At 33.7% G+C, this 72089-nt stretch overlaps 1 long non-coding RNA gene across 1 annotated transcript; it reads right to left on the reverse strand.

Annotated features, from left to right (window-relative positions):
* Positions 1-12707: 12707 nt before the first annotated feature.
* On the reverse strand, positions 12708-40584 carry LOC309835355. The gene is made up of 3 exons (XR_014297986.1): positions 40490-40584; positions 13971-14095; positions 12708-12796 (listed from the first exon to the last, which is right to left on the reverse strand). It is a non-coding gene; the product is annotated as an uncharacterized lncRNA (long non-coding RNA).
* Between the last annotated feature and the right edge of the window lie 31505 nt (positions 40585-72089).

A 72089-nucleotide genomic window follows, 5' to 3' on the forward strand; every position in this document is an offset into this window, starting at 1 on the left:
TAGTTAAAAGTCACCTGAATAAATTTGCCTATGCAACAAAATACAAATTTTATTGCCATGATCTAGCATGAGAAAGTTAAAGAGTAATTATTGTTCAGGATATTAACTTAAGTGCATAAAAAGTCATTAGCAGAATAACTAAAATTATGCAAAGTGTTTTAGTATGTAACATTACATCAGTGCATGCAACAATGCTGTTTAGGTTTGGCATACTAGATATTTTAAAATTAACAATGTGGAAACATTACAACTTTAATTTTAAAACATCTCAAATTCCTGGCCATCTTGAATTTAAAGTCAGATTATACAAGACATATAGTGCATTTACTAACACATCTTTCAGGATGATTTTGAAATAGATGTTCAGACTATAGTGCTTATATATGTTGAATTTCTAGTTCTCTTGACGGAGAAATTACAAGTTTACAATTCTTGGTGCATGACAATTTTTCAGCATGTGAAGTTTCTATTTTTACTTTTAAAAGAATATAAAGTGTAACTCTTGAACACTTTAACTACAGATATAGTTTTTATTTTCAATTTATCAAACTAAATTTCTTTTAACATTGGAAGAATACTAGCACATAGAAGAGAGACCATCAGTGCATAATAATTCATTCTCTATTGCCAATATCATACCAAATACTGAAAACAAAGCAAGTAAAATCACATGAAACCAAACTTAAGAACCCATAATTTAGTGCCTACCACTACAGGATAGGTTTATATAGTTGCAAAATTAAGCCTAAGTATAATTTTCATAGTCAATGTAGGAATTCTTTCTGTGAAAGTGGCAAAAGTTTGAGACAAGGGCCTCTGTATGAAAACTGATGTGATATAACTCAAATTCCTCATGACATCATGTTACTGATCCAGTGAGCATAAGAGTCCAAATCTCCATTTTAAAGGCTGAAGAAAAATATATTTGATTTTTTTCTTTAAAGGCAAATTGAATAAAAATACTATGAATAATTTATACCCATTTTAAACCTGTTTTGCCTTTCTTTCAATAGTCTAAATGAATAAAAAGATCATAAGCACTTTGCCCAAGAAAATATAAATCCATACAAAATTATTTGAATGATTTCAATCAAATATATTGTTTATTTTAATCACAATGCTATCATTATGATTAAAGTAGAAAAATATTAACAAAATTAATATTATATGGTGCTACCATAAATAAGTTCTTTTATAAATAAAGATATTTCCAGCCGGAGGGGAAAAAATGATTTTTTTATTTTCCTGAACTTATTTGTGCTTTGTTAAGACAAAAGCCTGTCAATATAAAATGATTTAATCACATACTAAGAGCAAAATTGGATAATGAGTCTGAAGTCTATGAAGTAAACACTGAGAGAAATATATAGAGACAAATTGATAAACACTAATTTCCTGAATTCTAAGACACATTGTTAATTAAAAATTTGTTCAGGAAAAACAAATAAGTAAAAAAGTGCTATAATTGTATATATATATATATAAATGATAGTAAGGTTCAAAAATATTAATATGTTGAAAAATATTCATCTTTGAATTGTGGAAATACTGTATATCTTTATATGTTTACCTGGGCCTCTGCTTTTTAGAAGCTCCTTGTATATAATGCTGTAGATTTGCATAGGTAAGTAGACTACCCTTCTTTTCTGGTGTGGACAGTGTATTTTATGATTTATTATTATTATACTGAAGTATAACCAAGAGATATGAGCTCTAATTCCATCTGAGTGAATGACCTCACTTGGTAGATCTCTTGCCTCTTCTGAGTTACAGTGTGTAGTCTGCACTGAAGGAGCTATAAAATTCTAGCCTTACCTTCAGATCAGGGAAAGAGTGGTGGTGACAGAATTTAAGGCTAGATTTGCTCCTTTGGGAAATAAATCAATGTAATTTTTTGAGGGAGTCATGGCAGGCAAAGCACTCTGTCAGGTAATAAAGGAGCTCCTGGTCGAGGTAAGCAGTGAGCAATGAGAGCTGAAGGCTAGGCTGTCAGAGCAAGGAAATTAAGCACAGAGAAGGAGTTCACAGTAGAAGAGGGCAGAAGGGAAGGCGTGTACACTCTAAGCCAAGCAAACTTTCACCTGGCATAAGGGATGGGTGAATAATAGCAGGATCTAAGCCACAATTTGTTTACTGCTACTGGAAAGAGAATAGAAAGTGTAATAGTATAGCCAGAACCCTTGTAGGGGCCAAAAGCAACCTCTAACTCTAAAATACATTCTCAAAAAAAATAAAAATAAAATAAAATAAAATACATTCTCTGTACAATGGCAAATAAAATTGTCAGAAATCCAATCATTTAATTTTCTAATGTAACTCCTAGGATATAAAAAAATTAAATATGTAATTTGTGATTTGATTTCAAGTGAACAAAGCAAAAACTAGATATGTTGCCTTTTGGGGAGAGAGTATAACAGTGTTTGGGTGAAAGATTTGAATTTACCCTGCCCTAAACCTACAGTATAATATTGCTGTGCAGAGTAAACAAGATTATATAATTAAATCATTTAACACAGTGATCAACACATACTAAATACTTTTTAAATATTTTAAATATTGACCTCCAAAATAATAATTTAAACTCAAAATATGACTTTATTTCAAAAATAAAGTTCAAGAAGCTGGACTAGCTACAGTGGGAATCAAAGATGACCACGTCTCTGCCACCCAGGAGTTGACAACTTTTTGGTTGAGATTTTGCAACTGAAGTTTTGCTGTGGAATCAATCTATTATGTAGTCTCTATGGAATCAAGAGCTAGGAGAGAGTTCCAGCATTCCAAAAAATCAAAAGGGAAACTTATGTAAATTCTGATCTTATTAAGGAGCGTTAACTATCAAGCAACTTGTTTGCAGCTAGTAATAACTTTCTTCTCTAAACTGTTATTTTATTTTCTAATCAAAATGAAATAATTGGTGAATCCCACTACCAGCAATGATAGGATAGCTTCTTTTGTACCAACCATCTAGTAAAAACAACTAGAAAACTTAGATTTAAAAAAAATAAAGGTATGTGTGAAGTTATTTGAGAACTACATAGACAGCAAAGACTTGAGGAACTAAGATTCAAGACAGAAGAATATCACAGAAAGGTGAGCTCAACATTTGGTACCAAAGAATTCAAAGAAGCAGAAGAATAAAACTTATGATGAGGAGAAAAATCAGTACATTGAAACTGAATCTGAACTGACACAGATATTAGCCTTTGCAGACAAGGATGTTAAAAGTTACTACCATGTCCCCCATGATCCAAAAATTAAGTAGAGGCATGTAGAGTGTTAAAAAATTTAAAAATTAAATCAAGCCTCTAGAAATGAAAACTGGAGTGTCTCAGAGGAAAAATACACTAAATACATGTATTAAATCACTATTTTAATAAATACCCTAAAAACCTGTATTAAATCATTTACTTCAGCTTCTACTTTAAGAAACTAAAAAAAGAATAGCAAATGTAACTGTGGTAATCAGAAGTGGGGTGATAATAAAATCACAAAATATATCACTGAAATAAAAAGCCTAATAAGAGAGAAAAATCATTAAAACCAAAATATAGCCTTTTGAGATTAGTAACATTGACAAACCTCTGGCTAGACCAATAAAAACAAAAAGAGAGAAGACATAAGTTACCAATATTGTGAATGAAAAAAGTGGCATCTATACAGATTATGTGGTTATTAAAAGAAAAATAAGTAACTATCATTTAAAAACTTTATGTCAAAAAATGAAAAACATAGATGAAAGGGAATATTTGCTGACAGATACTTGTGTAGTCTTATGTCTATTAAATTCAATTATTTGTTAAAACATTTGTCAAACAATCAATTCAACAAAAGCAACTTCAGGTCCAGGCCATTTTCCTAATGAAACACACCTAAAAATCAAGGATGAAATAATCCCAATTCTACAAAAACTCTTCCAGAAAAACTGAAGAGAAGGAAATGCTTCCTAATTTATTCTATGAGGCCAGAATCACCCTTATACCAAAGCCAAAGACATCACAAATAAAGAAAACTACAGACAGCTATCCTCCATGAAGAATGATGCAAAAATTCTTAAGTTTTTGCAAAGTAAATGTTTAAAATTATTGTATCAATACTTCAACACAAAGGGGGGTTTATTATAGGAATACAAGTTTTTTTAACATTCAAAAATAAATTTATATAACTCACTGTATTAACCAGCTTAAGAGTAAAAAGCTAATGAACATCTCAATAGATATAGAAAAACCACTTGACAAAAGGTAACATCCATTTCTTTTAGAAACAGTGAAGTAGGAATTGAAATAAGCTTCCTCAAGCTAGTTTAAAATCATTTAAAAACATACAGCTAACTTCATGTTTAATAGTAAAAGATAGAATGCTTTTCAAGATTAGGAAGAAGGCTAAGATATCTATTCTCACAATTTCTCTTCAACATTGCACTAGAGGTCTTTGAGAGTACAGTAAGCAGGGAAAAAATTATATTCACAGTTGTGAAAATTAACAAAGAGAAACCTCACTAAAATGGAGATGGATACCAGAATTGGGAGATCTCATGAAGTACAATCCAGTGTCTAATTATAGGAATAATTGTCAATTATAGACCCTAACAGAAGAACCATCAATAGGAAAGAATCATCAGTTATAGGCCCCAATAGGAGAAGATGTACATTGCATCTCCTACAAGGAATCCGATACCCCAGTAACTCAGTCAATGAGAAACTGTCATCACCCTGAACACTCACTTTTCTCTGATGGAATTTTGTTCCAAACAACCCCTCCCAACTTCTTCTTTTTCTCTATAAATTAATGTTTTTCTCCATTCTTTGTTGGACTTGCCTATGACTTTTGCTATGGCTTGCCTGTTCTGAATTGCCATTCCTCTGTTATTCCTGAATAAATTCATTTTTGCTGGTAAAATAACTGACTGTTTTATTTTTTAAGGTCAACAAAGTTTGAAAGAGAAGAAACAAAACTCTCTGTTTAAGGACAATATGGTCATCTATGTAGATGAAATGTACAAAAAAAAAAAAAACCCTTCCAGAATGTATAAGAAAATTTATCAAGTATATAAGACCAATATTTATAAAAGCAAGTGTACTTTTATATATTAGCAACAATCAAAATTGAGATTTAAAAAAAATACTAATTACAGTGCTACAAAAATATTAAATAGATACTTAGAAATAAATCTAATGAAGATTAACACAATTCAAGAAAAAATTATAAAGAATTTCTTGGTTGATATTAACAAGTTGTTTCTAAAATATATAGGGGGACTCCAAAGATGTTAAGATAGTTAAAACAATTTTGAAAAAGAAGAATGAAGTTAGAGAGCTAGAAATATCCTATGTCAAGAATTATTATAGGGCTTCCTTGGTGGCGCAGTGGTTGAGAGTCTGCCTGCCGATGCAGGGGACACGGGTTCATGCCCCGGTCCGGGAAGGTCCCACATGCCACACAGCGGCTAGGCTCATGAGCCATGGCCGCTGAGCCTGTGCGTCCGGAGCCTGTGCTCCACAACGGGAGAGACCACAACAGTGAGAGTCCCGTGTACCGCAAAAAATGAATTATTATAAAGCCTCAGTAGTCAAGACTTTGTGATATTGGCATAAAGACATTTTAATAGACGTATGAAAACACACACACATTATCAAATGTTTGACAAGGCTACAAAGGCAATTCAGTGAAGAAAGGACCATCTTTTTCAAAACAAGTTGCTAGAGCAAGTGGTTCTTCATTAGGAAACAAAAATAAACTATGTCAAAAATTGATTAAAAGAGGGCTTCCCTGGTGGCACAGTGGTTGAGAGTCCGCCTGCCGATGCAGGGGACACGGGTTCGTGCCCCGGTCCGGGAAGATCCCACATGCCGCGGAGCGGCTAGGCCCGTGAGCCATGGCCACTGAGCCTGCGCGTCCAGAGCCTGTGCTCCGCAACGGGAGAGGCTACAGCAATGAGAGGCCCACGTACTGCAAAAAAAAAAAAATAAATAAAAAGGAAAATAAAAGTGAGGGAAGAGAGCAAATAAAATTGTATTTCATGAAAAGTGTTCTGACAGAAATTAACACATATTGATTTAATACATTATATAACTAAGAAAAAGTGATCTGCAAAGACCAACACCCAAAATTCTAGCAAAATTACTATAATTTAGAGAAAAAGAAAATATCCTTTTGACATTTATGAAAAACAGCATATGTTTTATAAGACAAAAAAAATAGGTTAACATCAATACTTTTGTCAACTTCTTAAGTCAGAAGAAAATGGAAGAACATATTTAAGGCACACAAGGAATTAAAATGTGAACTAAAGACTTTCTAAGTAAACAGATTTTCAAATACGAAAAGAATAGGCTTATCAACAAACAAGAATGTAAGATATATTCTTGATATGTCTTTCCTGAAGATTCATCTACTAGAGAGTAAACTTCAAGCATTCAAAATTGTTAAAGAGACATGAAATTGAATACAAATTGTGAGTGTTAAATATATAATTAATTGTATAATTAAGATTAAATCAAGGTTAAAGATGAGAAGATTTTATATAATAGTTATATGCTCTGACAACATAGATATAGTGCACCTATAAAAAATAGGAGAAAGTGTACAGCACATGAAAATAATAAATTCAGTAATTTTATTGTTAGTCTTAGACTGTTGCCTGTGTAAAACAAATAACTAATAATAGAATACTCTGATGCTATTATTCTCTCTACCTATAAAGCCAAGATTCACAGTGTGGAAGGAAAAGATATTGATAATAGAGGATGTTATGTAATCTTTTTAGTCTTGAATTGGAGGTATCTGTATGAATCCATGATGATTATATACACACGCACATATTTATGTATATATATATAATATAAATATCTTTTTATACCTAAATATAATTATATCTAATATTATTTATATCTACATATAATTTATTTCTGTTATTTATATACGTATATTCGCTCCATCTAGAAACAGTATGCAACTGAGTAGCAATGATCATTCTCTGTACCTAGAGTGTTCTCTTAAAATATCATTGTTCACATACACACACATGCAAAAACAGAGTTCCTTGGGGAAATGTCTGATTGTAGGATATGTCAAAATGAGAGTATAACATCTGGTTACACCAAAGAGCAAGAAAGAAATTACTACCAGAATCATTTCACAATGAATCCAGCTATGAAGAGAGAGAAACCAATGAGCTTCAAAAAAGGTAATAATTGCATAGGTTGAAAGCCATCAAATAACTTAAATCCACAAATTCATAATATTATGATACAAACACTGGTGGATAAACTCACCTGAAGGGTTATTTAACCCTATGTCTTTTTTTCTGAGCTGGGAAGGATCAAAGACTAAGATTACCAATAACAGCACATGTGGTATCTTCAAGTTCTTGACCTCCACACAGCATTGTGGTCACAGACTAGTCAGATTTCTTACATGACAAACATCATACTGTATAAATTGGTATAGTTTGAAAATCAATTGTCTCGCTGGTAAATCCTCTTAGATAGATCATTAGTTCATTAGGTACATTTTCTATGTGTCATACTGCTACAGGTAACAGTTGCTACATCGTCCACAGTCAAATAACAAAAGTCTTTTTTTATCTGCTGTTCTTCTAGTCATCTTGATGTTGTTTTTGTTTTTTCAGTTTCAGCTCATTGCCCAACCTCAAAGCCAATACCAAATGTTTCAGGATTTTGTTATGGCAGCCCTTCATTTCCAGGTATTAAATAACTGTTTTTCTCTCAGTTTAGAGACATAAAATAATAACTATTTTATTATACAACTTTGGTGGGACAGAATCTTAGGAAAGGCATGGAAGGTGGAGGCTTTGCTCTGTTTCATGATGATCAGAGTTTCAGTTTTGAAAGACTTGAAGACTATAGGTGACTTGACATCTTGGGATTGGAATCATGTGAAGGTTCATTTACTCATATGTCTGGTGCCTTGGTGGGGAAGACAGATTAGAATTGCTGACCAGAGCACCTGAAATGGCCTCTCTATGTGGTCTCACTTCTGACAGCATAGTGACTTCAAGGTAGTTAGACTTCTTAGTGGGTGGTGGCTTAGTGCTCTAAAACTAAGTGTTCCAGTGAGCAGGGCAAAAGTGCATGCACTTTCTATCTTAACTTTGTAAGTCATACAGTATCATTTCCACAACATACTTTTGGTTATAAGGAAATCGCAAGTCCACCATGTTCAAGGGAAAAAGACATAAACCCCACTTCTTATTGATAAAAATCTGATGGTCACATTGTAAATGAACATGTAGGATGAGGGTTACTGTGTGGCCAATCTTTGGAAAATACAACCTGTCACAGAAGCACACAGACATCATTTGTGTCCTGAGGAGAGAGGCACCATCACATAATAGTGCATGCACTGTATTTACCAAAACTGATCAAAATCTGTCTTGTTAAACATATCTCTTCACATTTCAATAGGCTGAAAATGTACAGACTATCTGACCATAACAAAATCAAATTAGAAATCAATAATAGAAAAACAAAAATTTTCCAAATATTTGTAAATTTAAAACATGCGACTAACTTATCAAGATTAGACATTACTTGAAATGAACAGTAGTGAAGATATGTCGTACCAAAGATATCAAAGACAATTCTTAGAAAGAAATATGTAATGTATACTAGAAAATCCTGTAGATTTTTCTAGATATTGGCAAACAAATTCCAAAATGTACATGGAAATGCAAAGGACCTAGAATCTAGAATAGGAAAATTCAAAACTGGAAGACTTACTAGCCATAAAACTTATTTTCAAACTACAGCAATTTATACAGTATGCTGTTTGTACAAAGATAAATATTTTAATGGCAGGGAATACAGTTTCCAGAAACAGACCCACACATACATGGTAACCTGATTTATGACAAAGTCACCTCCACAATTCAGTGGGGGAAATGATTTTCTTTTCAATAAATGATGGTGGGTCAACTGAATATTCATATGGAAATAAAATGGACCCTGACCCTACACAAACCATACACAAAAATTAATTTCAGATGGATTGTAGAAATAAATGTAAAATCTAAAATAGTAAAGATTAAAGAAGAAAACAGAGGAGAACATTTTCATGAACTTAGAGTTAATATTAAATGGTTATAATATAACATCACTAACAATAAAACAAATAATTGTAAAAATGTAATTCATGAACATTTAGAACTTATTTTCATCAAATACACAATAAGAGGGGAAGGTCAAGCCACAGAGTTAGTAGAGATATTTGCAATGCATCATTCAACAAATGATTCATTCCAGACTATGTAATAGGTCTTACAAATCAAAACCAAAAAGACAAAGAAGAGAACAAAATGATGGGTAAGAGTCATGAAAATACACTTTATGAAAGATATCCAAATGGTAATAATCACATGAAAAGGTACTTTATAATATTAGTTATCAGTGAAATAGAAGCACAACCATAATGTGATATCCCAAGGATCCTATGAGAATCGCAACCAGAATTTCAAGTATTGTGGAGGACGTGGAGCAACTGAAACTCTCAGCAATTTCGGGTAAGAATGTATATTGGTAATCCACATTGATAAAAAATGTGGAGAGTATCTACTATAGCTAAAAATGTATTACCCTGTGATCTAGCAATTTCAGTCCTAGGAAAAACCTGAACATAAATGAGCACATGTGTTCATTCCATGAAAGTTGTATTCTTAATAATAAGAAACTGGAACTAATTCAAATACACGTCAGGTGTACAATGGATAAATAAGTCATGGATAATTCATACAGTAGATACTCAAGAGCAATGGGTGGGGAGGAAGAACTGAAGCTACATGCAGGATATAGATGAATCTTATAAACCTAGTATTTAGGAAAAGAGGTTAGACATGAAAGAGTGCACTGATGTACATGAAGTTACAAAGCATGAATATAGAGTAATAGAACTCAGAACTGTGTTTCTGGAACGGGAGGGAATAATGGCTTTCTGGGATATTGGAACCCTTCTGTAACTTGATTTTGGTGGTGGTTACAGAGGTGTATACATATGTGAAAATCAATGAGCTGTACCCTTAGTATTCGCTCACTTTATTCCATATAATAGGTATATATCTTAGAAAAAATTTGTATGTGTTCATTAGGAAAAATATACTAGAATGTTCAAAGCAGCCTTAAATGTTTATCAAGAAAATAACTAAATTGTCACATTTTTTACATGAGCCATAAATATACAAATAAAGAAATGAGAGTTATGCATAACTAAAATTAGAAATTGTGGACTTCAAAGTTGCAGGTTTGAGGGTTGCAGAAGGATACTTACTTGTCCTATGATACACTTGTGGTACCACTTACTTTATACAAATTAGAACCATGCAACAGAGAATTACATATTCATGTAGTAAAATTATAAAGCAATAAATAGTGAGTAACAAGATCAGACCAATATTTTGGAAGGCTATTTTGTAGCAATTTAGATTATGGATTGGATATGAGATATTACTAAAAGAGAATGGGGGAAGAGGTATTGATTAAGTGGGTAAAAAGTTGATGAGAAGAAGATTAATAAGAATATATTCAATGGGAATGGAAAAAGAGGAGAGACTCATAAAATATTTCAGCAGGAGATCAATAGAATCTGTTAATCCATTTGAAATTGGAGGCAAGAAAAGAGGTAATGGATATTTATGAAATATATACGCTTTATATGCCCAGCCTCTATGCCAGGTGTTTTACATATGCTATGCCATTTAATCCTGATAATAGCCTTGTGTGATACACATATTTATTTTTATTTTACAAATGAAAAAAAAAATGATTCTCTTGCAGGTTATTTAATTTGTCCAAGGTCAAATGACAAGGAAATGGTGATGCCTTATTCAAAGCCAGGTGTGTTTGATTCAAAGATCATGCTCTTTTCACTTCAATATGAATCCTAATACATCTCATAGCATTTGAACATTGCTGCCTTGGCAAATGCTGATGCCATTAATTGAAATAGGGAATTCAGAATATTAGCTTGTTCTATAATATATAGAAGGGGAAGCTGATTGTTAGACATGTTTTAATTCTGCAAGCTGAATGTCCTCTAAGTTAAAAGTAAAGGTCTAGAGCTGTGCTATCCAATAGAGTGGTCTCTGGTCACATGTGGATATTTAAATTTACATTAATTAAAACCAAGTAAAATTAAAAATTTCAGCTCCTCCTTCACAATAGTCACATTGCAAGCACTTTGAAAGTCACGTGTAGATAATGGCTGCCATACTGGACACCAGAATTGTTCAACATTTTCATGGAAAAGTGTATTGGATCATGCTGTGATCTAAAGTGATCATAGAGCTTGTATCCAGCAGTCATCTCTATGTTAGACTAGAATATATAACTATGAACACAATTATTATAATAATATCTCCCATTTATTAAAGTTCTTGGCATGTGTCAATAATTTTGGACCGATTATCTTATTTATCCTTACTGAAACTTTCTGAAGTCAACACACATATCATTACATGTGAAGAATGTGAAAGAGACAAAAAGTTACACAAACTTTCAAGAAAAAATTTAGAAAGAAGAGCCTATATGATAAATTTAAATAAATAGCTAAAAGAGAATATCATAAATGAAGCTGAAGGAAAAGTTCTTTTTCAAAAAGGGGTGGTCCTCAAAGTCAAACGTTGTAAAGATATTAAGTATTCAAGCTGGTTCTAGATAAAGAAAGAGCTGTTGGATTTAGTATTGAGGGATCTCTAATGATCTTAGAGAGGGTCTTTCAGTAGAAGCTTGAGCAAGCTAGTGGGAGTAGATTACATCTTCCAGAAGTTTTCCTATGAGTACAAAAGAGGTAGTGGCTAAAGTAAAGGGGACGTTGGAAGACAGGTTGCTTGTTTGTTTGTTTAGTGCACAGACATCATTGAAAATAGTTGTAGTTGGAAGGTTAAAAAGTTAGTGGAAGATGAATTAACTATTCAACAAGGAATTGATAATTAATGGTACAAGGTCTTGGGGGAAGTAAAAGTTGCAACAAGGGACCAGCTGGGTTTAGAACAGAATAGATCCATCTTCCCATAAGAAAGAAAGGGAAATGATAGATGAAAGTATGGGTACTTTGAGAAGAAGGGCTTGCTTTTTTATGAGTGTATTTTCACAAAAACTGTCTTTATTGGAGTCTAGGAATTGTCTCTACCTTATATAATCTTCTCTGAGAAATCTTCCCTGTTGTCTCCCCAAACGAGGTTCACACTCCTGGTTATTTCTAGGGCACTCAAATGCCTCCAGTTGTACGGAGAGCACCCCAGTGACTCTCACTATGCCCAGCAATAAGTCTTATTTTAATGAAGGGATGAATGAGCCCTCGTGGGGATGGAATGAACTTTATTATTGTTGTCACCACCATGAGGGTAAAGCAGAGTTAGAGATTAATAATTAATAACTTAGATCTATTTAACCTTCCTAGATGTTGCTGTTCAAAGTTGAAGTGAAAGTGAGGAAATATGGATTATGTATTGGAAATTTTCAAAGGATGAAATTCACTTCTATCTCACTTGGTCTTTCAGGATGTACATTTGTATGATTTTGTGCTTTGGCATACACATGCACTCGTATGCATGCACACACACTGTGTCATTACCAAATGCGATTTGGTGTTTGAATTCATAACACTGAGTCAATTTTCTAGTGGATAAACAATAACAAGGGATAGTGGGTATATGCAATTAACATATGAAAACCTTACCTTAATGACGTAGAGCTCCATAATATCTCAGAGATAAAATGTTTAGAAATTACCTAGTTATATAATTTTATTCCATAAGTGAGGCATAAGATTTAGAGAAGTACATAACCTGTTGAAAAATCATAGAGATAGTGGTTAATTTTTAAGCGTGAGTCACTGTGTGACATATTTAAGCAGAGTTCCATCCTAACATAAGGACAAGTAGTGAGTGATAGCTGTGTTCTAGAAAAGGAATTTTCTGAACTATTTATTCTGTGATGGTTGATAATATATATCATATTTTATTCTTCTAATGTGGTCAAAAATCTGCACTAACAAAAGAAGGAATAATCTTTTTTTTCTCAGAATATTTCCTGATTTAATTGAAATTCATTTTTTCCATTCAAAAGCATGAGATATTTAGTATAATACTCAAGCTTTCTCCCAAATAATCTTTGTATACTAATCATTGCACCTATATTTTTAAATTAAGAAAAAGTCATTAGTTTTTACCTTGAAGTACTTTAAAAGCATTTCTGGTATACTTTACACTTATATAGGAATTATAAACAAAAGAAAACAATGTAAAATACTTCTCTAATTTAATATCCATCTGTGTTAGAGAAAGGTATTGCCATAACTTTGTGTTTCCATCGTATTCAGACACTCTTCAATCACAGCAAAGAATGTATGACTTTCTAAATTATGTCCAGAATGTAGCTTACAGGTATTTTAGAAAATTTTCAGTAATTTTAAAGATTTATAGAAAAGACACTATGAAGAAATTATTCTGTTGATACTTAGAGATTGTTTTTAATTCTACATTAAAATAAATTAAAATTTGTTAATAAAAAGTTATTAAAATTTTTAATAAATAAAAGTGTGTAAATGATAATTTCTCCATAAAGTTTTTGGTACTTCCTTCCTAAGTATCGACAGTGATAAACCAATGTCGTTGCAAATCATCTAAAATATGCCATCTTAAGCCTGATAACATGCCTTATTCAAAACAACTTCAATTTTTTGCACTTGTTTTCATGAATATTTGAAAATTTGTCTCACCATCTCATCTCTTCAATGACAATAAAATCCAAGAAATAACTTTAATTAATAAAGTTTCTGATATTTATACAATTATATTACACAATTTAACAAGAGCTACATCTTTCCATCAATGTTTCATCTTTTATTAATGAGTGTTTTGAGGAGACACTGATCTGATTTATAATATTCTGAAACATGTTGGTATTTACTATTCCAAAATTTGAAATTGCAAAGACATGGGAATCAACTCATAAACTCACAAATTAATATCATCTTTATCCTTCCTTTTTGGACTGAATTGTGGAAAGGTTTGTTGACTAGCGGTTCAAACATCAATGACTTTCCCTGTAGGCAAGGAAGGAAGAATCCAAGTTGAAGGCTTCTGCTGGTGGAGATAGAGAAAATAGCAAAAGCTTTTGTCTGTTTCACAATGGAAAAAACAAAACAAAACAAAACCTGCAGTACTTGAAGAATTCCAAGTTAATAGCTTGATTCTCCATCAAAAGAGTTGCCCAAATTCTGAAACTATGTGGAATGGAAGATTAAAAATCTAACCTAAAGCCTCTGAAAAGCAAAGCAGATTATCAGACATTCTCAAAATGCTGAGAAATGATCATTAAAATTCAAGTTATACTGGTAGAGGGACTATAGTGAAAACAATACGCTCTCATCTGAAATCCCTGGAGATCTATGCCTCAAAAATGAGGCAAACCAAAGGTAAACGGAGTCATACCAAAACTGTGGTCCAGTTTAGAATCAACATAATCCCTGATTTGATTAAACTTACAGCGCCCACATCTATCTGCCACTAGAGGAAAGGATAGATCCTCTTTGGAGGAAGTTAACATTATTTGGAGTGATACTTTTTTTTTTTTGGTAAATAAAATATATGCCATTCAGTGAAAATTACAAGTCATTTACAAGTTCTTATCATTGACAGGAAATTAGACCAAATGACCAAAGACCAAGAGAAATAACAAGAGATGAAAATATTGTTGTTATCCAAAAGAATTTTATAATAATGATTTGTATATTCAAAAATAGAGGTAATGAGACAAAAACAATTTTTTTTAATGGATAATTTCACCAAATATTCAGAATCTATAAAAATAATCAAAGGGAATTCTAGGATAGAAAATCAGATTAATGAACTTGATTCTAGGACTGAAAATCAAATAAATGAACTTGAAGCCTCAATATATGGTTTTAACAATTTTGTAGTGAATAAACAATAACAAGGGAGTGTGAGTATATGCAATTAACATATAAAAAACCTTACCTTAATGACACAGAGCTCAATAATATCTCAGAGATAAAATAAAATGTTTAGAAATTAACTAATTATGTCACTTTAGTCCATAAATGAGGAATAAGATTTAGAGAAGTATGTAACCTATTAAAAAATCATACAGATAGTGGTTATATATGGGTTTAGCAACTAAGGTAAAATAAAAGTCAAGATTGTTAGATTTGAAAATGGGTCAATAAAAAATTTGTAAACTGAAAACAGCAGGAAAAAAATGAAAAATAGAGGTGAGAGCATAATACCTATAAATGACTCAGTCAATTTTTCTAGCTTGAATGTTGATGATGTCTCAGAAATACAGAAAGAGACAAAATCAACCTTTGAAAAGTTGATCAAAGATTTTTCAAAATGAAAGATGTATACCCATAGATGATAAGCAGGATAAATACAAAAAGCATCATGCCTACCATAGTCAAATTACTGAAACATAAAGACAAGAAAGAGATAAAGCCAAAGAAAAATGAGAAATAATAAGACTGAGAGTTGACCTCTCACCAAAAACAATGGAAGTTGAGGAAAAATTATATATTTAAAATACTGAATCCAACAACCACCAACATAGCATTATGCAGTTGGAGAAAATAGTTTAAAAATTAGGGCAAAATAAAGACACGTTCAGACAAATCACAGCTAAGAGAAATCACTAGTAGCTCTTCTTTACAAGAAATATTAAAAGAACTCCCTTACGCCAAAGAACAATGATCCCCGAGAGAAACAGTGCAGTGTGAGACATAATAAATATTGACTGTACAAAACAATAATCATACTATCTCCTAGAGTTTAAAACATATGAGAAAACAAAACAAAAAAAAAACCCGAAACAAAACAAACAAACAAAAAACCCAAAACCCTGATCTCAGTAATGCAAAACATAGAAAGGAAGTAAGCAGAGTTAAAGTATTCTGAGGTATGAGCATTATTGGCAAAGTAGTAAAAATAATAATATTTCAAAACCTTAATGAGTTACAAATGCATGGTTTAATATTTGGGATAAACATTAAAATAATAATAAAAAGAATGTAATTAACATGTTAGTAGAGGAAAAGCAAAAATGTTATAATACCTTGTGTTATACAAAGGAAATCAAGGAACCAGACAAGAAAGTGGGTAAAATAGATGTGAAAAACGGAAAACAAATAGTAGGATGACTAATATAAATGCAAACACATTAATGATTATTGGTAAATGGATTGAATACTCCAAATAAAAGACAAACATTGTCATAATAGATAAAATAAAAACCCAAGGATTTAATGCTTATAAAAGACATGTTAATTATAAAGATAGAGATTGAGTGAGTGACAAGATGGGAAAAAAATAGCAAACACTGGTAGCAGAACATTTAGAGTAATTTCAGAAAAAGAAAACTTAAAGGAAGGCAACATGGAGATAAAAAGGGACATTTCATAATGACTTGTAAAGCACCATGAAGAGATCAAAATTTTAAATTTGTTCACATCCAATAACATGTACACGATCACTCCAAGCTAAGTTCAAAACCTGGCATACGAGAATTATGCAATAAATGACACCTGATTTTGAAATTCATTGATAAAAGAGAAATAACCATTATTACTCTGTTAGCCCACATTTCATTTTATTTATCTATTCACTCACTTATTTATTCACAAGATAGCAATTGAATGTATACTATCTTCCAAGTACTGTGCACTGAGTGGACAAACAGATCTGTATTTTGCATTCACAGAATTTACTGTCAGAGCAGGAGATGGATATTTAAAATGCACAGTTAAATTCATATAGAATTATTCTGTGAGGTATGATTTATAGACAAATATTATAAGAGGAAATAATGGCAAATAGCTGTTAACCCTATTATGTGAAGTCTCATCATAGGGCCTGGTGTGTTGCAGTTGGTCAATGATAATTATTGTGAAATTTAAAAGTTATTAACACGTTTTAACATTCAATAAGCAGCATTATTTTTCACAATTTGTTTTTTCTTGTTTACATACTGATCATAAATACACCACAAATCTCCCATTAAATTCCACCTGTATAAAATATGGGAGCATGGAAATATTCTCCAGTGGAACTTCCACAGAGTATGTTTACATTTAATTAATGACTTTGACAATAATTTAAAATTCAGAACTCTGAAGTTTTTCTAATTTGAGTTATGGTAGAATTCATAAATTTAAATATTTACATGATTATTTTTATTTTTTTGTATGAATTTGATCAGCCTATAAGAAAATAGGTACGAATCAAAAGTTTCACATTTCTTTTTCTACAGAACAAAAAAGGAAGGATTGAAAAGTCATATTTATAATTTCTAAGCTGTGATATTATGTGGTTGTTTTTTTAATATCTAAAAATTTGTCAAAGATGTGAGACAGTAAACCCCAAACAATCCCCACACAAAAACAAAATGTGTGCTCTAGCAGTGCACAAAATACCACCGGAAGTTACACAACATTTCTTGGCTTGCAAACCAAACCATTATTGAATTTTTTTTTAATTTAAAGAGACTCTATGCTTCATGTTTAAACTATTTTTACATACTCTCTTATTGCAAATGTATGTTTCCCTTGCAAAACTCATCAGAAGTGGAAATTGATCATTTTATTTTGTGCTGTCTCTTCAGTTTGATCTAAGTTCCATCAGGAAAGGAATTGTTTTGTCTGTTTGGTTTCCTGTCATAACTCTCTAGGGTCTTAAGAGGTACCTGGCACATTGCAAGTGACAATACATATTTGTTGGGTAAGCAAAATGAATGAATGAATAAATTACATTTACATAATAATTTTATTTGGATATATCACATAAATATGAATATATATATTTGAAAATTATGGAACAAAATCGTAGTACGAATGAAAAGCAACCTATGAGGAAAGTAACAGATTCAGAAATATTTGTGGTTCTAAGTGAATGGTACTACTCTGACTGGTTTCTTAAAAATAGAGTGCACAGTTCATATAAGGAAATATAAACAAAAGACACTACATAACCATGGAGATACTATTTTAAAGAGCCTACCTGTTGCCAGTGTATATATTTCTAGTCTTTATTTGAATAAGGTGTTATGGTTTCTTTGATGGATGTCATCAACTCTGCATATGCATATATATGTGTGTGTACATATATATTTTCAGATAAACAGATACAACAGTATATGGGTAACACCTATGAGAAGAAAATATTGTGAATAAGCTACTTTTAAGAATATATATCATTTCTCTGAATTTATAGAAAAAAAATACAATCTCCACATACCACCAGTAAGATTTTCCACTGCTGCTCAAACAAAATGGAATTCATTTGCACCTAGCAGTTCATGCATGAACTGAATTCTTTTCTAATTATCAGAAGCTATGATATTTTCAAGTAAATGTTAGACTAACCTGTATTAAAAGCTTCTTAGGGATTTATTACTATTAATCTAAAGTAATATTGTAGAGGATTTATATCATGAGTATATTTTGTAAAAGTAAAGATTACCTTGTCAACTGTAGTGCTTCGATTTTTCTCTGTAAAAGTTATTGTGAGTTTTAACTTTCTAATTTTGTAGACTTCAGTACAAAGGATACCACATTATATAGAATAGTATAGTACAAAGAATAAACATTCTTGATTATTCATCATGCTGCTACAAACTTTACTGTAGCTTTATTAATACTTTCTTAATTTAATCTCGAACTGTAAAGAAAGAAAGAACAATATTGTAATGTGATCATAGGAAAATTTTCATGGCTAGTGTCAGTTTCTCTTAGGGGAAGTCCAATATATTCTGTCAAAGAATTTCCTGGTGTGATAGTTAAAAAGAAAGCAATAAACCTAACACACTAAAATAAAACAGAAAGAGAAAATCTTGTAATAGATTGAATGAGAATTTCTATTTCTGGGAAAATTAGACATGTTCTGTGGGTACAACAATCTGAGTTTGGCATATATTTGGTTTAAAGTATGATCTTTGTCTCAGTCAACACTTATTGGATGCCTACTCATGCAGAAGAACACTGTACTAGTTGCTGAGAATATACAGAGGGAGAGAAGACCTGGTCCCTACCCTTGGACGAGCTTACTAAATAAATGGATCATTGGTTTTACCCACAGGGCAGAGGGAAGACCAAGACTAATGAATAAAACACAATTTTTCCAAAATTCTATTAAATCTTATAGTATTTTAAGAGTCAAATATAGTATAACTGAATAAATTTGGCCTTGAAGTTAGAAGTCCTAGATTTGAAATTCTAACCTTCAGCTTATCAGCTATGTGACCTTAACAAAGTTAAAACCACCTCTCTGAATGCTTCTGTTCACTTGTAAAATGATGACATTGAGATTATATTTCTGATGTATGGAAGTTTCCAATAACATTCTTATAGGACATGTTAGGTACTTATTTGAATAAATGTTCAGTGTTTGCATGTTTAGTATATTACCAATGATTCTAGAAGTATAATAGATTAGATCAATATTCAGAAGAGAGAACTTGACAACATGAGTTTGAACAATTTTGCCTTCTGTAATATTTAGGTTGATGGTTCTGTTATGAGGTAGGATTTGTCTCTCATACTAAACTTTGCAGTAAGGTTTTTCTATGCTAAGCAGAAGAAGTAATCAGGTAAGTTCCTAATTAAAGATTTGATGTCTAGAGAGAAAAAAACAGAAGATCAATACTTCAGCCCTGTATAACAAGCTCAAATATACAGATGCTTCCGAAAGTTCAATCTCTCAAAACTTTCCAACTCCAAAATATGATGGAATATTATTAAATTTGGTACCACCATTTTCTAGGGAATGAGATGACTTTGCAACAAAACTTTAATCGATGAAGTTAACCTGGAGAAAAGGGGATCTTACTTTGTATTTAGCTTCTACATATGTAATATTTGCTTCAACTTGCATCTCATTAATTATAGTGTTTCATGGACACATTCAATTACTACTCACAGTGATATTTTAGTAGTTAAACTTAATAGAGCCTGAATTTGAAACCTGAATTCTTCAAAATATCTGTCTATACATCTGGAAAATATTCTAACTATATATCCCAATACCCAATGAAAGAAGCAAAGTAAGTTTGAAGCCAAAGAAAATGCTTAAATCATTCAGCCACTTATTATTAGATGACAAATATCACACATCATATGGAGACAATAATTCTGACCTATCTCAAGAAATTGTGAGGACAAGCCTAAAGCACAGAACTGCATGCTTACAAAATATGAAGCAGCTATACTGGTTACACACACACACACACACACACACACACACACACACACACACACACACACACACACACACAGTACTATGTATCTGTGCAGCCTTCAATGTCCAAGTCTTCTCTTCCTGGAATCTTCTATGATTGGCCTAAAATGTAGGCTCAGACTCAGAAAATAATAGAGCAGTGTAGGGTAGCACAATTAGATTGTAAAAGTAGAACCATGTTCAGAATAGGAAGCAGATACATCCTCTGAGAAAAACAAAAAGAATGTGAACTCTTGTCAGCAGCAAATTAATCAATCTCTTTCTTCTTAAAAGGGTTATGTTAAAACTATATCTATCATAGTTAGTAAAATACTAAATTTGAATAGATTGCAAGTTTAAAGGGAATACTTCTAGACTATTCTAAGAGAACCAGATTTTTCTTTTCTCTAAATAGATTAATAGTATTGCAAACATGCTGCTGCTGCTAGGCTTTGGGGAAAAGCCTTTGTTTTCTTGAGCTGATAGCAGTCAATAACCCATGTGCGGTTGAAAAATCATCCAAAAAATCTTCACTTGGGGGTTGCCAGAGACTACTTTATATCCATTATTAACACATAAATAAGGGTAATATCCTCTAAACACATTAATCTGTTTAATCTTGTATCCCTCATGGCCCAATGCAAAGGTTAATGGTGGAGTTTTGTTATTAGAAAACTTGTAACATCTTGTACCTGATGAATAAGAACCTTTATTTCTAGTTTGATAATGTCTACCAATAATTGAGAATCACGACTGTGTCAGGCAGAGTGCATGCCCTCTACAAAATTGTCTGTTTTCTCATAACCTCCCTATGAAGAAGATATTATTATCTCCATATTACAGATGAAAATACTGAGTCTTAGAAGTAAAGTAATTGGTTCAAAGGGGTGATATCTTAAAAGGATTCAAGCTCAGGTGTATCTGACTCCACTGTCCATTATGAGATGCTGCCCTATTATTCGAGGTCTCTATTGTTTTTAAAGAAATACAAGTAATTCTTTCAATACATTAATTTGAAATATTTTTTATAAACCAAACTGAATTTTGTGTGGATTTAACCATACATGTTGTTTACAATTATATCCAGTATAAATCCTAGAAGAATCACCCCTGTATTACTACTGAAAAGACTGTAAGTGTTCATCTTTTGTCTTCTTTCTCTATGAGCAGTCGAGGGCTCTGCTCCTTTATCTGTAGCAGCCAAATCCACCTAAGAACATTTGAGCCTAGACCTCTAAAAGCTTCTCTAGTGTAAAGCAACATTTCTCTTGAGCCCAGTCAAGCTCAGCTTTGAGCATTACTGTGTAATTTATATAATCTATTATTTTAAAGCTGATGGGGTGGGGTAGGTTGGGCGGTGGGAGTGGAGAAGGACTGTGTGATACAGTTTAGCTGAAGAGGTTTCATTTAAGAAAAAAAAACAAATATTTCTTTGGATAAATGTATCTCCATTAACAAGTGCTTTATCGTACTACTCAGTGATTTTGATACCTCAAGGCCACTTATTAATTATAAGAAGGAAAATAATACACTACATTTTACCTAGTGGAACTTATGTCTTGCATGAGCAAAAATTTACTTTAACCTCAAGCACAGAATATCATATTTGAAATATTCACCGAAGGGTAAGAATTGTTTTGCACTTCACATTTTTACTGCTTATCTACTGAACCTCAACTCTCAGACTCAAACTAAACCACATGAACCGGAAATACAGACAATACAGTCCTTTGGTAAAGACATTGTTATAAAGCTCGGATTTCATTTAATGGAACTCCTAATTAGAAGATTATTGATGTTTGTCAGAAAATCAGTGTTCTAGTCTCAGATCCACCACTAGACTGGGGGTAGTTCACAGACTTTCTCTATTTTTATTTCTTCATAATTAAAAAAGTAGATGGAATGTCCTACAAATCTCAATACTTGATATATGTATTAATTTTCTACTAAGATAATATAAATTAAAATTCCAGTGTATAGATAAGGCTAAAATGCACTACAAATTCAAGTTGGCATCTTTCTTTCATTTTTTTAACCTTGTTCTTTCTTCTTTTTGTGACTGTATATTTCTTAAATGCTAGTTTAGGTTCTCTTTAACTATGGGCATGGCACTGTGGCACCTTTGCTTGTCTAGGTACACAACTGAATTTAAAAGCAGAGGTAAAGGGAACTCTACTCAGTACTCTGTAATGATCCATAGCGGAAAGGAATCTAAAAAAAGTGACTGTATGTATATGTATAAGTGATTCACTTTGCTGTACACCTGAAACTAACACAGCATTCTAAATGCTATACGCCAAAAAAATTTTTTTTTTAAAAAGTAGATTTAGACTTACAGATTCATCAGGGAAAATAATAAAAGCTGGTCCATAGAAAATAGTGCTCTCCCAAAGTGTCTTCTCTTTGTCATAGAAGCTAGTTTACGTGCTCATTCAGCGTGATGCATCCTGAAGGTCAGAGAGCAGGGGAGGGTCCTAAATAGTGACTAATCCATTCATTCCAACAGGGGCATTTCACAAACTCCTTTTTGTTTCTCAAAAAAAAAAATGTTGTTTATAATAAAACATTAGACCAGAAAGCCTGATTAATTTGTTAGGAGGAAAATAAATCTAAGCAAAGCAGTGTATATTTATTCAAGTGCATAACTTGAATTTTCCTGAAAAGGTTTTTACACAAGCAAGAAAACCCAGCCTTCTCAGGTCATAAAGGTAGCAGAGCTCTATCTGGACTTCAAGAAAATAAAGCCCTGCCTACTTGTTTTCTCTAAAATAATGAAAGTTGATGATTTGACACCATTATTCTGCACTTTTAAAATTTGTCTCTAGTCTCTTTTTGCCAGTGGAGTTACTAAACTTTCCCCAAACAGGTTGCATTCCCACTGCAACCTCAAAAGTGGCAGCTATGGCCAGCATGGTGGGACAGGGTGAGTCTCCCTTTTTTTCTTAGAGTCCTTTCCATCTCAGTATTCCAGGTTTGCTCTGAATATCTTCTCTCAAGTAAAATTCCAGCATCAGATATACTAGATTTTAAGCCAAGTATTACTTTGTTCATGTCATAGGCACAAATGCACAGATTTTCATAGCTAGATACCTCCTATAATCATTGTACTGTTGCCTTGTATTTTTTGTTGTGTTGTCATTTATTTCTATTGAAAAAAAAAAAAAGAAGAGTGTTTTAATTTCAAGTCTTCCCAAATTCTTTTTGGACTTAACAAACAAATGCATTAATATATATTTTACAGTTTGAAAATATATTTGTGAACATAATTTCACCACTTAAGAAAATTAGAGATACTTTGGAAGGTGAATACTCAGAATTTTTCTTGAAGTATCATAGAGTCTTAGCTCTGTTAAGTGTCTACTAAGTATATATAGAACTCCATTTCCACTGTCAAGGTAAAATTCATATTCCTGAGTTTCTACAATAACATTAAGATAGTGACTCAAATTACATTATTGTGGTTGTATGTGGTGTGTGCCTGTAATAATAGTTATTGTTTGAAATATCTCAAGCAAGTTGAACTACTCCATCACTATGTTTCAAAACATCTCAAAATGTATCATATTCTGAGTCATTGTCCAAGACTGGTTAATCTGTTGTTAAGGCTTTTGTCTAGAATATTATATTTCTAGAATATTTTAATATACATAAGATAATTTTCTATTTATGTTTAAAGTTTATTTTTATAGTTTTTCCACTGTTTATTTCTCATCACATTTATAATTGTAGCAATATTGTCTGCTTATTGGTATAATCCACAGAGGCAAAAATGAACTCTCTGACTCCATAAACTGCTATGTAAATAGGTACTCTACATCTTCTCCAACTATCAACTACATTTTTCTTCATTGCATATTTGTATTCTTTTTCTTTTTTAACTTTTTTATTGCAGTATAATTGTTTTACAATGGTGTGTTAGTTTCTGCTTTATAACACAGTAAATCAGTTATACATATACATATATCCCCAGATCTCTTCTCTCTTGCGTCTCCCTCCATCCCACCCATCTGGCTGATCACAAAGTGCTGAGCTGATTTCCTTGTGCTATGCGACTGCTTCCCACTAGCTATCTATTTTACATTTGGTAGTGTATATATATCCATATATACACTACCACTCTCTCACTTTGTCCCACCTTACTTTTCCACCTCCCCATGTCCTCAAGTCCATTTTCTAGGAGGTCTGCGTATTTATTCCTGTCTTGCCTCTAGTTTCAAGACCATTTCTTTTTTTTTTTAGATTCCATATATATATATATATGTGTTAGCATACAGTATTTGTCTTTCTCTTTCTGTCTTCCTTCACTCTGTATGACAGACTCTAGGTCCATCCACCTCACTACAAATAACTCAATTTTGTTCCTTTTTATGGCTGAGTAATATTCCACTGTATATATGTGCCACATCTTCTTTATCCATTCATCTGTCAATGGACACTTAGGTTGCTTCCATGTCCTGGCTATTGTAAATAGAGCTGCAATGAACATTGTGGTACATGACTCTTTTTGAATTATGGTTTACTCAGGGTATATGCCCAGTAGTGGGATTACTGGGGTCATATAGTAGTTCTATTTTAGTTTTTTAAGGAACCCCCATACTGTTATCCATAGTGGCTGTATCAATTCACATTCCCACCAAGAGTGTATGAGGGTTCCCTTTTCTCCACACCCTCTCCAGGATTTATTGTTTGTAGATTTTTTAATGATGGCCATTCTAACTGGTGTGAGATGATATTGTATTATAGTTTTGATTTGAATTTCCTAAAGATTAATGATTGAGCATTCTTTCATGTGTTTGTGGCAATTTGTATATCTTCTTTGGAGAAATGTCTATTTAGGACTTCTGCTCATTTTTGGATTGTGTTCTTTGTTTCTTTGATATTGAGCTGCATGAGCTCCTTGTAAATTTTGGAGATTAATCCTTTGTCAGTTGCTTCATTTGCAAATATTTTCTCCCATTCTGAGGGTTGTATTTTGGTCTTGTTTATGTTTTCCTATGCTGTGCAAAAGCTTTGAAGTTTCATTAGGTCCCATTTGTTTATTTTTGTTTTCATTTCCACTTCTTTAGGAGGTGGGTCAAAAAGGATCTTGCTGTGATTTATGTCATAGAGTGTTCTGCCTATGTTTTCCTCTAAGAGTTTTATAGTGTCTGGCCTTACATTTAGGTCTTTGATCCATTTTGAGTTTATTTTTGTGCATGGTGTTAGGGAGTGTTCTAATTTCATTCTTTTACATGTAGCTGTCCAGTTTTCCCAGCACAACTTATTAAAGAGGCTGTCTTTTCTGAATTGTGTACTCTTGCCTCCTTTATCAAAGATAAGGTGACCATATGTGCATGGGTTTACCTGTGGGCTTTCTATCCTGTTCCATTGATCTATATTTCTGTTTTTGTGCCAGTACCATACTGTCTTGATTACTGTAGCTATGTAGTATAGTCTGAAGTCCAGGAGCCTGATTCCTCCAGCTCTGTTTTTCTTTCTCAAGGTTGCTTTGGCTATTTGGGGTCTTTTGTGTTTCCATACAAATTGTGAAATTTTTTGTAATATTTCTGTGAAAAATGCCAGTGGTAGTTTGATAGGGATTGCATTGAATCTATACATTGCTTTGGGTAGTAGAGTCATTTTCACAATGTTGATTCTTCCAATGCAAGAACCTGGTATATCTCTCCATCTATTTGTGTCATCTTTAATTTATTTCATCAGTGTCTTACAATTTTCTGCATACAGGTCTTTTATCTCCTTAGGTAGGTTTATTCCTAGGTATTTTATTCTTTTTTGTTGCAGTGGTAAATGGCAGTGTTTTCTTAATTTCACTTTCAGATATTTCATCATTAGAGTATAGGAATGCCAGAGATTTCTGTGCATTAATTTTGTATCCTGCTACTTTACCAAATTCATTGATTAGCTCTAGTAGTTTTCTGGTAGCATCTTTAGGATTCTCTATGTATAGTAAGTATCATGTCATCTGCAAGCAGTGGCAGCTTTACTTCTTCTTTTCCGATATGCATTCCTTTTATTTCTTTTTCTTCTCTGATTGCTGTGACTAAAACTACCAAACAATGTTGAATAAGAGTCGTGAGAGTGGGCAACCTTGTCTTGTTCCTGATCTTAGTGGAAATGGTTTCAGTTTTTCACCACTGAGGGTGATGCTGGCTGTGGGTTTGTCATATATGGTCTTTATTATGTTGAGAAAAGTTCCCTCTATGCCTACTTTCTGGAGGGTTTCTATCATATATGGGTGTTGAATTTTGTCAAAAGTTTTCTCTGCATCTATTGAGATGATCATATGTTTTTTCTCCTTCAATTTGTTAATATGGTGTATCACATTGATTGATTTCCATATGTAGAAGAATCCTTACATTCCTGTGAGAAACCCCACTTGATCATGGTGTATGATCCTTTTAATGTGTTGTTGGATTCTGTTTGCTAGTATTTTGTTGAGGATTTTTGCATCTATGTCTATCAGTGATATTGGTCTGTAGTTTTTTTTGTGACATCTTTGTCTGGTTTTGGTATCAGGGTGATGGTGACCTCGTAGAATGAGTTTGGGAGTATTCCTCCCTCTGCTATATTTTGGAAGAGTTTGAGAAGGATAGGTGTTAGCTCTTCTCTAAATGTTTGATAGAATTCACCTGTGTAGCCAACTGGTCCTGGGATTTTGTTTGTTGAAAGATTTTAAATCAGAGTTTCAATTTCAGTGCTTGTGATTGGTCTGTTCATATTTTCTATTTCTTCCTGGTTCAGTCTTCGAAGGTTGTGCATTTCTAAGAATTTGTCCATTTTTTCCAGGTTGTCCATTTTATTGGCATATAGTTTCTTGTAATAGTCTCTTATGATCCTTTGAATTTCTGCAGTGTCCATCATACTTGTATTCTTAAACTTATATAGCTTATTAAATGGTCGAAAATGTGAATGCTAGGTTTAATTTCACAGGACATTAAATAACACGTGTGGATATACCGGCAAATTCTTTAATCTCTACAGTCCTCAGTTTCCTTATCTGAAAATGATAGCAATAATATTAATTTTAATCAGTTGATGTTAGGACTAAATGAAACAATGAAAGTCAAACAATCAGTACACAGCACATACTCAATGAAATAAATGTCAAGTATTCTCTGTAATTACCATGCTGTTTTCAATTCTCTCTTAATGTTTTGAATAATTTTACCTTAGTTCAGACTTAGATTAAATATAGCTTCACCTAATAATTGTGGGTACTTGATTATCCAAGAGTTGTTGTATTTCTTCTTTCCACACTAAGATTTGCTGTTGGACACCACAAGAATTTCTCCTCATTACATTTCACCTTTTCAAGTTTACATGGCAGTAACAGTGGACATTTTGCTCACTCGTTCTTGTAGATTCCATCCTCGATTTTGTAGAAAGAAGTCATTTCTGATGCTCTGGATGAAGGTCTTCAGTTACATATAAATTTGACCTTCACTTACATTTGAAATGTTGTTGGTGGGAATGTAACTTGATACAGCCATTATGGAGAAAAGTATGGAGGTTCTTTAAAAAACTAAAAATAGAACTACCATATGAACCAGCAATCCCACTACTGGGCATATACCCAGAGAAAACTATAACTCAAAAAACACATGCACTCCAGTGTTCATTGCAGTACTATTTACAGTAGCCAGGACATGGAAGCAACCTAAATGTCCATCAACAGATGAATGGATAAAGAAGATGTGGTACATATATACAGTGGAATATTACTCAGCCATAAAGAGGAACGAAATTGGGTCATTTGTAGAGACCTGGATGGACCTAGAGACTGTCATACAGAGTGAAGTGAGTCAGAAAGAGAAAAAAATATATTGTATATTAATGCATATATGTGGAATCTGAAAAAAAATTGGTATAGATGATCTTATTTACAAAGCAGAAATGCAGACACAGGCATAGAGAACAAACGTATGGATACCAAGTGGGAATGGGGCATGGTGGGATGAACTGGGAGATTGGGATTGACATATATACACTATTTATACTATGTATAAAATAGATAACTAATGAGAACCTACTGTATAGCTCAGGGAAGTCTACTCAGTGCTTTTTGGTAACTTAAATGGGAATGTAATCTAAAAAAGAGGAGATATATGTATATGTACAGCTGATTCACTTTGCTGTACAGTAGACACTAACACAATATTGTAATGTTACTATACTCCAATAAAAATTTTTAAAAAGTATATTTTAAGAGTTACAGGGTTATGAGACTTCCCACTTGGCTTGGGAGGGAATCAGATAGTCTTCAATTAAGAGAGTTATCGAATGCAATTAGGAAAGTTTCTAGAGTCATAAAAAAGTATATATCAGTCTCTAGAGAGAGGGGGAAAAGAAGCAAACACAGAAAAAACAAACAAAAACACATTTCTTCCTGTCAGCAATAGGTATATTAGCAACTTAAAGTATGGCTTCAATTAGATGGGTAGGTTAGGCATGATGTCATAGAAACATTTTCTGTTGACTCTGATAGGAAAATCCAAACCCTTTCTAAGGTCTATATTTATCACTGTTTTATTTGTTGACAATTTTTATTTAAAATATTAAATTAATTGGTTTCTGAGTGGATTCTTCTGAGCTCCCTTGAGATGTCTAGTTAGGCTTGGCTTATCTGTTGTCTTAATTCAAATCAAGAATAATCCAGATACAGAGCAGTCACCACTAGTTTGAATCTATCTTTGGTTAAGTCTTTTATGAACAGACTATGAGGAAGATGGCTCAGGCCTCAAGGAAAGTAGAGAGATTCAGTGCCAACAATGATAAATAATAGAATAATTTTAACATGCAAATTAAATTAACTTTACCAGGATCAGAAAAAACATGGGAATGAGGGGATCCTTGATACTTCTGTGTGATAGCCCAGAGCTCTAACACTTTGGATTCATCTCTGTAGGTGAAGCCATGAGATCGACAGTAAAGAGAAGAGCCAAAAGAAGAAAAAACTGAGACAGATTTTAGAATTGCATCAAAATTAAAAGAAGAGAAAAAAAAATACAAGATGTCTCTAAATAAATGTGATTTGGGTATGTACTGTAATACTTTGTCAGTCATTGTCATAAAGTTTTCATGGCTTTTATTATAAATAAGCATTAAAATGTTCCATTTTCTAGTCTTCAGAAGGAAGGTAAATCATAAAACCCAAAGGACTGGATTCCTGGGGAAAAAAATATTCCCAGAACTGGAGGAAGCTATGCCATTCAAGTACTTTTGCATCCATAATAACAAAAGCTTTTTTTAATATAAGAAAATTATGCAACAAGGACTTACTGTATAGCACAGGAAACTATACTCAATACTGTGTAATAACCTATAATGGAAAATAATCTAAAAAAGTATATATATATATATATATCTGAATCACTTTGCTGTACACCTGAAACTAACACAACTATATTTCAGTAAAAGTTTTTTAAAAAAGAAAGACCAAAAAAAGAGAAAATTACAAAATCTATGAAAGATACAATTTATACTGTATAATTTTGTCAAACATTTTGTTTTCTTTTTTTTTTATCTGACTCCCCACTAGAATATAACCTCTTTGAGGGCAGGAATTTAGTGGCTTTGTTCACTGTTTATACTTAGGATCAGTGTCAGGTGCAAAGCAGGACCTAAGGGAAACAGTTGGTGAATGAACTAACTTGTACTTTCAAATTCACTTTAACCCAGTAATCCTTGCCCCTTACACTCTCAGTATCTTGTGAGTCTAATTTTCCTTACGCACACATTAGTATATGCTGTCTTCACATTTTCCACTCAATGGTCAATGATTTTATTCCTTCTTGACAGTCCTGTTCACAGTCCTCTAAACCCCTGCTATACTCATTCTGTCAGATGATTTTATTTCAAAAACTATTCTAATTTTCCTGACATGTTCTTGAATTTTCCTGACATTTGTACACATCATCCACCCATATCTTTTCTCAGATGTAAAGGACACCCCTGTAAGTGTCTATCTTTACACTTCATAAACGTCTGCTGTATCTTCTGATTCCTTGCCTTATCAGTGACCCACTTTCAATCTTATATCCTCCTTGTCCACTTTCTCCTTATCTTTTGTCTATTGTCACGTTCAAGTCTATATTGCATGAGGACTTAGTCCTTCCTCACTCCTTTTAATCAGTTACATTACTTTCTCTTTTCTTTCTTTCTCCCCAACTGTCTTAGTGTGTTCAGGCTACTGTAACAAAACACCAACCACTTGGTGGTTTATAAAGGGCAGAAATTTATTTCTCAGAGTTCTAGAAGCTAGGAAATCAAAGAAGAAGGCACTGGCAGATTTCATGTCTAGTGAAAGCCTGCTTCTTGCTTCATACACGACTGACTTTTTTCTGTGTCCTCACAGGATAGAAGGGGTAAGGGGGTTTTCTCAGGCCTCTTTTATAACGGCACAAATTCTATTTATGTAGGCTCTACCCCCATGACATAATCACCCAAATCCTCCACTTATTAATACCATCACATATATACAGATCATAGTGTCACCAAATATTTAAAGCAATAATGTGGGTACCTCTTGCTTACTACACACTTACTTATTATTTTTTTTGCAAACTAGCATCTCCTTCAACACCCATCTACGCCAATAAAGCTTCCATTTTCCAAACCCATTTCTCTCAGCCTTGAATAGTTTGTCTGACCCCACATAATCCAGGGGTTAAAGATTGGTACAACACTTTGATAAAAATCAAGTTTTCCTTTGATATTTTCAACATATGTAGAAGTCAGTCCAGCTATTCGGCATGTTTCATTAGGTGATGGATGATATATTGCACCAGGCACATAGCTAAGTCCATTCCTCCATCCACTACTAATTTAACCAAAATTTGTTAAAAGGTGGCAGTGCCTACAGTAGTCCAGGATGATAGTAATGAACACAGAGCTATCCAGTGGGGAAAATGGGCCTTTACTATTACAACAAAGGGTAAAATAAGGTGAGATGCTCACTATAGTAGCATAGGCATTGGGTGCCATGGAGGCATGGAGTATGTAACATAATTCCGTCTGGAACGAGTTAGGAGGCAGCCACAGGCAGGAGGTGGCCTAACACACCAGTGTTTAAGGATGAGTAAGAATTAGCCAGGTGAAATGTTAAGAGAAGTGGGTGAGAGATTCAGACATTAGTGTGATCATATGCCCTTGACTATTCATAACTCTTCATAAACTCCCCATTACTCCTAAGAAAATTGTAAATTCCCCAAACTGGCATAGGGAGTACCCACAATGTGCTTTCCACTTGCCTTTCTGCACATCCAAATGTTCTCTGCAAAATAAATCATTTACAATTTTCTAGACCAAAAATATGCTTTCTCATTGTGTTTTTGCTTCTCAGTCGTTTTGCCCATGTAAAGCACCCCGTCAAATACTTACACATTTTGAAAAGATAGTTACCAGTTAGTGCCCCTTTAATTACCCGTTCTGAGGTAGTTATTTCAATACTATGATATTTTTCCTTTCAATTTAATAGACAAATCACACATTACCTAGTTTTGTGAATGTCTGTTTTCATGAATTTTCTCCCAATTAGCTTATGAGCACTTCATGGTAAAGAACCCTACCTTAGCTATTTTTTGTGTCCCTCACAACCTAAAGAAACAATGCCTTTAAAACATTAGCTTTTCAATAAATTGTGGACCAACATATAGCTTGATCGATAAATTTTCCTAAGAAATACAGTTCTGGTAATTTTGTTTTAGTTAAGAAAGTAGTTCAAAATTTTTGCCCTAGACCTCTGTGATTTTATAAAATTCTTGGTTCGCTACTTCATTATTAATCTAACACAGCATTACCCTGAAAACAAACTGGAAATGTTAGATTCACTACAAAAGCCAAGGACTTGCAATGAATCTCAGTATAATTACCTCATATAATTTTTGCAACAGGATACAAAATGTGCCATGGTGGAAAATATTGCTTATCACCCTGGAAAGGCAAAGTGCCATATTACTCAAGATAAAAACTGCTTTTTCTTAAAGGGGCCCCAAATATTTAAAGGGAAGAAGCAAAGCACAAAATGTTTACTCAGTTTACATTTTACTAGGTACATTAAGGAATAGATTCTTATGGTAATAGCTAAGAAAAATTATATTAAAAGTTTTGGAAAGGGAGGTAATATATTTTCAGTCCTAGCCATTAATTTTAGACAATATTTAATCTATAAAATGTAGAGAAGAAGCCTGTATTTGTACTCAGGTTTGCTGTAGGCCTCTGCTCCTTTAGTAAAACCTAGAACTTCCAATAATACGAATGGATTTTGATACTGTACTTTAGTTTTAGATTTTATAGGGGCATCAAATTACCTCTCTTTGATTTGGCTTTCCCCTAAATGCTGAGTCTATGCCTAAGTGTCCACCAGAGGCCAGGCAGTGGGTTTCTCTTAAAATGCGACATGTCTAAAAGATGATAGCTGACTTAATAAAAATTTCAAGTTAGAAATGTCATAATAAGCATGTGTTTCCATTCATAAAGTATGTCTTGAACACACACAAACTATCTTTTGTCATCTGGTTCTGCCCTTTTCGAAATTATTCTCTGCTGTTAATTAGAAGTGACTACACTTTGATTAATCTCAAACATGTGTCACATATAAATGATGTGGAGAGCTGAATTCAATATTTTTCCACTTGGAGTATTCATAGTATTCATAGAAAGGAGACAAATATATTTTTAAACCTATTGGCAATCTGATATTATCAAACTAACAGGACGTTATCAATGTAACATATTCTAGTTTATTTGAAGTATTAAATTCACAGAAGAACCTAATTATAAGCATATTTTAGATTGAAAATGTAAAACTGAAGAGGACTTCTCTCTCATGTTGTTATGCTTCAGAAACTCTTATTCCTGGAATCTGTTTTTTCACCTTGAGAATTCACCTGATCTTGGTCCCTGTTTGGTTTTTTATTTAAATCTTCTTTTGACAACAGCTTCCCAATACCTGCAGACTCACAGTAGACAAATACACATGGATTTTGCTTAGAGAAAGTAAAGGTTCAATTAACAAGGGAAAAATGTCTCTTTGACTTAATTTGAATTATCATTATTATTATAGGATATATACTAAAACACTCATTTTTCAAAGTGCTAATTAAATTTCCATAAATATACTAAGCCTTTAACCACATTATAAGAGAAAAATTATATGATAAAGTAGTTGTGATTTAAGAAACAATGATTCCAGTTAGGTTTTTCTGTTCAACTTTCTAACCAAAAATGGTTTTCTTTCTTATCACACAGGCTGCAGTAATAAGTGAAATATAATCCTAATTAATTTTTCCTACAGCTGTATATAAATCAATAGCTGCAACATCCCAAAGGAAACACACACTGCAGTCCTCCGGTTTTCTAATGAATGCAAATAGAATGACCTTTTTCTGACAACTATGAATATTGTTCCACAATTTTACCATTAAAATTGCTGCTATCAGCAATTCATACAGCAAACATGGAGACTACAATAGTTGTAAATAGTTATTCATTATGGTAAGAAAGGAATGGAAAAAAACTAAGCCTAAGTTATTCAACTTTTAAGCCTCAGCCTGATTTTTATATTTCATTTTTTTGTTTGTTTGTTTTCCACATATGATCATAGCATTTATTTGTACTTCTTGCTCATTGTAGATTTTTTTAGTTTTTTAACTTATTTTAAATTTAATTTTTATTTTATATCGGAATATAGTTGATTTACAATGTTGTATTAGTTTCAGGTGTACAACAAAGTGATTCAGTGACACATATATATATGTCCTTTCTTTTTCAGATTCCTTTCCCATGTAGGTTATTACAGAATATTGAGTAGAGTTCCCTGTGTTATGCAGTAGGTCCTTGTTGATTATCTATTTTATATACAGTAATGTGTATATGTTAATCATTTTGATATGGAAATTCTGTCTTACATGTAACCAGTCATCACTTAAATTCTTTCTTCTCTATTCCAGAAGAAAATAAATTAATTCAATGTTTTATATCATTTAACTGAGAGGTTCAATATTGAAATATTTTTGCAAATGAAGTAAAATCTCTCAATAAATAATATTATAAGGCTCTAATTACTATATTCAGATTATTAGGAGACTGTGATTATATTCCACCAGAAATACCTCTGTGGAAAATCGTATTGGTGTCCTTACCCTATCAAGACATAATACTATTCATGTAACGAGCATGAGATGAATTTAGAAGCTATGAAAACAGATAATGACGTAAGGATGACACCTATGGGAACCTGAGAAAAGGTAAGGAGTAATTCAATGGCGTTTTTGTCCATTTTGACTGAAGAACCACTTTATTTCAAAATGCAATAAAATTGCATGTACTTATGCTAATGCATATTCAGTTTCCCATGAAACTTCATTATAGCCATGAAGATGTCTCATTAAGTAGAAGTTAAACTCAAATCTTATAAGAAAAGTAGTTAAGTGTGTTAAACCTAATTCTGCTGATAATAGATCTATATACTGGAAACTCCTGTTGTTCACGAGAGTCAAGAATACAATTTGCCAATAGAATTCAAATACTCATGAAAAATAAGACTCCTCAATTTGCAACAAGTTTCAAACAGGAACTCACAACAAGAGTACTCCATTTCCACAAAATTCCAAAAATATTTCTTCCATCCCCTATTCTATGATTAATTTATATATCTCTGTACAAGACTGGAAACCACTATCACATAATTATTTGATATCCCAAATATGTATTAGTTTATGTAGACTATATTTATAGAGAAATATTAATTGTCTTTGGTAAGTAGTTGTACCACTATTTTCATATAAAGCCAACTTACTATACTTTTAAGTCGAGAGCTGTTTTAAACCCCATTCAATTTCTTGAAACTGTTAAGAGAGCTTTTCTGTGAGTGTGGTTTGGCAATATCGGGCATAGATGGCATTTTTTAACTGTATTAAACTATCTCCACTTGATGACATCTGAAGATGTCTATACTCTCACACCTGTAATGCTTTCATGTTCAAAATGAATCCCTGCTACATCTCACTCAATATTGATCTTTAAGGCATTTCTCCCAATCCTTTTCCCAGTGTGGTCACTGAACAGTATCAGAGTTCAATAGGAAGATCAGCTGCTCATCCACTTTTTGCTAAAGCAATTTGTATTATGGATTTATTTTAGCAGTCTACAGTGGCAGTTGTTGTTTTTACTATTTAAATGCTTTGATTATCTGACCTTGCTTACTTTATCTTTCTAAGTGCTATGCATGGGCTTTAAAATTGATCAATAAGTGGGGATTCCTCTACAGGATTATGCTGAAATCAATCTCAATTCAGACTTTTTGTATTTTATGTTTATTACTAGATCCGTCTTAATTGAACTCATTTTGGTAAATAATTTTAAAACCTGTACTTGATTACAGAGGTTAAGCATCTTCCAAGACCCACACACATTATAAAAATAACCTGTATTCTTTATACATTATTTTATTCATTCTTTTAATGTGAAGCAGGAAAGAATTAATTCCTAGATATTTTATTCAAATACCTTTGCATTATAAATAAAATATCTATTCCATTAGAAGAAAAAATATAATTACATATATATGTGAATAACTGAAAAATCTTGAAATACATTAATGTGCTATATTAATTGTGATAACTGTGGAACTTCAACAAGCACTGTCTGTATGCATATTTTGCACATAAAAGTGTTTATAAGACTTTTCACAGAAAATATTAACACTCCCTGGAAGAAAAATCAAAGGAAATTCTCAATATTTGTACCTTTGAAAGTCAATGGGAAACAAGTTATAAGATTGTTGAATATCAAAAAAAATAATATTCAGTGTAACGAGAAAAATTTTTCAGTTTCACATTCTCACTACTAAGATGGGATGCTTTACTCATTTTTTTGGATTAAAAGAGAAGTAAATTAAAACCTTAAAATGCTTTGAATACTTCTTAACTCAATCTATGAATTTTATAAATTCCATATTAATTATTAATGATTTTGAATATAGATAAGATTCCTAAAATTAACTATGTAAGACATAAACATTAAAGAATATGAACTATATTGCATAACTATTAAAACTTGTGCTAAATTTTTGGTCTAATTTAATTATATTTCGTGCCTCTGGGTGTAGTCACATGAAGCTCCTGAATTTTATCTTTGGATCAATTTATTCTAACATTAGATTTTTCAAAGTCATAAATAAAAGAAATGCAGATGGGAGTTAAAAAAAAGGAATTGATGTCATCTTTTTTTAATCCCATTTCCAAAGTCAGTCTAATGTCTAAATATCTCTGTCATCAACTCTTACATAAAATTACAGTGAAATACTTTCTACGTATGTAAATGACAGTATAAAATCTGCAATTTTTTCCAGCGACCAAAAATGCAAGCAGTAAAGAACTCGAGGTAAATAAACATATGATTATATACAGAAAATGTGCAATATTTTCACCTGTGCAAATACATGTTTTGCTTAAATAATTTAAAAAACTTTCACAGGACTAGAGAAATATCAAATATATCCAATAGGTATATATTCACATTTTCAGACTTTGAAATTATTGGCCAAAATGATTTAATATTTAACAGCTTTCATTTCAGACTGAATTATAGCCTATTATTACAATATCTTCTGCTGCTCACATTAAATAAGATGTAAATTATAAGTGAATAAAAACAAAGCCCTCACAAGATAATTCATCTTAAGAGTTACATGTATGAAGTTAGGGTAGGAAAATTAAGATTCCTAAGCACAAAGAGAATGAGGAAGATAAATAAGTTTAATTACCAAATAGTTGCCATAATGATATTTCCATAAACTGTTACAACCAGTTTTGTTCCTTTCTACTGTTTGTGGTAGAATAACACTTGAGAGAAATCATTTTCCAGAAAGTTTTGCAAATCTGTAGATCACAACCTTGGCAAGACATATCCATACTTTCATACTTTTTTCCTCAAGTGGGTAAATGTTAAGAGAGAAGAATCCAAGTTTCATGATGCAGCAACACAAAGCTGGGAAGTGAAAATTATGTTACAGTGGAGTCTTGAAAATATGACTGTAAAAGTTAATCAATAAAATGTCTATTCCTGTCTATTCACCGGAGGCCCCAGCTGCATAGCTTCACTCAATCGATACTACAAATTATTACGATTTCCAGGTTCCCACTGGACATTCAGAACAAATCTTTCAAGTGTAACAGGCTTGTACTGAGTATAAGGTGTGTGTTCTCTTCATTTAGTTCAAAAAGAGGAGGGGAAAAATAAAATCTAAATCCTAGGTGTTTTTTAAAACTTCAGCTTTATGGAACCAGTAACTTACAGGTCACCTTTTAATGTTAAAAAATCTTCCTTTTGATTGCCAATTTTTTTGTATGCTTCTTTTTTAACTGTTTCATATTTAGTTAAGAAATGACTTAACCTAGTAATAGATTTTGGTGATATAGGAAACTGGTTAATTCTGAATGATTATCCCAAAATAAATGAATGAAAAATAATTTTGAGTTAAATACTTATCAAAAAGTCACTTGGATACATTATCACTATTAGAGAGAGAAATGTACGGGACCCTGATTGACAAATATTTCAAATTGTAGCAGATCCCTTAGAATATACATTCAAGTTATTGTTTTCATGACTTATTCCAATGCATTTTAAAATCATGTTTGAGGTGTTCCATTTTTTCTATTTTTGTAAAATAAAATCATAATTTCAGAAATGAGTTTCTCTTCATCTTAATAAAAGTTTCAGATTCTTTTTTCTAGTGAGATTCTCTGCTCTTTGCAGGAATATTCTACTGTGATTGCAAATTCTAGAAACTACTCAAGACCTTAAATTTATGCTCCATACATTTTGTTCCTGAATCTTCTAGTCAAAATCCAAAGACTTTTCCAAATAAAGGGATAACTGGTTAAGGGAACTAACTATAATGCTTGCATGCCTTATGACTTATGACACCTAACGTGGCCTTTCTTTCTTCTGACTGGGGAGCACTATGGTGTCTGGCACTGCCCCAAACCAGATCAATTGGTAAATTTGATCAATTCATGCCACCTGTCGATTGAGTGGGAAAAAAATCAAAATAAATAAACAGAATTTTTTGTTTGCTAGGCCAAAAAGGCTTTGATTTTTATTTGACATTTAAACAATAGTATATTTTTTCACATATCATAGAAAATATATAGACACGTGTATCTAGCATGTAGGCACATCCTATGACAATGTATGTTGAGGCTATATTTGAAAAGAAAGATAAACCTGTTTCTCCTAAGAAACCATTACTGCTTTGATTATGATATTTATCAGTATCTTTAAAATTTAACATCTTCTTATGTCAATAATATTTCTGATTTATGACTTTTAAAATATTTAATTGCTAAAAACCATTTCAAATAGACTTCAAAAAAATACTGTTACAATTATAAATACTCTCTGAGATGATATTTGTATACCTTGACAGCAGTTTCACATTAAGAGTGAAATATCATACTTAATTTCATGATCAGGCTGTGTTGTAAAATAAAATAGATAAATATAGATCAAGCATATAGAACTTAAGTTTGATTTTTATTGTAATTTAACTGAATGAATCAGTGTCTGGTGTATTTACTTATAAAATTCAAGATTGAAAGCAGATCTTTGCATGCCAGTTTTCATATCAAAAATGACATTTTTTGTGGGTCAGAATAACGTGCCTTTATAGTAATGTTTAACTGTAGAAAAAATGTTGGCATTATTTTAATAACAATAAGAACATCAAAAACTGTCATTAGTTTTATATGTGTTCACAACCATTGTTATATATTTCATATTCTCTAAATATATCTTAAGCATATTATTGCCCTAATATAAGTTTGCTTTTTAAAAGACCATAATATTTATAACAATAGTACATTACTGTAGCCATTCCCAAAGAAACTTTGCCCAATATGCTTTTAATCCTTGGTACCAATTTCTACCCTTTAATATTTGTTAAATGTGGCTTTTTTGTTGTCTGTGTTCTGGCATCTGACTAAAGTTACATTAATGGCAAACAGCATTTATCATAGTGTTTAATTTTATTTAGAAACACATAAAATGTCATCCTAGATTTTATAATTATTTTTAGGGTTTTGTCATATTAAATCATTGGATTAAAACAGAAATAAATTGCTCATGAATAAATTTCAAAAATTTTACTTTTACGTTTTAATATGCTTTAGAAACTATAAATCAAAAAAGAATTTTAATGTTTATCATATGTAAGATTTTGAAATCCTCTTGATAGATATATCAAGATAAGCAGTAAGTAGTATAAGTTTAGACTTTGACTTCCAAAGATCGGTTAATATCAAATGCACATTTTTAGTTTTGGCCTCAGGACTGTGTTCAAAGGTATGAGTGATGAGGGAATAAAAAATATTAGATGTGTATGCTTTATCTAACTGCAATTACTCAATTTAACCAAAGTTCAGTGAGTAAAGTGTAATTCTTGACAAATAGAGACAGAGAGAGGGACAGAGAGAGATTCATCTGGGCTATGTTACTTTCACAATTATTTTTAAAAACAGATTAAGAAAATGAAGCAAAAGGCAGAGAAGATAGAATACTTAATTACCAGAACACTCAAAAAAAGAAACTAACGTTTATTTGAATAGTAGATGACAAAATCTGAGAACATTGCAGAGATATAAGAATTACATAAAGATTTAAATGATAAAAACAGAAATTAAATACTAGGTGTTTCACTAAGAACAATTTTCATGAATGTTTCAAAACAACATAGATCTTTATTACTTTTCATCATAGTTCCTTACATGCCTCAATGGTCTGACCAAACATTTTCTACTCTAAATGTCTCTCAATTTAATACTGTCTTGCTTAGAGCTGCTACTTTAACAAAAAGAAAGGCAACAAGAGCCATATGTAACCTTTGGACTCCAAAAGGAGAAAGATGAGAATGCCATTGGCAGATAGGTGCTACAGAAACACAGTGTATTCTTTGCCTTGAATCCTACCTTGAACATTTCTTGATAGTTAACAAGAAAGTTGACTGCCACGTCATTACTCAGAATCTGGAATAGGACAGTTACCGTTTTCAATATGTGCCATTTCATTTAAGAGATTTTGGAAATTTAAAGTTTATCTATTTTGGAACGAACAATTTATTGAACAAGCTAGTATATTTACACATAACCTTTTGCAAGACAGAGAGAATTAAATATTTAGCAGCTAAAGTCAAAAGGACTGACTTGATTTCAGTTTGTAAAGTAAAACTTTTTGAAATACTAAAAAACAACTCACTTGTAATCATTTTTTTCTTCTTCAGAAGCAATAATCCCTTCTGTCACTGTCTTCAGCTCTGCCTTGGGTTTTCTACTGTTCTGTTCTTGGCGAACTGTTTCTGCTATTTGCTCAGTTAGCTGCTCTTGAGTAGCTTTCAAGCTGGATTCCATTAGAAGAAGTTTTTCATCTTGACTGGCAAGTTCTTGGGCTGAAAGATAAAACAAGAACATTGCCTTTTAAAAAACTAAGCTAATGTGTTTTTTTTTCTTTTGTTTTTGGTTTAAATTTTATGCAATGCAACTTTGAGGAAGATTTAAACAGATCCTTCTTGTCCAAATACAAGCTCATGCATTCAAATGTTCAGATTCCTTTATTTAAAACACAAGTAAACAAACGTATGTATGAAGAGATACAAGATGCGTGTCAGTAATCTCGAGTTTATAAAACATTTGAATTCAAAAATTAGATGTTTTAATCAGACAACAATTCCCTGAGCTTATTTTTGAGACTTCTGCTGCTACATAAGTGTATTATAAAAGAAGAACATTAATGTATACTTTTCTTGTTCTTTCTTTAGCATAGGCCTCGGGTATATGTATATATGTTCATATAGACAAAGACTGATACGTTATAAATTATGCCAAAATGATGGCTCTCCACTGATTTATTTTCATGTATAATACTTATGAAATTTAAACACTTTTTCAAGGTCATCCAATAGATGGCAGTCTTTCATTAGACCAAAGCAGACTTAGGCAGTATGCTTCAAGCTCTCAAAAAATAAGTGATTTAAAGACAAAGACATTTTTCCTTTGTTCTTTGTTGACCGTATTCCTAGAGATATATATCTGTATATTTTATTCGCGTATTTCCCGTTTATAAAGTATTTATCTGTTTTTTTCTTTTCAAATTTCCTCAAAAACATATTATCAATTTTAAATGTTTTCAGGTTTTTTAATTTTATTTTTAATCACATGTTTGGGTATATATTTATATACATTGCTAAATAGTGTCTTTTTAGAGGTATTCTTAAATATAACTGGATATATAATTCATTGCATTAAAGATCATGATATTTTATGAAAATTAGTAATTTCAATCTTGCAGTTCAAATGAAGAAAAAAAAAAAGAAATACTTTTAGTATCTCCAGATCAATATAAATAGAAATGGAGAAGGTCATATTTTTTCAAGAAAAGCATCTTCCTTTTTAATGATTCTCATTTTATGTCTAAAAAATGGTGTTTATATTAAGCTTCAATAAAGTTGGAAACCAAGGTATTACAGTCTTACATCAGAGGTATCTTTTACAGCCAACCTCATAAAGAAGAAACTCTATATAAATATTCTGCATTTATCAGTCATCTTTGAAGTTGAATGATGTCTCCCTTATAAATTAGATCTAAGAATATCTGATTCTCAGTTTCTTATTTATAGATTTTGAGCAACTGAGTGCTTATATTTTAATAAATATGTGCATACATGTTTGCTTTGTTTACTTGCAAGTATTCAAAATGACCAGTTTTGCCCCAGAAGAAATTACAGCATCTACTATTTTTATAGCTTAAACCTGCTATATATTAACAGTTTAAATTTGTGCCTCAGGAAACCACAGAGCTAACGCAAACAGCTAAATATTTAACAAGGAAGAATGCATCATCTAGAGCTCATCTTTATTAAATTTCAAATACATTGAAATCTCTCTGAACAAATGAGTAAAATGTTTAATAATTTCAACACATGTTCAAGTATGGGGAAAAATCCAATAAAGATTACAACAAGTTCAATTTCAAACTTTTTTTAAAAACCCTTCAAGGTTAAAAATATATAAAGGCACTTTAGCTTTCCCTGCTCTTGACCAATAAGAAAATGTAATCAAGTAAAAACAATCAATATTTTCATAGTGATATGTTTTTAGCATTGTTAATGTAGTTGCATAAGTAAAGTGCAATGTTTCATTTTATATGCCTTTTCACCTTCCACAGTATACATATTTCTTATAAAAAAAAAAAACCTTACGCCAAAACTTTTTAAATAAGGAGAATTTTCAGACAGTGAAATTGAGAGGTTAACGGTCATTAAGTTAAAAGGACTTTGAGCAATCAGACTATATACAAACGATTATGGATATAGGTATGTTTCAGGAAGTTTCTTGTTTGAAGAACCTACCTGTACCAATAGACTGACTTCAAGACTACTTGAGTAAACTTGTGGCACATATACAAAAAAGACCTTTTATCAACTATGTATGATGTGAATTTTCTACGAAGTTTGCCACTTCAAACTGACTAAGAGATTTATGTCCCACAGTTCTCCTAAGAGTCTACTCTAATTCATTATATGCTGGTTAAAAAGGGGTAAATTATTTTAAGTTTACCTATGCCTTGGACTTGAGCCGGAGTTGATCCCAAGCCAGAGGCGCTCGCAGCTGCATGCTTTATTTACAATCCCTTTGTCAGACTTACAACTGCCCCAGGCTATAACATAGTGTACCTAATGTTCAAACTGGCAGGTAATCTTATGTCAAACATACTTCTTTGATTTAAAGTGATCAATAGATTCTTGTAAAGAGGTAATTTCTCTGATGTTTCCACCTTGCCTTTTTTACAGGTGATTCACACAAAAGCCTGCTTATATGATGTACGAACAATAAACAGAAAGCTATAATCATGTTTTTTCAGATGTTTCCGGTGCACAACGATTTTGGATCGATACACTGTGTAATACAATTATCTGCAATGATCTGGTTGTATTGAAAAAGAATTTACAGGAGACCTCTAGGGGGTTTTATCCAGAAACACGTATCTGGCAACGTTGTGAATAGTGGAAGGAAAAATTAAGGGGTTGACGATAGCTGTCTATTATGTACCCAGTGACTTCATTCAGATATTATTTCATAAAAGTATTACACCACAAACTTTAGTCAAACAATAGCTCACATGTAATAAAGATAATAATGCTCATAGCTTCATACTATTTATTTACGTGAAAAAAAAACTTAGCAAACATATAGACTTCTAACTATAGAGATTCAATGTTGTGTGAATATTATGCATCACAGATTATAAGCACAATTGATTACTTATTTATGCTATGAAATAATAAATTATATTATTTCTATCTTATCTAAGTTATGTAAATACTAGCGTCTGTGAAATACTTTGATATCTCTCCAACTACATTTTTTTTTACTAGAATGTTAAGATTCTAGGCAGAATATCAATTTGAACTGTTTAAGAGCACTATAAAATATGCCCTTTATTTCAAGCTTCTTTTTTCCCAAATGAAGATTTGCAAAATCAGGGAAAAAGCTAAGATAGAAGAAAGTCTGTATCCAAAAGACATTACACAGTTTCTGCAAAGATCTCTGTGTGTGTAAACAACTCAGTTTTGTTTTTATGGTTCTTTGGAAGATGTTGACTCTTAGCAGCACCTTCCTCAAAGCCTGAAAAGATCCACATTTTCTATTTTGAGCCTCTAATCATATACATGGAACATGAAATTCTCTTTTGTCAGGCTGAACAGATTTCCGTACTGGTGAAGCTCACAGTTTGGGGTACACTGGTTTCTCTCACAAAGCCCTGCTCTATGCAGATTCGGCAGGTCCCCACGTGGCTGCTGGAGACCTGCTCTGACGACTAGGAAGATTGCTCTTCGCAAAGCTTCCCTCCCTGTAGATCCTGGGATTTTCTTTCAGTCTCCTGACCGCACTGTCTAGGCGCCTCCCCCTTATCCACTTTGACTTTGATGGCTTCCTGTGCCTGCAGGAGACCAGCTTCTGACTTTCTTAGAAAGTCCTATTTTTTTGCGTATTGCCTGTGAAGACAAAAAGCATTCCAATAGCGCCTTTTATGATGGACTTTTTATATTGCATCCTGCTATTTTGAGCTATAGGATACTGGAGATTATACAACTCCTCATTAGCAACTGGGTCAAGTATCCACATCTTTTCTAGGATCAAAACCTTAAAGGGACTTTCATTAAAAAAAAAAAAAAGTCAGTTGGAAGATTCACCCACCATTAGCCTAAATGAAGTGTTAATCAATACATAAAGGTTTCAAGACTAAAGAATACTATATCCCATGATTCTTAGGGAATTAAAAAGGAGACTTGTTAGATCAAAATGAATACTTTCTCTTTAAACTGTAAAGAAGAATTTAATGAATACAAAAAGTGTATTTAATCTCTTAGAGTTAACACCTATATGGCTCTTTCATTCAGCTCTAAAGCAAACTACACTAATGTGACACACAGGGAAATCCCTTCACCATAAAGATAATTATGATACCCTCCTAATGACTTCTCCACAACACTTGAACTAATTAGCTTTAGAAGAACACAATGTTTGTCACTTTCTTTTTCAATTGTATTGCCTTTCTAACAGCACCAGGTCTCAGCTTTAAATTTGAGTGAGGAAAGAAATAAAAAATAATCGAAGGTTAAAATGATAAACTAATGTGCTTCCTTAAAAGAAAATTCACCAAACTTTACCGGTGCTGTTTTCATATCCATCAATATGGTATTCCTGGCTGTTTTTTTTTATTGGCTCCCTGCCACACCTTGACACTCTATCATGCTCCATCATGCTTCTTTAATTTGAATATTTAGTGTTCTTTCATGTCTTAATTACAGCAAATTGCGGCAGTGTTGGCACCATTTCTTGAAATTAATCCCAGAGTACTTTGTTTCTGTCAAGCAGTCAAAGCCTTGGAGAATAATAGTAAATGTTATTGCAGATCTAAATTTAAATGACTGTCTATGTATTTAACTTAAGCCTTTAATTATTCGTGCCAAACTGTTTTTGGTTCAAATGTTAAACATTATTCATTGAGAATGTAGAATTAGATTAGACAGTTAAAACCTGCAGACATGTTTGGCTATAATTTTAGCACAACAATTATCTATATTAACATATTTTCTCAGGTGTACAAAACTTAGTAAATGGCATGTGATATCTTCTTATGAATATGTATTTCAATGTTCCATTACTTCTGTCATTATTAATAAAAGGTATGGATTTAGGTCCATTTGATTCTAAATGGCTTTTCCCTAACCAATTGTTAAATTGTAAGCCCAACCCAAGAATGGTTTGGTATTACTATTGCTAATAGTCTTTAAACAATTCAACATAATGAAGCACTTCAAAAGTTCTTACAAACGTAAGAGTTATATTGTTTTGTTTGTTTTCTATGGAAAATTTAAAAGTCCTAGAACTCTCAATGACCAATTTTTCCATGCCCTTATTCTGAGCAGGCTGTACAAATATCCAGAGTCAAAAAAACAAAAAACAAAACAAAACAAAACAAAAAAAACCCCTACGTTATAAAAGTCATAGAGCTTCCCTGGTGGCGCAGTGGTTGAGAGTCCGCCTGCGGATGCAGGGGACACGTGTTCGTGCCCCGGTCCGGGAAGATCCCACGTGCTGCAGAGAGGCTGGGCCCGTGAGCCATGGCCGCTGAGCCTGCGCTTCCGGAGCCTGTGCTTCGCAACGGGAGAGGCCACAACAGTGAGAGGCCCGCGTACCACACACACACACAGACACACACACACACACACAAATTTATAAAATAATGTTAGCTTTAAAAGTACTAGGAAATAGAATTCATTATTCATCTTTTATGTATATATGTTTAAAGATTTAGAAATTGGAAAATTCTGGGATGTAGAGACTACCTATTTGTTGATTAGATTTCAGATAATTGATTTTCACCCTAAATTTTGAAAAAGGAAAACTATTCTTAAGAATAATAAAAATTGCATACATTGTAAAGTGAATATATTTTTTAGTGAACATAGTAGGAGACTGTGTATTACAGTGGTACACTTAATGAACCCCCATCAAGAAATGAGCTCCAGGTAGATCAGGACTTTGCCCTATTATCTACCTGTGTGTTGCCAGCTTCTAGCCCAGAGTCCTATATTTAGCTCTCTATACAATAAGAGCTTAGTCAATTGAATTGGATAGATGGTGTTAATTTCACCTGTCAGACATGTGTCATTTTCCCCACTAGGAAAAATGTGTCGTTTGCTTTGCCTCTGAAATACAAAGTGAATAGGGAAGGATTTACACTTACAGTTTTGGCAGATTTATCTTCAAGCCATCTACAGGCGTAAGTTAATAAATACTGCTTTTTTATTTAGCTTTAATATCTATCTAAATGAAGCTAGATGGCATTTCTATTACCAACACTTGAGGTATATATTGAATTTAGAGACAAACGAGAGAAAGATGGATTCACAAAATTTATGGTAAAATAGATATTTCTCAATAATTCAGAAAAAATGTACAAAGCAGTGTTTCCAGTTCTGTCTCCTTATCAATAGCAATGCAATTTTTAAACAGATATCTGTTTCCCCCATGTCTCAGAATCTCAAGGGTGTAGCTGATCTTTCTAACTACAAAGTTTCCTGGCAGCTGTAAAGTCGCTTTCAAGCTGTGTTATCTGCTGTTCTAGCTGAGCAAGTTCCACTTTGTGTTTCTGTTGGGTAGCTATTACATCCAAATGCAGTGACTGCAAGGTCTTTTCTAGCTTTCAAATGACAAGCAGCTTTCTCCCCCCCCCCATATTGGGCAAGTATATTAGCTGTTTCAGCTTTTTCTTCCTCTGTGATCTACTCACATTCTTAAACTTTCATAGATGTTTGCATTGCATTTAAAAACCATGGTTAAAATGAGAAATTAATGTGCATGATACCAGATATATTCCGTTCATTATATTCTCTAAACATTATTATAGACCTACTTAGAAAAAAATAAACAAACATGTCTTTCTGTTAGTACAGCTAATGCAAATGTAGAAACTGGGGAATATAAAAGTGAAACCAATTATCTCAGCCCTGGGGTAGTTTCACCTATACTGTTTTGACATCTTAGGGAGTCAAGCAGCTCTCATATTTTTACAAGAAGTCTAAAAGCAGGACTTCTATACATTTGTTTTATATAATTGAGGTGGTTCTCTCCTAAGAATTGTTCCAATATGCTTAGTCAATATGATGTCTTATTTTTACAATTAATTACCAGATACTTATCTAAATTAAAACTTTTTTTGCATTTTATAAAAGCATTTTATATGAGTTTTCTTGTTTTGTCCTTATTGTAAGTTTGTAAAGTACCATCACTCCATTTTAGAAAGAAACTAAACTTCAAATTCTTTCGTCTTTCTACTATACTATACTATTATTTTTCCCGAGAGATTGGGTTTCATGATACCAATAATGGGTTAATAAACTGATTTTTAAATAAAAACGTGTTTCTATTGCAATAATCATAATATAACATTGAGAGTGATAACATTGTACTCAATGTAAACCTCAAATCAGTGCAAACCACGTATCTAAACGAAGTCATTTCTAAAATTTTGACATAATTTGAACTCTTTACCATCCACTTATTTTGTGTGATAACTACAATTCCCACTTAGCAATAGAAAATAAATCTCTCTCTTCCTTGTTTTTTTTTTTTTTTTTTTGCGGTACGCGGGTCTCTCACTGTCGTGGCCTCTCCCGTTGCGGAGCACAGGCTACGCGCAGGCTCAGCGGCCATGGCTCACGGGCCCAGCCGCTCCACGGCATGTGGGATCTTCCTGGACCGGGGCACGAACCTGTGTCCCCTGCATCGGCAGGCGGACTCTCAACCACTGCGCCACCAGGGAAGCCCATCTTCCTTGTTTTTTAATGGGGCTGGATTTTTCCCACTTGCATCGAGAGACGGCAATTTTGCATAGTGGAGGATTTCTTTGGAACCAGAAATGCAATTATTTTCAAAAGCCAGATAACACTGTTAGCTATTAATATTTAGTTTGACCATATTGTGGTTGGGATGTTGGTCAGAAGATAAGTAAAGATGGAAACGTGCCTAATAACAGAGAATAATTCGAAGAGTCCTGAAGAATTGGGGATACTACCCTGAATTCAGTCAACCCTGTGTTTCATAGAGTAGAATCAGGGAAACTAGTCTATAGGCAGTTAGTAAAAAGATTGTAAGGTAGAATACTAGAAGACACCAAAGATTATAAGTTAGAATCAAGAAATATTAGACTGTAGGCAGTGAGTACCCAGTGTTGTCGTAAGTATAGAGCAAAGTTAGTGTTTCCTCTAAATCTCATTTTACAAAGGGCCCTAACTGGAACCTACTGCTGTTTAATGTGTAATAAAATCAGAAAATTAGAATTTTGGCCAGTCTCATTATTAGGAGCTTAACTGATCATTTTAGATTGGGATTAAAAAATGAAATTCTGTAATTGCTACTCTATACAATATACTAGAATTAGGCCATTATTTTATTGAGGGCAGGGATTATATTATTAGTTTTTCATTCAGCAGCTCTTGCTCTGCACTGACACATAGGAGTTGCTCACGAAGACCTGCTGGATTGAACTGAAGTCTTCAGCAGCAACAGTAAATATGAAAGTGTGACATGTTAAATACACACCCAGTTCTTACTTTGGGAGGACAATATCCCTAAAGAGACCGTATTATAAAAACTGATAAATTCACTAATTTGGAATTTTTTGTAATAAAAATGTGGCAATAAATGACTATTAGTTTCCAAAATTTGGAAAATGAGTAGCTTAGGAGAGTAACGGCAGTTAACAGTTGTAGTCTATAATATTCTCTCATAAGCATACAGTGAATTTTGTGAAAATAAATGTCTAGTTCTGAGGAAGAATCAAGATAGTTGATCATATTTATCACAAAGAACATACAAGTCTTTGAAAAGCAAAGTAAAAAAATCTCATAGCCAGGCTTGTTTAAAGATTCAAAAGTGGTATTCTTTGTACGTTTTCCAAAAAAAACCCAATATTTGTTATTTATATGCAGGTATGTGACTGTCAGCTAGAGCAGGACTAATTCTCACTGGAATTTCTGTGTCAGTGTTTTTTTTTATTATAATATAAAGTAGTCAAAATATTACATATGCCAACAGTTAATATATCATCATGTTGAACTGGAATCCAGAAGAGGGTTTCCAAGCAGATTTCAATTTCCATCAAAACTTCACTACTTATTAGCATGTAAACTTAATTAAACCATTAAGCCTCCTTGAGTCCCAATTTGGTCACCTTAAAATGAAGATGTAATACCTATCTCTTAGAGATTCTGTTAAGATAAAAATATAATAATAATACATCTGTACATTTCTAACATCGTAGGCACTTAGTAAAAAGTCTATTAATATTATTATACTGAGTGATTATTTTTTACGTTAAAAGTGTATTTAAATTTAAGAAAGTTTAAAAATTATTATAGAGGGACTTCCCTGGTGGTCCAGTGGTTAAGAATTCGCCTTCCAATGCAGGGGACACGGGTTCGATCCCCCGTTGGAGAATTAAGATCCCACATACTGGGCTTCCCTGGTGGCGCAGTGGTTGAGAGTCCGCCTGCCGATGCGGGGGACACGGGCCCGGTCCGGGAAGATCCCACATGCCGCGGAGCGGCTGGGAGCGTGAGCCATGGCTGCTGAGCCTGCGCTTCCGGAGCCTGTGCTCTGCAACGGGAGAAGCCACAACAGTGAGAGGCCCGCGTACCGCAAAAAAAAAAAAAAATCCCACATACTGCAGGGCAACTAAGCCCGCGTGCTGCAACTACAGAACCTACGAGCTCTGCAGCCCGTACGTCACAACTAAACAGCCCACGAGCCACAACTACTGAGCCCACGCACACCACAACTAGAGAGAAACCCACACACTGCAATGAAGAGCCCACATGTTGCAACAAAAGATCCTGTGTGCCGCAACTAAGACCCAAAGCAGCCAAAAATAAATAAATAAATATTTTTAAAAAGTAGTATAGAGCCACCATGTATAAAAGTTACTCTACTTTTTAATCTCATTGTTTCTGAAAAGTGACTTTCTCCTTATGTTCTTATACCAATATGTTTTGAAGGATTTCCTCAGCAATCATGTGTTTGTCTCCTTAATATATTTTTTTATATTATAAAATAAGTCTATTAAGGGAAGTCTATGGAATTTTTTAAAACAATCTGCTTTGTTAGATTATTAAGAAATAAATCATAATTCAATAAAAAATTACCTTTGACAGAGTAATGTGCCATCATTATTTTTTACTTATTTTCAAATGGAAGACTCTGGTGTTCTCTTTCTGAGAGTTGGAGGTTTAACCCCACATGATCTAATGTTAACCACACATGATCTAATCTAGGGGTCAGAAGTTAAGATATAGACTAATAAAACCATCAGGTCAGAATTTGGTTGTCAAGTCAGACATAACAACATAGAGGCCACTATAGTGGCTAGAAGAGAGAGAAAGAGATTCTATGTGCATTTGTGAGTACAGCAGTGATGGGGTCCTGGAAGGAAAAGAATCTGGTTCAATGAGAATGAGATTAAGATACCAAAAGTGCAGAATATCCATGAAGGAAGTAGGTGCCAGCAACTAGCTGCTGCTTCTTAACTGTGGCCAGTAGATAACCTTTGAGTGATCTGCCTGCTTTACTTTCTCTATGAGGAGTTGTGGGATAAATAAACATTATCCATAAACAAGCAAAATAAACATTTTATTGTCTCACAGATTGGTTCATGGACTTTATTGATTGTTTCTATTAAGTTTGCCCCTCTGGCATGTAGAATTATGTGATGTACTCAGAGGTCTTCACAAGGCCCAGTTTACATATGTATTCATGAGTGTCTTACTGATAAGGAAGGAAAAGTAGGGTCAGGGGATGTACATAAAAATAAATTTTAGGCATATCAAATAAATTGACATACTACTAGAGGAATTTCCATTGCAACACTTGAGAAGACTAGCATACATAACAGTTTGAGGTAGGAAAGCAAATAAATGCCTGCTCTTTCTCTCAGGATAGGGGGTATCTGTGGGCACAGAGCTCATAAAAGCATAACCAGTAAGTGATGTTACTCAGGCTTGCTTCCCAGGACGTCTTAGGTGGACTTTGAAAAAGTTTTGCGTAAACTGTAAGTACTACCTTAAATTAATGCATTTTCTTGAAGTTATGTGTCAGGCACTATTCTAAGTGTAATTTTATTAATTTCATTTAACTTAAGAAGATTAGAATCCTGCTGGAAGATGTTCTGTAGATAAGGTGCTGAAAAAGTAATGATCAATTGAAATTTTCTCCAGAAAATGGGCAATAAATTGATAAAGAAAGTAGAAGTCACTAGGAATAATTTTTGCCAGTAGCTGCCCCTGTCACAAACAGAGGAAACTGATGATAACTGCTATCACTATATAAAGTTCAAAATGGTCTACATGGCTTTCAGGCCCCATCTATCTCAAAAGTGTCATTTCCCCATTACACAGTAAAATTTCAGTTGTGCTGGTTTTCTTTTAGTTCTCAGAATGCCCCAAACTCCTTCCTTTCCACATCAGGCCCCAGGCCATGTTGTCCCTTTACTCTGAATGTTCTTTCTGCACACTTCCTTGGCCCCCACCACCTTTAACCCTGTTATCACCCTCATTTTTTAGTATCATCTTAAATTGCACCTTCTCAGAAAGCCCTCCCTACCCAATCCACTAGAGGAGGTAAGGCTCCTTTGACATACACCCTCCTCAATCTTACACATTTTCACAGGATTTTAAATAATTGTAAGTTTAAAAAATTGTCTCATTATGTGTGCAATGTCATTTCCTCCCACGAAATTTTATGTTCTCTGCATGCATGGGCAATTCTAACATGGACTGTGTTCTCTGTACCTAGCTAGTGCTTGGCAAAGGCTTGTAATCTTATGCCTGATGTCTAATATGTGAACAAACTAAATACATACATACTTACATAAACAAACACACTAACTCCCACTGAAAGAACTACCACTGGAATAGTGTTAGATTGATAAACCTATGTGATTCAACTATGACATACAGATGAAAGTTTACAATTATTATTTTCCTTTTTATTTGGAGAACTTCCTTTAAAGGTAGTTTAAACATTCTTTAAAGATAGGTAAGCTGATGACAAATTCTCTTAATTTTCCTTCATCTGAGAGTGTATTTATTCCTGAAGAATATTTTTGCTGGTTATAGAATTCAGGGTTGACAGTTCTTTTCTTTCAGTACTTGAAAAATGAATTACACTTCCTTCTGAATCCATACTTTCAGATCAGAAATCTACTATCATTCAAACCAACGTTCCTGTATAGGCAATGTATCATTTCTCTTTAGCTGTATGTAAGATTTTTTCTTTGTCTTTAGTTTTCAGTAGTTTGATCATGATACATCTTAACACGGACATCTTTGGGTTTATTTTGTTTGGGTTTTACTCAACATCTTGAATCTGCTGGCTTATGCATTTAACCAAATTTGGGAAATTTTCAGCCATAATTTCTTTGAATAGTTTTTCAACCCCATGCTCTATTTTCTTCTCATTTTGGGATTCTGATAATAAGAATACTAGATTTTTTTTTGATATTGATCTACAGGCCATCGAAGCTCTGTTAACTATTTTTTCTTTACTGTTCAGATTAGGTAATTTCTATTGTCTATCAAGTTCATGATTCTTTCCTCCGTTGTTTCCAATCTACTATTGAGCTGGTGCAGTGAGATTTTATTTCATTTTTCATATTTACATTTTTACATTCTATATTTCCTCTTTGTATTTTAAAATATATTCCATTTTTGCTGATATTTTCTATTTTTTCACTTATTAAAAGAGCTCATAATTGCTCATGAAGCAAGTTTATGATTACTGCTTTCAAATCCTTGCCAAATAATTCCAATAGCTGAATTATATCAGTGTTGGCATCTACTGATTGTCTTTTGTCATTCAAGTAGTGATTGTTCTGGTTCTTGGAATGATGTGTGATTTTGGATTGCATTTTGGACTTCTAGGATATGTTGTGAGATTCTGGATTCAATTTAATCTGTTTTAGTGGAGATTCACCCTGTTTAGTTGTAGCACATAGGTCTGTGTGGAGGTACAGGTTCAGATACCCACTGGGCTCTACTGACACTATCCCTGAAAAAGCAGATCATGACATTGTACTACCTTGTTGCTGGTGGATAGGGATAGAACTCAGCTCCCTGTTAATCCACAAATATACTACCCTATCAGCAAAAGCAGAATGCCAGTTAGTACTGCCTCGCACTGTCTTGTACTGCCTCACTGCTGACAACAGGGTGGAGAACAGTGAGGATGGAGGTTCATCACTCCACTGGGCTTCATTGATACTGGGGGAGATGTGGGTGCAACGTCCTGAATAACACCAACTCACACTGCTTTATTCCACCTTGTTACTGCCTGGTAAGGTGAAAGTTCAGCTCTTTGCTTAGCCCAAACAAGAACAATCTGGTGAGATAATCAGAGCACTATCTGTTGCTGTCTATTGGCAGTAGGGGAGAGATGTGTGGAACTTTGGCTCTGTGCTCAGCTCCCCTGACACAAAGAATGGGGGGGCGGGGCGGGGGAGTTTTTCCACTGGTATTTAGGTGGAGTACAGTGGGCATTGTCAATAAGTTTACTACTCTATTAGGCTATCCTTATCCTTTTCCTTCTTCTTTGGCTAGGTAGAACAGGCTTCTCTTGGGTCTTTTTGTCTATATCTTTTGATAGTTTCAGATTGCAGTCCCCTGTGCCTCAACCTGGCTATATAGAAGGCAAAGCTAACACACACGGAGCTCACTGTCTTTTCATTCCTCAAATCCCATGGTCCTTAGTCAGCCCATATTTTTTTTTTCCATCATTCAGAGTCTTCCTATGTTTGCTTGTTGTATTATGCTCACGTTTTTAAGTTGCGTCAGGAAGGAAAATTTTTCTCTACCCTTGTAGGTATTTTTGATTCATTTAGTAATTAAATTGATGTAAGGTAGATTAACAGGAGAAAAATAAACTTAAGTTCATGTATACAGGAACCACCCATAGACATGAGAGGCTCTCAGACATTCAGGCAATTGAGGCTTATATGTCATCCTGAGCTAAGGAGAAGTGGATAGGGGTCTAGGTCCTCAAAGGGAAGGAAGACAATTCACAGCAAGATGGGAAGAGCAAATGTTTGGTAAACAAGTGTTTTCCATGCCTAACAGAGACAATTTGACACAGAGAGGACTCTGAACAGGCCCTGTCAAGCTCTGCCAGCTTATTACACGTAGCCCATACTCTTTATAGCTATCTCTGGTGATAGTTTCTTGCTGGACCAGGCCCTTTATTTAAAAATTATTTTAGGCAGTTAAGGCGAAGGTCAAAAAGCTTTCTTTTCTTGATTGCCTTTAGCTCAAAACAATCCACATGCCAACACGGCACATTTTGAGGCAGCTTATTCTGTTCTTCAGTTGATAAGAATTACAACTTGAAATTACATCTTCAAGGAATACTTGTATGTATGCATATATCTCTACATATATTTGTTTACATATACAACTATATATACCCATATATATCTAGCTATCCATATATATCCGGATGGATAGGTAAATAGATATAGATAGATAGATAGATAGATAGATAGCTCCCTATATATGCAATGTATATATAGTGGCATTGTATATATTTTTATGCATTCATATAGAATGTGTCAGTACTTATGAGTTATATTCATTAGCATTTTTTTCTTTTATTCTTTAAAAAACTTGTGTTCCTGCAAGTAGCCAACCATTTGTTGCTGTGGTTGTTGATGTTCTGCAAAATGGATAAAGTAGAAATTTTATTTAGCAAATTTACTCTTTATTAGCGATATTCTATATTAAACTAAGTTTGTGTTAGGAATCAGCAGTGTGAGTATTAATTCTTTCATTACCACTCATGACTCTAGGCAAGTTAGAGAATTTCCCTGAGTGTCACATTTCTCATTTGGAAGTGGATTTTGTGGGTATGTGATGGAATATATTACCTCTACAATCCTTTCTAGCTCTCAAGCTTTCTTTTTAAGTTTTTAAAACATAAACTTTAAAATTTGCATACTTATTTTTTAGAGATACTAGAAACAAAATATTACTCAAATCAGTCAAAAACAAACTACTTTGTATATTTTGGAATAGGAAGAATAAGTATTTAACACTATCTCACCAAGTAAATTTTGCTTTTCTTGGAGACACTAGCATTTATAATAAATTTTTTCCTTAGTCCAATCCTTCTATGACAGCCACAGCTGTGCCTTCTCTGAGCCCTCTCCACTCTGGTGGGTGGCCTGCTGTTTTTCTTTAGGAAGTCTCAGATATGCTCTTGCTAATACTTAAGACCTATCTCTCAAACTTGAGCCTTATCTCTCTAATGAATGCCTGTTCACCCTCAGAGCTAAGTGCCCAGGGAGAACCAAACCTCTTGATCCTTGCTTTATGAACATTTACTTACTGGATCTCAGGGTCAGAAGCTCTGTGTTGTAGTCACTCTGGTATTGTACTCTCTCCAGGAATCTAGGGTTCAAACAGCCCCTGCAGCCACTAACTGCTATGGTGATAGATGGCCTCAAGCTGGTTTGACTGCTCCGGACTTCAGGTATATGAATTCCTGTAAGTCTGGACTTGCTACTGCACTGCTCTCAAGCCGCAGTGTTCCTTCTGCTCTCTCTAGGCAGCCTACCTTTAATGAGGTGCTTTCGTAGCAGCTTGGCTCCCACCTTATCCAGGCGTCTTTTATGCTAGTCCAGGCAAAGCCCAGAGCGAACCACCTTATTTTTAGTGTTCTTCTACAGCACCTATTCTAGTCTCATTCCTTCTTTCAATAAGAACAGAAAATGCAGATAAAAGCCCTGCATTATACTCTTTTCTTATTATACCATGATATGCATTGATAGAAGGCCATGGTATTTTTCTCCTAATCAGGACAGACATTTACCTCCATTAGTACGATAATCAGATGCTGTCTATTGCCCTCAGAAAGGAATCCGAATGTACAGCTTATACTAAAAGTCTTTTTAAGTCTTATGTGAGAGTAGAATTTTAAGGAATTTCAAGGAAATGGTTAGATAATAGCCCTATAGAAAGAGAGATGGATAAACGTAATAGACAGATTAAGATAAGAGAGGGAAAAGGAGAGAGATGAGAGAAAGTTGTTCGATCTCTACTCTAGATGTATTAGTTTTAGTATATCTTCTTCTCAATTTGACCACTAACTGAATCAGTTTTTTTGGTTTGTTCATTCTTAAAATTTGAAAAATGTTACATTTAAATATTACATTGGTGTTTCATTTGAGTTTATCTTGAATGCAAAACTACCAATGTATACATTGCATTTAATGCTAAACTACCACTATATATCTAATTAGTTAAACAAATTGCATACAAAAGTAAATAGTGTAGAACTGAAAGACCTAAGAATTAATTCTGGTCCAGGGAAACCTCTGCCCCTTCACACAAACACAAAACAAAGCTGAGATGAAATACAGGATAGAATGCAAAGGAAAATATAGCACTGGACATTCTTGAGACTTGAAAGAAAAATCGGAGAATAAGCCATTAACCATGAAGTCATTTACTAAAGACTAACAATGATTCAAGTCACCTAGGAGTTACCACCTGGGCGTTAGGCACTAGGACCACCAGTGAAAAAAATGTCAAATGTCCCCAAATGTTATTCAAATGCTATAACGCCATATATGTTGGTACTAGAGCAGTCAGGTTCAGGGAAATAGCAGAATAGGTGCATACATGGAATAAGACTCACTTAGTCTTGATTAGTATGATTCTGGGTAATGTTTGGTAGGTTTTATTTAATGTTTTGTAAACTGGTGTCATGGGTGAGATTAGTTTGGAGTTCTCTTTATTTTTCTTCATTTTTTTGGAGGGGCAGGGGACTATGTAGCTGATGGACTATATCTTTTGGACTACATCTTTTATCACTGGTGTCAATATTTTGCCGATTTCATAAAAAAAAAGTTAGAAGCTCTCTTCTTTTTTCTGTGCTTCAAAGGATTTTATATAGCTTTGGAATTAACTCTTTCTTAACAAACTGCTCTAGGAAACAGTCCACTTTTTGAGCATAGCTCTTTGACAAATCTGTTTCTTAGATGGTATTAATCTGTTCAAATTATCTATCTGTTCTGTGATTGGTAGTGGCAGTTTACATTTTCCTAAAAAATTATGTATATATATATATGTATATATCATTCAAGTTTGTAAATGTGCTTACATAGAATGGAGAAAATTAGTCTCTCATGATTTAGGTAACATCCCCTATATCTGTGATTATTTCTATTATCAGTGTGTATGTCATGTATTTGTGTGATATCAATTTTCCCTGTTTGGTTTAGAAAATTATTTATATTTTATATTATCTTAATTTTCCTCCAAAATAGTTCACTTGTTTATTAGGTCTATTAATGTTACTGAGGTGACTTTTGGAAAGCCCCTAGGTAACTTGAGGATGGAGTCTGGTTGCCAGGGGAACCCACTTTGCAATTAGTGGGTTGGACTTTCAATCCCATCCCACCACACCCTCACCTCTAGGGAAGGGAAAACGTCTGGAAATTGAGTTCAATCACCAATGGCCGATGATTTAATCAACCATACCTAGGTAATGAAGTCATCATAAAAACCAAAAAGGATGGGGTTTTGAGAGCTTCCAGTGAATACATGGAGATATGGGGAAAGCGGTGCACCCAGAAAGCATAGAAGCATGGCATCCTTTCACCATACCTTGCCTTATGCATCTCTTTCAACTACCAGTTCCTAAGTTATATCCTTTTATAAAATAAATGGATATAAAATGTTTCTCTAAATTCTGTGGTCCACTCTAGTAGATTAATAGAACCCAAGCAGGTGGTGGTGTGACCCTCCTACTTATAGCTGTTTGGTCAGAAACACAGGTAGCAACCTGGACTTGTGTTTGGCCTCAGAAGTGTGTGTGTGTGTGTGGGGGGGGAGGGCCAATCTTGTAGTACTGAACCCTTAACCTGTGCTATCTGATGCTATCTCCTGGTAGATAGTATCAGGATTAAGCTAATACCTTGGTGGCCTTGAAAAAAAAATACACATCAGAGCTAATAAGTACATAACAAGTTCATCATTAGAGAAATATAAATTAAAACTACAAGATACAATTTCATATCCACTAGATCAGCTATCAAAAATAAGACTAACAGGGCTTCCCTGGTGGTGCAGTGGTTGAGAGTCCGCCTGCCAATGCAGGGGACGCGGGTTCGTGCCCCGGTCTGGGAAGATCCCACATGCCCCAGAGCAGCTGGGTCCGTGAGCCATGGCCACTGAGCCTGCGCGTCTGGAGCCTGTGCTCCACAACGGGAGAGGCCACAATAGTGAGAGGCCTGCGTACCACAAAAATATAAATAAATAAATAAATAAAAATAATAAGACTAACAATAACAAACAGTGGTGACAATGTGGAAAAATATCATACAATTCTGGGAGGATGTGAGATGGTATAGGTATTTTGGAAAAGAGTTTAGAAGTTTCTCAAAAAATTACACATAAAATACCATAGGACCCAACACTTGTAGGTCTATACCCAGGTTATATGAAAATGCAAGTCCACAGAAAGACTTGCACATGAATGTCCATAGCAGCATTATTCACAATAGCCAAAAAGTGGAAACAATCTAAATGTCCATCAATTGATAAGTGAATAGACAAAGTGTTGTATATCCATACAATAGAATACTACTCAACAATAAAAAGGAAGGAATTCCTGGCCAGGCTATGTCCTGGATTAACTTCAGAAAACATTATTCTAAGTTTAAGAAGCTAGACACAAGAGACAACATGTCATATGGTTACAGGTACATAAAATTTCCAACTAGGGCAATTTATTTTTTAACTTCTTTATTAGAGTATAATTGCCTTACAATGGTTATGTTAGATTCTGCTGTATAACAAAGTGAATCAGTGATACATACACATATATCCCCATATCTCTTCCCTCCCACCCTCCCTAACCCACCCCTCTGGGTGGTCACAAAGCATCCAGCTGATCTCCCTGTGCTATGTGGCCACTGCCCACTAGCTATTTTACATTTGGTAGTGTATATACGTCTAGGCCACTCTCTCACTTCGTCCCAGCTTACCATTCCCACTCCCTGGGTCCTCAAGTCCATTCTCTACATCTGAGTCTTTATTCCTGTCCTGCCCCTAGGTTCTTCAGAACCATTTTTTTTTTCAGATTACACATATATATAGGTTAGCATACGGTATTTGTTTTTCTCTTTCTGACTTACTTTACTCTGTATGACAGAATCTAGGTCCATCCACCTCACTACAAATAACTCAATTTCATTTCTTTTTATGGCTGAGTAATATTCCATTGTGTGTGTGTGTGTGTGTGTGTGTGTGTGTGTGTGTGTATGTATATATATATATATATATATATATATATATATATATATATATGCCACATCTTCTTTATCCATTCATCTGTTGATTGACACTTAGGTTGCTTCCATGTCCTGGCTATTGTAAATAGAGCTGCAGTGAACATTGTGGTACATGACTCTTTTTGAATTATGGTTTTCTCAGGATATATGCCCAGTAGTGGGATTGCTGGGTTGTATGGTGTTTTATTTTTACTTTTTTAAGGAAGCTCCATACAGTTCTCCATAGGGGCTGTATCAATTTACATTCTCACCAACAGTGCAAGAGGGTTCCCTTTCCTCCATACCCTCTCCAGCATTTATTGTTTGTAGATTTTAAAGATGGCCATTCTGACCAGTGAGAGGTGATATCTCATTGTAGTTTTGATTTGTATTTCTCTAATGATTAGTGATATTGAGCATCCTTTCATGTGTTTGTTGGCAATCTGTATATCTTCTTTGGAGAAATGTCTATTTAGGTCTTCTGCCCATTTTTGGTTGTTTGTTTTTTTGATGTTGAGCTGCATGAGCTGCTTGTAAATTTTGGAGATTAGTCCTTTGCTTCATTTGCAAATATTTTCTCCCATCTGAGGGCTGTCTTTTCATCTTGTTTATGGTTTCCTTTGCTGTGCAAAAGCTTTTAAGTTTCTTTAGCTCCCATTTGTTTATTTTTATTTCAATTTCTCTAGGAGGTGGGTCAAAAAGGATCTTGCTGTGATTTATGGCATAGAGTGTTCTGTCTATGTTTTCCTCTAAGAGTTTTATAGTATCTGGCTTACATTTAGACCTTTAATTCATTTTGAGTTTATTTTGGTGTATGGTGTTAAGGAATGCTCTAATTTCATTCTTTCACATATAGATGTCCAGTTTTTCCAGCACCACTTATTGAGGCAGCTGTCTTTTCTCCACTGTATATTTTTGCTGCCTTATCAAAAACAAGGTGACCATATGTGTGTGGGTTTATCTCTGGTCTTTCTATCCTATTTCATTGATGTATATTTTGGTTTTTGTGCCAGTACCATCTTGTTTTAATACCGTAGCTTTGTAGTATAGTCTGAATTCTGGGAGCTTGATTCCTCCTGCTCAGTTTTTCTTTCTCAAGATTGCTTTGGCTATTTAGGGTGTTTTGCATTTCCATACAAATTGTGAAATTTTTTTTTCTAATTCTGTGAAAAATGCCATTGGTAGTTTGATAGGGGTTTCATTGAATCTGTAGATTGCTTTGGGTAGTATAGTTATCTTCACAATGTTGATTCTTCCAATCCAAGAACATGGTATATCTGTCTCTCCATCTGTTTGTATCATCTTTAATTTCTTTCATCAGTGTCTTATAGTTTTCTGCATACAGGTTTTTTGTCTCCTTAAGTAGGTTTATTCTTAGATACTTTATTTTTTTTGCTGCAGTGGTAAATGGGAGTGTTTCCTTAATTTCTCTTTCAGATCTTCCATCACTAGTATATAAGAAGGCAAGAGATTTCTGTGCATTAATTTTGTATCCTGCTACTTTACCAAATTCATTGATTAGCTCTACTAGTTTTCTGGTAGCTTCTTTAGGATTCTCTATGTATAGTATCATGCCATCTGAAAACAGTGACAGCTTTACTTCTTCTTTTCCAATTTGGCTTCCTTTAGTTTCTTTTTCTTCTCTGATTGCTGTGGCTAAAACTTCTAAAACTATGTGGAATAATAGTGGTGGGAGTGGACAACATTTTCTTGTTCCTGATCTTAGAGGAAATGGTTTTAGTTTTTCACCATTGAGAACGATGTTGGCTGTGGGTTTCTCATATATGGCCTTTATTATGTTCAGGTAAGTTCCCTTCATTCTTACTTTCTGGAGGCTTTTCTATCATAAATCAGTGTTGAATTTTGTCAATAGTTTTTCTGCATCTATTGAGATGATCATATAGTTTTCCTCCTTCAATTTGTTAATATGGTGTATCACATTGACTGATTTGCATATATTGAAGAATCCTTGCATTCCTGGAATAAACCCCACTTGATCATGGTGTATGATCCTTTTAATGTGCTACTGGATTCTGTTAGCGAGTATTTTGTTGAGAATTTTTGCATCTATGTTCATCTGTGTTGTTGGCCTGCAGTTTTCTTTCTTTGTGACATCTTTGTCTGGTTGTGGTATCAGGGTGATGGTGGCCTCGTAGAATGAGTTTGGGATTGTTCCTCCCTCTGCTATATTTTGGAAGAGTTTGAGAAGGATAGATGTTAGCTCTTCTCTAAATGTTTGATAGAATTTGCCTGTGAAGCCATCTGGTCCTGGGCTTTTGTTTGTTGGAAGATTTTTTTTTTTTTTTTTTTTTGCTGTACGCGGGCCTCTCACTGTTGTGGCCTCTCCCATTGTGGAGCACAGGCTCGGGACACACAGGCTCAGCAATCATGGCTCACGGACCCAGCCGCTCCGCGACATGTGAGACCTTCCCAGACTGGGGCATGAACCTATGTCCCCTGCATTGGCAGGCAGACTCTCAACCACTGCGCCACCAAGGAAGCCCCTGTTGGAAGATTTTTAATCACAGTCTGAATTTCAATTCTTGTGATTGGCCTGTTTCTATTTTCTATTTCTTCCTGGTTCAGTCTCAGTAGGTTGTGCTTTTCTAAGAATTTGTCCATTTCTTCCAGGTTGTACATTTTATTGGCATATAGTTGCTTGTAGTAACCTCTCATGATCTTTTGTATTTCTGCATTGTCACTTGTTACATCTTTTTCATTTCTAATTCTATTGATTTGAGTCTTATCCCTTTTTTCCTGATAAGTCTGACTAATGGTTTATCAATTTTGTTTATCTTCTCAAAGAACCAGACTTTTAGTTTTATTGATCTTTGCTATCCTTTCCTTCATTTCTTTTTCATTTATTTCTTATCTGATCTTTATGATTTCTTTCCTTCTGCTAAATTTGGGGATTTTTTGTTCTTCTTTCTCTAACTGCTTTAGGTGTAAGGTTAGATTATTTATTTGAGATGTTTCTTGTTTCTTGAGGTAGGATTGTATTGCTATAAACTTCCCTCTTAAAACTGCTTTTGCTCCATCCCATAGGTTTTGGGTCATCGTGTTTTCATTGTCATTTGTTTCTAGGTATTTTTTGATTTCTCTTTGATTTCTTCAGTGATCTCTTGGTTATTTAGTAGTGTATTTTTTGGTCTCCATGTGTTTGTATTTTTTACAGGTTTTTTCCTGTAATTGATATCTAGTCTCATAGTGCTGTGGTCAGAAATGATACTTGATACAATTTCAATTTTCTTAAATTTATCAAGTCTTGATTTGTGACCCAAGATATGATCTATCCTGGAGAATGTTCCATGAGCACTTCAGAAGAAAGTGTATTCTGTTGTTTTTGGGTGGAATGTCCTATAAATATCAGTTAAGTCCATCTTGTTTAATGTGTCATTTAAAGCTTGTGTTTCCTAATTTATTTTCATTTTGGATGATCTATCCTTTGGTGAAAGTGGGGTGTTAAAGTCCCTTACTATGATTCTGTTACTGTTGATTTCCCCTTATATGGCTGTTACATTTTGCCTTATATATTGAGGTGCTGCTATGTTGGGTGTGTATATATTTACAGTTGCTATATATTTTTCTTGAATTGACCCCTTGATCATTATGTAGTGGCTCTTATAATACTCTTTATTTTAAACTCTATTTTGTTGGATATGAGAATTTCTACTCCAGCTTTGTTTTCATTTCCATTTTCATGGAATATCTTTTTCCATCCCCTCACTTTCAGTCTGTTTGTGTCCCTAGGTCTGAAGTGGGTCACTTGTATACAGCATATGTACAGGTCTTCTTTTTGTATCCATTCAGCCAGTCTATGTCTTTTGGTTGGAGCATTTAATCCATTTACATTTAAGGTAGTTATCAGTATGTAGGTTCTTATTACCATTTTCTTAATTGTTTTGCATTTGTTATTGTAGGCCTTTTCTTTCTTTTGTGCTTCCTTCCTAGAGAAGTTCCTTTAGCATTTGTTGTAAATCTGGTTTGATGGTGCTGAATTCTCTTAGCTTTTGCTTGTCTGTAAAGGTTTTAATTTCTCCATCAAATCTGAATGAGATCCTTGCTGGGTAGAGTAATATTGGTTATAGGTTTTTCCCTTTCATCACTTTAAATATGTCCTGCCACTCCCTTCCGGCTTGCAGAGTTTGTGCTGAAAGATCAGCTCTTAACCTTATGGGGATTCCCTTGTATGTTATTTGTTATTTTTTTTTGTCCTAGCTGCTTTTAATATTTTTTCTTGGTATTTAACTGTTGATAGTTTGATTAATATGTGTCTTGGAGTGTTTTTCCTTGGATTTATCCTTTATGGGACTCTCTGTGCTTCCTGGACTTGACTATTTCCTTTCCCATATTAGGGAAGTTTTCAACTATAATCTCTTCAAATATTTTCTCAGTCCCTTTCTTTATCTCTTCTTCTTCTGGGACCACTATAATTCAAATGTTGGTGCATTTAATGTTGTCCCAGAGGTCTCTGAGACTCTCTTCAATTCTTTTCATTGTTTTTTCTTTATTCTGCTCTGCAGTAGTTATTTCCACTATTTTATCTTCCAGGTTTCTTATTTGTTCTTCTGCCTCAGTTATTCTGCTATTGATTCCTTGTAGAGAATTTTTAATTCCATTTCTTGTGTTGTTCATCACTGTTTGTTTGCTCTTCAGTTCTTCTAGGTCCTTGTTAAACATTTCTTGTATTTTCTCCAATCTATTTCCAAGATTTTGGATCATCTTTACTATCATTATTCTGAATTCTTTTTCAGGTAGACTGTCTATTTCCTCTTCATATTTTTGTTCTGGTGGGTTTTTACCTTGCTCCTTTGACTGTTGTGTGTTTCTTTGTCTTCTCATTTTGCTTAACTTACTGTATTTGGGGTCTCCTTTTCACAGGCTGCAGGTTCGTAGTTCCCATTGTTTTTGTTGTCTTTGGGTAAGGTTGTTTTTGTTGTCTTTGGGTAAGGTTGTTTCAGTGGGTTATGTAGGCTTCCTTGTGGAGGGGAATGGTGCCTGTGTTCTGGTGGATGAGGCTGGATCTTGTCTTTCTGATGGGCAGGACTGCATCCGATGGTGTGTTTTGGGATGCCTATGTCCTTATTATGATTTTAGGCAGCCTCTCTGCTTATGGGTGGGGTTTTATTCCTGCCTTGCTAATTGTTTGGCATAGGGTATCCACCACTGGAGCTTGCTGGTCATTGAGTGGAGCTGGGTCTTTGTGTTGAGATGGAGATCTCTGGAAAAACTTTTGCTGTTTGATATTACGTGGAGCCATGAGGTCTCCAGTGGACCAATGGACTGAACTTGGTTCTCCCACCTCAGAGACACAAGCCTGACACCTGGCTGAGCACCAAGACTCTCTCAGTACACAGCTCAGAAGAAAAGTGAGAGAAAAGGAAAGAAAGAGAGAAAGAAAGAAAGAAAGAAAGAAAGAAAGAAAGAAAGAAAGAAGAAAGAAAGAAAGAAAAGAAAATTAAAGATATTAAAATAAAAAATAAATTATTAAAAATAAAAAAATTCAATGTAATTAAAAAAAGAAATGGACAGACAGAATGCTAGGACAAATGGTAAAAGCAAAGCTATACAGACAAAATCACACAAAGAAACATACACATACACACTCACAAAAAGAGAAAAAGGAATAAAGTATATATTTATATATATACAATTTTTTTAAAAAAAGAAGAGAGCAACCAAATCAATAAACAAATCTACCAATAATAATAAACTCTACATATTAAACTAAGATAAACATAAAAACGGAAACCAATTAGATGCAGAAAGCAAACCCCAGGTCTACAGTTGCTCCCAAAGTCCACCGTCTCAATTTTGGTATGATTCCTTGTTTATTCACGTATTCAGCAGATGCAAGCTACATCAAGTTGATTGTAAGGATTTAATCCACCGCTCCTGAGACTGCTAGGGGAGATTTCCCTTTCTCTTCTTTGTTCACACAGCTCCTGGGTTTCAACTTTGGATTTTGCCCCGCCTTTGCGTGTACGGGGGTTCTGCCTCACTCAGGCCGGGGGGTGGGGGGAGAGAGGGATGTGGAATGTGGGCCAAGCCTGTGGCGGCAGAGGCCGGCATAACGTTGCAAAAACATGTGGTGTGCTGTGTGTTCTGGGAAGTTGTCCCTGGATCACAGGACCCTGGCAGTGGCGGGCTGCACAGTCTTCTGGGAGGGGAGGTATGGATAGTGACCTGTGCTTGCACACAAGCTTCTTGGTGGCTGCAGCAGCAGTCTTAGCATTTCATGCCCGTCTCTGTCTCTGGTGTCCGTGGACACCCGTCTCTGGAGCTCTTTTAGGCAATGCTCTGAATCCCCTCTCCTCGCGCACCCTGAAACAATGGTCTCTTGCCTCTTCGGCAGTTCCAGAGTTTTTCCTGGACTCCCTCCCAGCTAGCGGTGGTGTACTAGTCCCTTTCAGGCTGTATTCATGCAGCCAACCCCAGTCCTCTCCCTGGGACCTGACCTCCTCCGAAGCCTGAGTCTCAGCTCCCAGCCCCAACCCGACCCGGTGGGTGAGCAGATAAGGCTCTCTGGCTGGTGAGCGCTCGTTGGCACTGATCCTCTGTGCAGGAATCTCTCCACTTTGCCCTCTGTACCCCTATTGCTGTGTTCTCCTCCGTGGCTCCGATGCTTCCTCCCCCACCCCCCGCAACCTCCACCCCTGTCTCTGCCGGTGAAGGGGCTTCCCAGTGTGTGGAAATTTTCCTCCATCACAGCTCCCTCCCCAAGGTGAGGGCCCGTCCCTATTCTTTTGTCTCTGTTTTTCCTTTATTCTTTTGCCCTACCCAGGTACATGGGGAGTTTCTTGCCTTTTGGGAAGTCTGAGGTCTTCTGCCAGAGTTCAGTAGGTGTTCTGTAGGAGTTGCTCCATGCATAGATGTATTTCTGATGTATTTGTGGGGAGGAAGGTGATCTCCATGTCTTACTCCTGCACCATCTTGAAGGTCCAGTCCTGAAGGCAATTTTATAGAGATAGAAAGTAGATTAGTGGGTGCTGGGGACTAGAAGTGGGAATCTGTGTGGGAACCAGGCTGAACTGTAAATGGGCATGAGGAATCCTTTTGGGAGATGTGAAAATACTCTAAGGATTATTTATGGTGATTATTAAAGCTGCCAATAAAGTTAAAAAAAATCATTGAATTGTACACTTGAAATGCATTAGTTTTGTGCTATTTAAAATACAACTTAATAAAGTTGTTAAATATATGTTTACACACACACACACATATACATATAGTTTTTAAGCTTCGGACATTATACTTTTTATATTTTCCCATATAACTTTGTGCTCTCTTAAATTAAATCAGAGGGTATAGTACATAAAAATTTGACTTTCCAAAGTTGATTGAAATGCTTCATGACATTATACATGACCAAATTTCAAAGTTAATAGCATTTTTAAAAAGAATATTTTCTATATCAATATACAGAACTTAAAAATTATAAGTATATATTAATAATATTATTTATACTGTTTACATGTTTATTTTTGTTTTAAATTTAATTTAACGTAAAATGGAAAAGAATTAGTTTCCTGTTACAAATGTGTTTCTGTCTTTTTCTCTGGATTTCCTGATGATTTGGCTCTTACTGTTTTATTTGATGAATGAATATTTTCTTTGATCTTTGTTGTAAATTTTATTATTTTTAAATTTTTCTTCATTTAATTATGTCTTGCCCTGAAGTTTTTTCTTTTCTGATTCAATATTGCTAATCCCACTTTTGGATTTTTGTTTATTTACATTTACCTTGGCTGGCTAGATCCACCTTTTCCATATTTGGCTTTTCTGGGTTATTTTGCAATGTGTATATTTTTGTATACAATATATTACTAGGTTTTGTTCTAATAAAAATTTTTACTTTAAACGTTTGAGTTAAGTCTATTTACATTTATTTAAATGATATATATGTTTGGTTAATTATGTCATTATTTTCTCCCACTGCTTTTTAAAATATTTCACTATGTAAACAGTGTTTTCTTTTATGCATGTTTGTGGGGTTTTTTCCTGATAATTTGGAATGTTTATACATTTTCTAGAGGTTTTCTTTATAGGTATTACTTTTAGCCATATTATTAGTTATCTAAATCTTTAAACAAGCTCTATTGAACTTCCTCTTCTACTATGTCCCAACCACTGCTTATTTTGTGTCAATCAGAAAAGACTAGGTTATACTGCAGTAAAAAGAGCACAACATTTCAGTGACATTTTGACAACAAAGTTTATGTCTTGCAAAAAGTACCTTACAGTCTGGGCATCTCTCCAAAGCAGCTATTCTCCATGTGGCAGCTCAGAATCTCAGGCTGCTTCAATCTTGTGGCACTTACTTCTCAACATAATGCTTCTGGTCCACTCTGCAGGGGAGGGGAACATGGAGGAGTCTGAAGCAGGAATTCAATGTGTCAGCCCAGAAGTGACAGCAGTCATTTCTGTTGATATCCTTCTTGCCATAAACTAAATCTTAAGAAGGAGACAGTACTCCTGCTGGTACCAAGAAGGAGATGTGAGCAAGATATGAGTAAGTGCTTGTAACACCTACTACATGATTTCAACTATATTGAATTATTTAATAAGTCTACTTAGTATCTTTAAATATATAGTCATTCTTGTATTAATACTTTTAACACTTTGATATAATACTTGATCATAAAATGATTACTTATTATAAAATATGAGAAAACTGGACTAATTATTGTATCTTCCAGTTTCTGTCCCCTTCCAGTCTTACTTTTATGGTTTATATCATTCCTACACAGTCAGAGGTTATAAAATTCTTCACCGTCTTTTTTTATGAAAAATTTTAGCAAGAACTTTACTTCATTTATTTTTAGCTATCTCATAAATACCAGAAGATAAATTGGACAGTTTGTGATGAAATTTAGAAAAATTTTTCCGTAAAGCAAACTTATAACTCTTTTCCTTTGGCTCTGTCTTTTCACTGTGTTGAAGAGATACCTGGTTCTTCCTGATTTTTGGTTATGAGAGTGGTTTTCAAACTGACTGGACTCTCTGAAAAGGTAGTTTCTGAGCTGGGTTTTATGGTCACTAGATCCATGACTTTTCCCACTTTGAAAATGATCTCAGCCAATTCATGTCTCACATGCTTTGTTTGTAGGACAGGTAAAGCTTTGAGAAGCACAATATCCCCAACTGTGCCCTGCTGAAGAGTACCATTTTCACTGTTTTTTGAAATGCAAGATCTAAGTTTAAATTCCATAACCTCTTCACAGACTTATTTAATATTTGTAATATATCACTTGGTATTACTCTTTTTCTCTTCCGGTATCGAAGTACAATTAAAACACAATGAAAATGATTAGAACCTAATTCTATTGGAATTAGTTACCTGACTTTGTTGTCATTCTTAGTCTTATTTCCATAATTATACTGTAAGTTCTTTGTGGTGGGAAGAGAAGTGACATATTTTTCTATAGCACCTAAAAATTAGTAAGGCACACACACAAAAAAACTTCTTAGATTTTTTTTTTTTTTTAATTAGAAGCATGTTCAGTTCTGAATCACCTTCCAGAGAGAATTTCTTGGAGTTTTGGAGCAATGTAGAGTAAATACAACAGACTAATCCACACAATTTTTACCCAAATGTGGTAAATGGAGAGGGAGAATGTGATTTCAATCTTAATTAGGTTTTATTTTACTATCACTATATGGAATTAGAATGGGAATTGGAATGCAAAGTTATACATTTTGTTTTAATTAATAAATTTTATTTTATTTTTACCCTGTTATTTCAAATGTACTCTTCAAATTGGAGACCAGTTGAAATAAATTCATAGGATAAAATTGTGGGAAAGAGTTTTGTTGAATCAGAACAATAGTGCATAAGTCAATGATAGCAAATTCTCTTTACTAAGAGCATAGAAAGTAAAAAGTTTTTTCCGGGGGTCCCATTATCCATCAACATTATATCTCTCTATATATCTATATCTGTATATCTATATCCAACTATCTGTCTATCTATCTATCCATTATATATGTATTGGCTATGCATATATGCAATGCATATATATCAAAATGTAAAGAAAGAAATCTTAAAAGTAAATGGGACATATCTATTCAAGTTATTATTTAAAACCTATTGAGTATTGAGTGTTGTTTATATACATTATTAGGCTTCCTAATTTCATACATAAAGTAGTACTTCCCTACATTATACTACCAGATAACACTAAAATTTATTAAGAATATTTTCCCTATTAGGTATCAACAATGTAAAACAGAATACAAAGGATTTTAAAATTTATTCAGCAATTTCCAATGTAACTTTTGATGTTAAATGAAACTTCTGACTATTGAAATAAAGACAATGGAAAGTTTAGAAATGCAAATGAATGCAGAGATGCTATCTATATTATTGAACACAGTTCCCCAAGTCACCTATGAAAATATAATTCTAAAGCCTTAGATACATACTACTATTTATTTCAGTGATGAATGGATACTTTTTCATAAGGAAAAGAGTCATCATAGAACTTAAACTTTAATAAAATTTTATTTAAGTAAAACATACATAAAGAGGACAAGATCTATATTATCAGTGGGCAAAGAGATTTCAACACATTTTTAGAAGCTGAAAGGAGCATCACACTCAATTCCATATATGAGTTTCAAAACATATTAGACACAGCTGGAGAAAAGATTAGTTAACTAGAAAATAATGCACTGGAAAATACTAAGAAAATTGTTGACTGAAGCACAGAGAGGCAAAACAATGGAAAATGGGATAAAAATAAATAAATAAGGGAACCAGTGAAAATGTTAAACATACATGTAAATGGAATCCTAGAAGGAAAAGAGAAACAAAAAGAACAGAAATTTTATGGCAAGAAATAATGGTTAAGAACTTGCAAAAACTGTTTGTGATGTTAGCCTACATAGTCAAGAATCTCTATAAAATTAAAACAGGATAAATACAGAAAATAGTATTTAAGTTTAACATACTCAAAATTCTGTAAATAAATCAAATAGAAAAACATTTTTAAACAACTAAAAGAAAAAAAATTAAAGGAGCAAAAATAGGACTAAATGCTAATACATTAACAAAATTGATGGAAAATCAAAAGTCAATGGAATAACATCAATAAAGTTTTTTCCCACTTTCCTCCATTATGAAACAGCTTTCCATCATGCCTAAAAATTTTTAAACCTTATGAAGTTGCACAGATTAACCCTTCAAATTGAACATATTTTCTTATTTAATTAAATTCAGTACCATGATTTAGATACTCTCACAAGAAGAACTTTGGATATTTTTAATCATATTTGGTTTATAGATCTATTTTCTTTACATCTCTCATATTTTAAAGGACAAACCCACACAAATAAACTAATTTTTAAAGTTGGCATTTTAAATCATATGTTGTATTGCATCATCCCTGTATTATTTTTCTGAGCCTTTCCTCTCCAGGGAAGAATTGAGTGTTCTCTCATTTAGGTACCTGTCTAGTACATACAGTATTTCTATTTTAGTATTAACTTTATTATTCTGAAACTGTTTAAACATGCTTTTTCTAATAAACTGCAAGCTCTTTGAGGGCAGAAACATTTCTTCTTTTGGTTATCATCTACCAAAATGCCTGGTACAGAGTAAGTGCTCAATAAATGTATAGTTTATGAATAAATGAATATAATGTAAAAATATTTTACACTACTTTAAGATTCAAATTACTATGACTAATCTCCCAATCAATATTCAATGTTCTTCCCAACATATCAGATCAAATTTCCATGGTAGGTAATGTTTTTCATTACCTACTAGATTAAAGTTTATCTAATAAGGTGAAACATGAAGAATGTCATATGAAATAAATAAATAAAATGACATGAATAGTCTAAAGAAGACATTCTATCATCTTTTCATAAATTGCACTTGATATATTATAATACTGTGAGGATCAGTATCATATATTAATTTTGAAAGAGGAGATATAGTAGTAGGACTGGCCTCACTTTGAGGTAAGACAATTAAAAAAAAACAAAAACAGATTTTCCAGTTTGCTGATTTGCCACTCCCATTTTTCTATTCATCCAGCATGTTCCCTCTCCCAGCATACACCATCATGGGGTGAAAAAGTATTTAAATGAGAACACATTAAAAGACTACGTTTATTAAAGCTAAGTTCTCAGCATCTAATATCAGATCCATTCCTACAGTTTGGAAACAGAAGAGACTGAAGAAATAAAGTCTGCTCCTTACATTATCAGAGCCATAGTACATCCCACTTACATACGTGGCAGTTATTTCTGGTCTTAAGTCTTGTTGGTATTCACTCCTAGAGGCCTTCTGCAGTTCCCAGTAGGGCTTCTGCGAAGAGTAATGGCCTCTTCTAGCAGTGGTTCTCTCATCATCAGCACCTATCAAAGGATCCCAGTTGTCTCCTGATTTTTTCAGCTGTTCCTA

This window comes from Grampus griseus (genome assembly GCF_964374135.1).
Source record: "Grampus griseus genome assembly, chromosome: 17".
Lineage (NCBI taxonomy): Eukaryota > Metazoa > Chordata > Mammalia > Artiodactyla > Delphinidae > Grampus > Grampus griseus.